The sequence below is a fragment of the Bufo bufo genome, chromosome 7 (assembly GCF_905171765.1).
Source record: "Bufo bufo chromosome 7, aBufBuf1.1, whole genome shotgun sequence".
Taxonomy (NCBI): Eukaryota; Metazoa; Chordata; class Amphibia; order Anura; family Bufonidae; genus Bufo; species Bufo bufo.
In genome coordinates this window covers 228,388,343-228,460,431 of record NC_053395.1, presented here as the reverse complement: position 1 = coordinate 228,460,431, position 72,089 = coordinate 228,388,343, and positions in this window count along the sequence as shown.

The window sequence follows — 72,089 nt, the reverse complement described above, 5'->3', positions numbered from 1 at the left end:
GCTCGTTCCCATTGTGGCCTGCTATTGGCTGCTCCCCCCTATGTCGCTGGATGTATTAATCTGCGTGACGGGAGGGAGGCAGTGGCGGCTGTGTGGGCATCAGGAGCAATGCGGGTGCTGGGGAATGAGGTAAGTAAGGTGCCTGGCCCCGAGGATTTTGGGGGGCATTATAGGGGTTGGATAACCCCTTTAACTCATTGCTTCTGATGCTAAGTGTGCACATAGCCTCCAATCATATTCTCCCCCCGCCCCTGCAAGGTGACTGATATGCTGGGGGGCCCCTGTAGGATCATAGAGGACTCAGGAGGACAGTGTGCTTCCACCCTCTTCTCCCCGGGGAGTGAGGGGGGGGGGAGTAGGAGGAAAGCACACTGTCCTCCTGAGTCCTCTATGATCCTACAGGGCCCCCTTCCCCCCAAACCCCACTGCTTGCTGCTGCCCTCCCCCTATCAAGAATACCTATATCCAACCAATACCATATATGAGCTTTATATTAAGTCTGCTGCTGTCCTCTTACTGTGGCACACTTCTGTGTTCACTGACCAGTCCTTCAGTATGGGCCAGGGGTGTGGGGCACTCACTGGCTGATGACTGTCTTGAGGGCGGGCGGCACGTGAGCGCAGAGGATAAGTCTGCCACGCCGGGTGCACTCCTCTATTAGGGTGACCAGACGTCCGTTTTTTAGACTCCTGGTCCTCCGTCCGGAACAAGGCCAGGACGGACAACCAGAAGTCCTCCTTTTTTGTGGTCATCAGCGACTCTAGACTCGACGAGTACGGGGCACTTTAAGGATCACTCACATCACGGCGTAGAGCGCACCGACATCAGTCGCACGTCCGGCAGCTCCTGCATCGCGCCAGTCAATTCTGGTTTGTGCTGGCGCGGCCACGCAGGAAGTGGAGGAACAGACTCTGAGGAGCGCAGCTGCGCTGAGGTACTCCCTGGTCTGTGCTGTGGGCCGTCGGGGATTGCCTCAAAGGGGGGAAGGGCAGGCGCTGGTAATTTTGAAAGGGGTTAATAATGCCTACTGTGTGGGTCCTGGGAACAGCTGAAAGGGGGAAATAAATAAGTGTGAAGAGGGGACTGAAAGGGGTTAATAAATACTGTGAATGAGGGACTGCTGAAAAGGGTTAATGTGAAGGCCCTTCACACTTTCACAGTATTTATTAACCCCTTTCAGCAGTTCCCCATTCACAGTATTTATTAAGCCCTCAGGGAACTGCTGAAAAGGGTTAATAAATACTGTGAATAGGGTACTGCTGAAAGGGGTTACCGTTAATAACTACTACTGTCCCTCCAGGCTGGTTCGTTTATTTTTTTCCCCATTGTCACTGCCACTAGGGGAGTGGCTCCCCCTGGTGGTGAGATTGAACCGTGCACCACCAGCCCATTTACCATGTGCTTTTAATTAGATAGCTTGTACAGCTGTATTCTACCCAGCCCATACTGCAGGCTCACAACCTGGGAGAGGCATGTGTAGGATGCAGCTTGGTACTACTTTGCCCAGATTGTAGGCTGTAAGCCCAGGAGAGGCATGTCAGAGTAGGACCCATCTGATTAGAAGCGACCTTGACGACCGGTAGATGGGCCCGAAATATTTTTGATCAATTATATTCGCAAAAAGCTTCTAGCTGCATTTGCAGTAAGTATGACCCCCAAGCATTTATTCTTTTAGTGTTTGCTTATATCTTTGCGCAATTGACTAGCAGAGTGCTGTTACCTGTAGTTCTACGTATCCAAGTGTGTTTTAGCCAAGGTAGCGTGCACCTGCGTTCTTATATTCACTTATTGTGGAGGTGCTGGTTCGTTTATTTTTTTCCCCATTGTCACTGCCACTAGGGGAGTGGCTCCCCCTGGTGGTGAGATTGAACCGTGCACCACCAGCCCATTTACCATGTGCTTTTAATTAGATAGCTTGTACAGCTGTATTCTACCCAGCCCATACTGCAGGCTCACAACCTGGGAGAGGCATGTGTAGGATGCAGCTTGGTACTACTTTGCCCAGATTGTAGGCTGTAAGCCCAGGAGAGGCATGTCAGAGTAGGACCCATCTGATTAGAAGCGACCTTGACGACCGGTAGATGGGCCCGAAATATTTTTGATCAATTATATTCGCAAAAAGCTTCTAGCTGCATTTGCAGTAAGTATGACCCCCAAGCATTTATTCTTTTAGTGTTTGCTTATATCTTTGCGCAATTGACTAGCAGAGTGCTGTTACCTGTAGTTCTACGTATCCAAGTGTGTTTTAGCCAAGGTAGCGTGCACCTGCGTTCTTATATTCACTTATTGTGGAGGTGCTGGTTCGTTTATTTGTTTCCCCATTGTCACTGCCACTAGGGGAGTGGCTCCCCCTGGTGGTGAGATTGAACCGTGCACCACCAGCCCATTTACCATGTGCTTTTAATTAGATAGCTTGTACAGCTGTATTCTACCCAGCCCATACTGCAGGCTCACAACCTGGGAGAGGCATGTGTAGGATGCAGCTTGGTACTACTTTGCCCAGATTGTAGGCTGTAAGCCCAGGAGAGGCATGTCAGAGTAGGACCCATCTGATTAGAAGCGACCTTGACGACCGGTAGATGGGCCCGAAATATTTTTGATCAATTATATTCGCAAAAAGCTTCTAGCTGCATTTGCAGTAAGTATGACCCCCAAGCATTTATTCTTTTAGTGTTTGCTTATATCTTTGCGCAATTGACTAGCAGAGTGCTGTTACCTGTAGTTCTACGTATCCAAGTGTGTTTTAGCCAAGGTAGCGTGCACCTGCGTTCTTATATTCACTTATTGTGGAGGTGCTGGTTCGTTTATTTGTTTCCCCATTGTCACTGCCACTAGGGGAGTGGCTCCCCCTGGTGGTGAGATTGAACCGTGCACCACCAGCCCATTTACCATGTGCTTTTAATTAGATAGCTTGTACAGCTGTATTCTACCCAGCCCATACTGCAGGCTCACAACCTGGGAGAGGCATGTGTAGGATGCAGCTTGGTACTACTTTGCCCAGATTGTAGGCTGTAAGCCCAGGAGAGGCATGTCAGAGTAGGACCCATCTGATTAGAAGCGACCTTGACGACCGGTAGATGGGCCCGAAATATTTTTGATCAATTATATTCGCAAAAAGCTTCTAGCTGCATTTGCAGTAAGTATGACCCCCAAGCATTTATTCTTTTAGTGTTTGCTTATATCTTTGCGCAATTGACTAGCAGAGTGCTGTTACCTGTAGTTCTACGCCTCCAGGACACCCATGACCCATCCACAAGTTCTTACCTCTCCTCCACCCGTTTTCCATCAGGCGATGGGGGTGTGGCTTCGCGAAGGTGGGCGTGGTTTGTAAGTTTTGGGGGCGTGGCCGGCGAGATCCGTGACGCCAGTGGCCACCCTAGTCTCTATGTGTGCCTGGCTGCGCTGCTCCTGCTGCCTGATACACTGGCCAATCAGCAGCAGCAGGATCCTTGCCTGGGAGGGAGATGCAGCCCGAACAATGGGTGGGGTTGGAGCCGGAGGGAGAAGTTCAAGAATGCCGCATGAAAAATTATGAATAAACTGTCACTGTCTTGTTGTGCAGAGTAGGGGGCGGAGCCTTTCATGCCCTCCGGGCCCCCCTGTGCCGTGGGCCCCATAGCAACGGCGTGGTCTGCCTATATTGGCAGTACGCCACTGATAGTGCTATATATTCGGATACTCGAATATTCTAGATTTAGTTTTTCAGCAGTAACCTCCCTTCTTGCTTGTGGGCCAATGAGAAGGCTACAATAGGAATGTTCCCTACCCCTTACTATATAAGAACCTCCCCAGCAGCCCTTGTCTGTAGTTTTATGGAGTTCTGAGAGACAGAGAGCAGTGACATTGCTGTGCTCTGTGCTTCCCACTCATTACATTAGATAGTTAGATAGCTGATATATATAATACAGATAGTTAGTGGGAGATAGTCAGTGCAGGTTATATCCTGATATAGTGGAGCTGATAGGTTCTGCTGTCCATACATACATGCAACAGACATAGCGCTGTGATGTCACAACAATACTTAATGTAACACTCAGACCTGCTAAATTGTGCAATTGCATGTATTGCGCAAAAAATATTCGCATCATTAGTGCCGATTTGCTCAATCGCAAATCTATCGGAGCCCTCTATCTGCATATAAAGCTATTGTAATGTTCTGCCGTGCCGACCATTTTCTCCAGTCTCAGGAAACTTTTAGCAGCTTGGAAAATGTAGCAACAGCGACCCACGGCTGTATTGCCCGCATTTTATGCGCATATTACATTGCCGATTTTCGCAATAAAGAAAATAATTGCAAATTCGAGACTTTGCAAATTTATGGTGAATATTCGCCCAAATATTTGCAAAATATTGCAAATTCGAATATTGCCCCTGCCGCTCATCACTATTCAGGAGCATTTTACAGCTGCTGCTAAAAGTCCAAATATCTGCTAGTTTGCTACAATGTATTCGAGTGGTGTCTAGTTTGTTTAGCTCAGATATAATATTGACCATTATTGCCAGTCATCATTTACATCACCCTCGATATCAGCATTATTTGTGTGTGTAGGCACAGCTTCTGCATTGCTTAGATCTGGCCTCATAGATTTTATTCTTATGTGAATCACCTGTCTATTTTATGTTACGTTTGGCCATCGCTGGTCAAGATTACTGTTCTTGAACAGTTAAGTAAGTTGAAGATGAAATGATCTCCAAAAGGCATAAAGTTAAAGATGAAACACACTTTTCAACGGTTTAAGCAAAATCAGTGTATTATTTGGGTTTTGTACAATTTTACAGTGAAAAACGAAAGGAGCACCTTGCAAAAGTATGGGAACCCAAACAGATTTGACTTAAATAACTTTTTAGAATTAAGAGTTGTTAACAATTATCGTTAGGAAAGGCAAGACGAGGCAACTTTCAAAGCTTTATAAATCCTCAGACTCCTCTAATCTTGGTCACCAAAAACAGCAGCCATGGGTTCTTCTAAGCAGCCGCCTAACACTCTGAAAATGAAAATGGTTGAGGCCCACAAATCAGAAGGATATAAGAAGATAGCAAAGTGTTTTCAGGTTCTCATTTCCTCAGTTCCAAATGCAATTAAGAAATGGCAGCTAACAGGAACAGTGGAGGTCAAGAGAAGGTCTGGAAGATCAAATAAAGTGTCAGAGACAACTGCTTGTAGTATTGCTAGAAAGGCAAATCAGAACCCCGCTTGCAAAAGACCTTCAGGAAGATTTAACAAACTCTGGAGGTGTGGTGCATTGTTCAACTGTTCAGCGACACCTGCACAAATATGGAAGAGTCATCAAAAGAAAACCACTTCTGCATCCTCACTTCATTCTGAAGTTTGCAAAAGAACATCTAAACAACTAAACAAGCATGATGCATTTTGTAAACAAGTCCTGTGGACCGATGAGGGGAAAATAGAACTCTTTGGGCACAATGAGCAATGGTATGTTTGGAGAAAAAAGGGCACAGAATTTCATGAAAAGAACACCTCTCCAACCATTAGTCATGGGGGGTGGATCAATCCTGCTTTAGGGTTGTGTTACACCCAATGGCAGAGGGAACATTTCACAGGTAGAGAGAAGAATGGATTCAATGAAATTCCAGCAAATTCTTGAAGCAAACATAAGACCAACTGTAAAAAAGCTGAAGCTGAAAAGAGGATGGCTTCTACAAATGGATAATGATCCTAAACACACCTCAAAAGACACAAGCTGAAGGTTTTACCATAATGCTTACAGTCCCCTCATCTGACCATCATTGAAAGTCTGTGGTTAGACCTCAAAAGATCAGTGCATGCAAGACGGCCCAGGAATCTCACAGAACTGTAAGATGTTTGCAAGAAAGAATGGAGGAGAATCCCTCAAACAAGAGCTGAAAGACTCTTGGCTGCTAAAAAAAGCAGCTGTGATACTTGCCAAAGAGGGTGCTACTAGGTACTAACCATGCAGAGTGCCATAAGTTTTGTTTTGGGCCCTTTTTCTTTTTTGTCATTTTGAAAATGTAAAAGATGAAAATATATATATATTTTTTTCAAAATCACTATTTATATAATTAAATATTCCTGTCCTGTAGAAAACACTTTTCAGCAGTCATCCCATTATCATCCCAAGCCGGATTACAGTGGCATGCAACCCTTTTTTTAGATAACACAGGATCCACCATGCCCAGTAGGTGATGTCAAACCAGATTTAAAAAAAATATATATCTGTCACTATCTGGTTTCAATTAGTTAAAAAAAGAGCATAACATATAGAAAATACACAAATATTAAAACAAATCCTCGCAATTCTATGTTAATCCCATCCTCCACTTTAAATCTCTCTTGTATAATATTGCAATAAAACTGTAAAAAAAACAAAAAAAACCATAAAAAATCTTCTCTTTGAGTCCCAGGAGATCAACCCACTTTTCTTTGTGAGAAACTTTAAATCAGACTTGTCTCTGACTGTAAGGCAACTGGCTGCAGCGGGAGCTCTCCCTCCCATATGCTCTTCCTCTTAAGCCTCACCTCTTCATTCACCTATTTGCAGAAAATGGAAGGAACCAGGGAAAACGTAACAGGATTTCAGCATGACATTATTCATTTCTAGGATGGCTGTTCCTTTCAGAAATGTATCATGCAGGCATGTATAAAGGTCAGTGCTTTCTTATGGGGAAGGGGTGGGAGATGCTTCTTAATTTAATAGGTTTTTACATAATCAGGTTCGGTATTTACAACCTCCTTGCATTATCCACCAGCGTATAGGTCACACTAACAAGGATGCAATCACCTGGTGGCTGCTGCATGGCTGAGTGGGCTTACACAAGACAGATACTGCATGAGCCCTGAAGGTCATCTTTCTTCCTCTTCAGGATCAAGTAAATATATCAGAGACGCTCTGCTGAGGACAAAATCCTCTTCACGAGGGCAAATCTGCTCTCAAACAGCTTTTTTCTAAGGTAATATTTGTTCCTGGGTAATAAAAGTCACGAAGATTTAGGAAGAACTTGGGTTGGAGAAACACGTTATATTTAGGGAGAGAGAAAGTTGTCTTCTTGTAAAGGTTATAAAGATCGTACAGAGGTGTTAGCCGAGTCAACCGACAGAAGAAATCACTGGTCTGAGGATGACATATTTGGCGTAGAGGCTGGAAATAGAGCAAGGTGTGAAATAAAAAGAAGTCACCGCCGAAATCCAATCAAACTGAGCAGAAGATAACGATGAGCGAGTAACAATGTAAACAATGTGGCAACAAGGAACAATAAAAATGGTTACATGGAAAACCTGGAAACATTAGAGATTTCCCCAATACAATGGATTTGCTTCTCCTTGTGTAGATAATATAAACCAGCTGCGCACAGCAGGGCAGAGCGAGATGAAATAAAAATTTACTACAGGGGTCAAGTAACTGGGAAAAAAAAGTGTGGTAACTCACCCAAGATCCACTGCCACCCCAACCCCCCCAAAAAAATAAAAAAATAAAAAATATATATATTTAGCAGAAAATTCAGTGCAACATTTATTGTAAAGTGCCACCAATCAGACCCCCAATGTTAATCAGACCTCAGCTGACAGCCCCAATAAGATCCCCAATGTTAATAAAACCCCAATAAGACCTCAGATCACACCTCAGCTCAGACCCCAATATGAATGACCCCCAATCAGACCTCAGATAAAAGCCCCATGCCTCATAGCAGCCCCCATTAGCCTCATAGCAGCCCACATTAGCATTATAGCAGCCCCCAGTAGCCATATATCAGCCCCCAGTAGCCTCATAGCAGCCCCCAGTAGGCTCTCTCCATCAGCCCCAGTGCCTCTCCATCAGCCCCCAGTGCCTCTCACCAGCCCCCAGTACCTCTCCATCAGGCCCCAGTGCCTCTCACCAGCCCCCAGTGCCTCTCCATCAGCCTCCAGTGCCTCTCACCAGCCCCCAGTGCCTCTCCATCAGCCCCCAGTGCCTCTCTCTCCATCAGCCTCCAGTGCCTCTCCATCAGCCCCCAATGCCTCTCACCAGCCCCCAGTGCCTCTCTCTCCATCAGCCTCCAGTGCCTCTCCATCAGCCACCAGTGCCTCTCACCAGCCCCCAGTGCCTCTCCATCAGCCCCCAGTGCCTCTCACCAGCCCCCAGTGCCTCTCCATCAGCCCCCAGTGCCTCTCCATCAGCCCCCAGTGCCTCTTCATCAGCCCCCAGTGCCTCTCCATCAGCCCCCAGTGCCTCTCCATCAGCCCCCAGTGCCTCTCCATCAGCCATCAGCCTCATAAAATATAAAATAAAAAAAAACACTTTCCCTCTCCTGCTCCTGGCCGCCGCTCCTCTCCTCCTACGCGATCTGCATCCTCCTGCTGTCGGCTGTGCTGTGAAGGCAGTGCACCGCGTGATGTCACAGAGCACCTCAGCCCTCATGACTGTGCGGAGCCCTGCACAGCCGACAGCCGAGGACCAGGAAGCGGTGAGTACAAAGCCTTCACTGCTTCCTGGTCCTTTTGCCCGGCGTTAAAGACGGCCCTGAAAGGGAACGGTGTTCCTGCTATGAAAAAAAGTGCAGGAACGCTGTTCCCACACGTTCCCGCAGGACTCGAGCCCTGATTTACCACCAAATGTAATTCTCTTTTATGACTGATTCAATTTTTCTGAAAGACGTGAATGAGGTCAGAATTTATGCAATATGTGGTTTAAAGGCTATAGATACCTTGGGCATAGAAAGAAAATTATTTTCTATATGTAAGTGGTGACCATGAATCAAAAAGTTGCACTAAGGCCTCCTGCACACGACCGTTGTGTGCACCCGTGGCCGTTGTGCCGTTTTCCGTTTTTTTTCGCGGACCCATTGACTTTCAATGGGTCCGTGGAAAAAACGGAAAATGCACCGTTTTGCAGCCGCATCCGTGATCCGTGTTTCATGGCCGTGAAAAAAATATGACCTGTCCTATTTTTTTCACGGCCAACGGTTCACGGACCCATTCAAGTCAATGGGTCCGTGAAAGAACACGGATGCACACAAGATTGGCATCCGTGTCCGTGATCCGTGGCCGTAGGTTAGTTTTTATACAGACGGATCCGAAGATCCGTCTGTATAAAAGCTTTTTCAAAGCTGAGTTTTCACTTAGTGAAAACTCAGAACCGACAGTATATTCTAACACAGAAGCGTTCCCATGGTGATGGGGACGCTTCTAGTTAGAATACACTACAAACTGTGTACAAGACTGCCCCCTGCTGCCTGGCAGCACCCGATCTCTTACAGGGGGCCGTGATCAGCACAATTAACCCCTTCAGGTGCGGCACCTGAAAGGGTTAATTGTACTATCATATCCCCCTGTAAGAGATCAGGGCTGCCAGGCAGCAGGGGGCAGACCCCCCCCCTCCCCAGTTTGAATATCATTGATGGCCAGTGCGCCCCCCCCCCCCTCTATTGTAATTATTCGTTGGTGGCACAGTGTGCGCCCCCTCCCTCCCTCCCTCTATTGTAATAATTCGTTGGTGGCACAGTGTGCGCCCCCCATCGGCCCCCCCTCCCTCTATAGCATTAATTGTGCTGATCACGGCCTGTAAGAGATCAGGGCTGCCAGGCAGCAGGGGGCAGACCCTCCCCCCCCTCCCCAGTTTGAATATCATTGGTGGCCAGTGCGGCCCCCCCCCCCTCTTTTGTAATAATAGGTTGGTGGCCAGTGCGGCCCCCCCCCCTCCCTCTATTGTAATAATTTGTTGGTGGCACAGTGTGCGCCCCTCCCTCCCTCTATTGTAATAATTCGTTGGTGGCACAGTGTGCGCCCCCCATCGGCCCCCCTCCCTCTATAGCATTAACAACATTGGTGGCCAGTGTGCGGCCTCCCATCTCCCCCCCCCCCCCCCATCATTGGTGGCAGCGGAGTTCCGATCGGAGTCCCAGTTTAATCGCTGGGGCTCCAATCGGTAACCATGGCAACCAGGACGCTACTACAGTCCTGGTTGCCATGGTTACATAGCAATAGTACAATAGTAGAAGATTCATACTTACCGGCTGCTGCGATGTTCGTGTCCGGCCGGGAGCTCCACCTACTGGTAAGTGACAGCCTCAGGTCTGTGCGGCGCATTGCTAAATGAACTGTCACTTACCAGTAGGAGGAGCTCCCGGCCGGACACAGACATCGCAGATCCCAGGTAAGTATGAATCTTTTACTATTGTACTATTGCTAGTAACCCGCTGCCACCAATGATCGGGGGGGGGGGGAGATGGGAGGCCGCACACTGGCCACCAATGTTGTTAATGCTATAGAGGGAGGGGGGGGGGCCGATGGGGGGCGCACACTGTGCCACCAACGATTTATTACAATAGAGGGAGGAAGGGGGGGGGGCGGGGGGGCGCACACTGTGCCACCAACGATTTATTACAATAGAGGGAGGAAGGGGGGGGGCGGGGGGGCGCACACTGTGCCACCAACGAATTATTACAATAGAGGGAGGAAGGGGGGGGGGCGCACACTGCCACCAACGAATTATTACAATAGAGGGAGGAAGGGGGGGGGCGCACTGGCCACCAATGATATTCAAACTGGGGAGGGGGGGGTCTGCCCCCTGCTGCCTGGCAGCCCTGATCTCTTACAGGGGGATATGATAGTACAATTAACCCCTTCAGGTGCGGCACTTGAGGGGTTAATTGTGCTGATCACGGCCCCCTGTAAGAGATCGGATGCTGCTAGGCAGCAGGGGGCAATCATGTACACAGTTTGTAGTATATTCTAACTAGAAGCGTCCCCATCACCATGGGAACGCCTCTGTGTTAGAATATACTGTCGGAAATGAGGTTTCACGATCTAACTCATATCCGACAGTATATTCTAACATAGGGCGTTCCCATGGTGATGGGGACGCTTCAAGTTAAAATATACCATCGGATTGGAGAAAACTCCGATCTGATGGTATAAAAGGGACTCCAGACTTTACATTGAAAGTCAATAGGGACGGATCCATTTGAAATGGCACCATATTGTGTCAACGTCAAACGGATCCGTCCCCATTGACTTGCATTGTAATTCAGGACGGATCCGTTTGGCTCCGCACGGCCAGGCGGACACCAAAACGACTTTTTTTTCCTGTCCGTGGATCCTCCAAAAATCAAGGAAGACCCACGGACGAAAAAACGGTCACGGATCACGGAAAAACGGGACCCGTTTTTGCGGACCGCAAAAAAAATACGTTCGTGTGCAGGAGGCCTAAGTTCCAGACTTTTACTCTCAAATACCCAGATGTTCAGTTTACAACCTGCTCCTAGTTTCAGGCTTTTCTCGGGTGTTTGTATCAGCCCAGTAGTACATGCTGGATCATTCTGTATGTTACCCTAGTAATACCCACTGGATCTGTGTGACACCCTAGTGATACCCACCCAATCTATAGACCCAGCCCATGGTGGTCTATAGGTCTTCCATAGTTATACACAAGTGACCAAAAAGTACTAGCGGGAGATTTATCATGAGGGGAATTTTTTTGTCAGTTTTTCTTGAGTCTGCATTGCCATTATTTATCAAATGTATCAAATGTTGCATGATGCTTGATGACCTTGGCACATCTTTCAGCATAAACCCTTGTCCACATTCCTGTTTTTCACTGACGAGCGCTGTCCGCATTTTCCACGGACAGCACACGTATCCATTGATTTAAATGTGTCTGTTCACATCTCAGTATTTTTTTACTGACCGTGGGTCAGGACCAACTGACCATGATGCGGACCAAGCATGCCCATAGAAGTCTATGGGTCACTGACATAACACAGATTTTGCACTGAAGACTGATAGGAGACTCTTTGGAAATTAATTTTCAGCTGAGCAACGTCAGTGAATTACGGATGACACATGGATGGTAAAAACGGACACACGAACCAACCATAGATCCTTCTTGGACAGTTTCACGACTAAACACGTACGCTTTTTGTGAACGAGGCCTAAGACGTTTGCTTAAAGATGTTCCTTTTTTTTTGCAAAAAACATCCTCATCTGTTGATAGAAAAACTAAAGTGTTGTGGCTTTCAGAATATGGCAAAAAAGAAAAGCAAGTCATATGTTTTCATGTTTTTAAGTTCTTTTATTGTGCAAAAGTAATAAAACATAAGAAGTGCACTCATTTGGTTTTGCATCGCAGAATAAAGTTTGTATAGTAAAGTCTCATGCAGACGTCCGTGGAACACGGTCCGTGAGATACCGGACTGGAATTGCAGGAGCGCACAGCCTCATTGGTTGCTATGACGCCGTACGCTGCTGCAATGCCTGTCCGGTATCTCACGGACCGTGTTCCACGGACGTCTGCATAAGTAACAAAAAAGTCCTTATATACTATAGAATTTGTGGTGGGAGGGAAAACACACATAAAATCACATCATAAAGGTCAAAACTAAAGGGGTTAATAGTTGTAAAGTGTTAATGAATGTAAGGGCTCTTGCACACGAACGTTCTTTTTCCGTTTACGTTCCGTTTTTTGCGTTCTGTATACGGTCCATATATGGAACAATTCATTTCAATGGATCCGCAAAAAAAAAACGGAAGGTACTCTGTATGCCTTCCATTTCCGTATTTCCGTTTTTTTCCGTTCCGATCAAAGATAGAACATGTCCTATTAGGCCTCTTTCACACGACCGTATGGCTTTGGGCTCGTTCACACAAACGTGTGAAGCCCGTGACCGTGCTGTGGACCGCAAATTGCGGTCCGCAATGCACGGGCACCTTCCGTTGGGCAGGCGCATGGGTATCGCAGACCCATTCACTTGAATGGATCCACGATCCCTCCGTTCTGCAAAAAGATAGAGCATGTTCTATTTTTTTGCAGTGCGGAGGCACGAAACGGAACCCCAGAAAGCCCTCCGTAGTGCTCCGTTCCATGCTTCGGTTCTGCACCGTTCCGCATCTCCGGATTTGCGGACCCATTGAAATGAATGGTTCCGCATCCGTGATGCGAAACAGAATGGTGCCCGTGTATTGCAGATCCGCAAATGCGGTCGGCAATACGGGACGGGACACCAACGGTCGTGTGAACGAGCCCTTTTTAAGTGTTTTGCGGTACTTTTTCACGGATCTGTTGTTCCGTTTTTTGTTTCCGTTGTGTTTCCGTTTCTGTTCCGTTTTTGCTTTCTGTTTTTCCGTATGGCATATACAGTATACAGTAATTACATAGAAAAAATTGGGATGGGCATAACATTTTCGGAACGGATACGGAAGACATACAGATGCATTTCAGTTTTTTTTTGCGGACCCATTGACTTGAATGGAGCCACGGAACTTGATTTGCGGTCAATAATAGGACATGTTCTATCTTTCAACAGAATGCAAACGGAGTACATTTAGTTTTTTTTTGCGGAACCATCGAAATGAATGGTTCCGTATACGGAATGCAAAAAATGGTCCGTAAATGGAAAAAAAACAAAAAACGGTCGTGTGAAAGAGGCCTAGTACTGTTCTATCAGGGGCCAGCTGTTCCGTTCCGCAAAAAACTGATTTAACACGGACGTCATCCGTATTTTTTGCAGATCCGTTTTTTGCGGACCTGAAAATACTGAAAAAGCCATATGGTTGTGTGCAAGAGGCCTAACATTTATCTGATACATGGTGGCAGGTCTACTGGACATTATTGCTCTATTCAGAAAGGGTTAACACTGCATTAGATGAGTCTCTGATTAACTGTTTCGCTCCCTTTCTCCGGAAGGTCCGGCCACCCTGCGTTTAGCAATGTTTTTAGAACCCCCTAGTGTTGAGATGAGGCGCTTCCTGCAGATTTATCTCCCTCGCTCAGTTCTATTTCACCGTCTGTAATAAAATCCTCTTTTCTGCAGGAATTTATCTTCACTCGATGAGATAACAAAGCGGAGTCTGAATTCTTCCTAAACAATCCCTCCATCTGGTGTTTGTGCAGCGACGATGCTCGCTCCGCGCGGCTCTGGTTTGCACATAATACAGTGGATATTTTATATGTCGTATACGTCAGGCTGATCCGCAGGAAAACATCGACTTCGTTTTTCTCTGAAGCAAAACATCATTTGTAATGAATTGCAGTTATCTGTACGCTGAAGGAGAATTGTCCGCCTTAGGGCTCATGCGCATGTTGTTTTCATGGATCCATTGTTAAGTATCTGAGGTTTGCACACGGAGTAACTTCTGTATTTTCTACAGCCCCATTGAAGTGAATGGTTCCTCATACGGTCCGCAAAAAAACCGGAACGGAAACGGAAAGAAAATACGTTCGTGTGCATGAGCCCTTAGGCCTTATTCTCACGTCAGTGTTTGATCCGTGATTTCCATCAGTGATTGTGAGCCAAAACCAGAAGTGGACGAGGTATAAGAGAACAATCTGCACCTGTTCTGTGTTTTTAACCTGCACCTGTTTTTCGTTCACAATTAGGCCTCCTGCTCACGACCGTTGTGTGCATCCGTGGCCGTTGTGCCGTTTTCAGTTTTTTTTCTTTTTCGCGGACCCATTGACTTTCAATGGGTCCGTGGAAAAATCGGAAAATGCACCGTTTTGCAGCCGAGACCGTGATTCGTGTATCCTGTCCATCAAAAAAATATGACCTGTCCTATTTTTTTGACGGACAACGGTTCACGGACCCATTCAAGTCAATGGGTCCGTGAAAGAACACGGATGCACACAAGATTGGCATCCGTGTCCGTGATCCGTGGCCGTAGGTTACTTTTATACAGATGGATCCGAAGACCCGTCTGCATAAAAGCTTTTTCATAGCTGAGTTTTCACTTCGTGAAAACTCAGAACCGACAGTATATTCTAACACAGAGGCGTTCCCATGGTGATGGGGACGCTTCAGGTTAGAATATACTAAAAGAACTGTGTACATGACTGCCCCCTGCTGCCTGGCAGGTGCTGCCAGGCAGCAGGGGGCAGCCCCCCCCTGTAGTTAACACATTGGTGGCCAGTGCGGCCGCCCCCCCCCCTCCCTCCCCTGTAGTTAACGCATGGGTGGCCAGTGGGCCCCCCTCCCTCCCCTGTAGTTAACTCATTGGTGGCCAATGGGCCCCCCTCCCTCCCCTGTAGTTAACTCATTGGTGGCCAGTGCGGCTGGCCCTCCCCCCTCCCTCCCCTGTAGTTAACTCATTGGTGGCCAGTGGGCCCCCCTCCCTCCCCTGTAGTTAACTCGTTGGTGGCCAGTGGGCCCCCCCTCCCTCCCCTGTAGTTAACTCATTGGTGGCCAGTGGGCCTTCTCCCCTCCCTCCCCCTCCTAATTAAAATCTCCCCCCTATCATTGGTGGCAGCGGAGTGTACCGATCGGAGTCCCAGTTTAATCGCTGGGGCTCCGATCGGTAACCATGGCAACCAGGACGCTACTGCAGTCCCGGTTGCCATGGTTACTTAGCAATTTGTAGAACCATTATACTTACCTGCGAGCTGCGATGTCTGCGATGTCTGCATCCGGCCGGGAGCTGCTCCTACTGGTAAGTGACATGACCTGTCACTTACCAGTGGGGGGAGCTCCCAGCCGGACGCAGACATCGCAGCTCGCAGGTACAGGGGAGGGGAGGGAGGGGGAGGCCCACTGGCCACCAACGAGTTAACTACAGGGGAGGGAGGGGGGCCGGCCGCACTGGCCACCAATGAGTTAACTACAGGGGAGGGGGGGGCCCACTGGCCACCAATGAGTTAACTACATGGGAGGGGGGAGCCGGCCGCACTGGCCACCAATGAGTTAACTACAGGGGAGGGAGGGGGGGCCGGCCACACTGGCCACCAATGTGTTAACTACAGGGGGGCAGCAGGGGGCAGTCATGTACACAGTTCTTTTAGTATATTCTAACCTGAAGCGTCCCCATCACCATGGAACGCCTCTGTGTTAGAATATACTGTCGGATTTGAGTTTCACGATGTAACTCAAATCCGACGGTATATTCTATCATAGAGGCATTCCCATGGTGATTCAAGTTAAAATATACCATCGGATTGGAGAAAACTCCGATCCGATGGTATATTAACTCCTGACTTTACATTGAAAGTCAATGGGGGACGGATCCGTTTGAAATTGCACCATATTGTGCCAACGTCAAACGGATCCGTCCCCATTGACTTGCATTGTAATTCAGGACGGATCCGTTTGGCTCCGCACGGCCAGGCGGACACCAAAACGACTTTTTTTTCATGTCCGTGCATCCTCCAAAAATCAAGGAAGACCCACGGACGAAAAAACGGTCACGGATCACGGAAAAACGGAACCCCGTTTTGCGGACCGCAAAAAAATACGGTCGTGTGCATGAGGCCTTACTCATGGAAATCACTGATCAAACACTGACCGTGTGAGTAAGGCCTTAGGGCTCATGCACACGAACATATATTTTTTTTGTGTCCTTTCTATTTTTTTGCGGTCCATATGCGGAACCATTCACTAAAATGGGTCCGCAAAATAAAAAGAAAGGACTCTGTGTACATTCCATTTCCATTTGTCTGCATTGTTACAATGGAGCCGCAAAAAAACTAATGCAATAAGGATGTCACACGGACGTCATCTATTTGTTTACACTCATTTGTGTTTTATTGCTCCTTATTTTTATTCAGTACGTTATGCATTTGTCTATATTCTGTTTAATTGTATTTATTACCTATTTATTTATTATTTACTCTTATTTAATTTAGTTATTTATTAAATTATATATTATTTTTGTTTAATTTTTTTAATTATTGTTTTTTTTAGTCTGTTCATTCATTCATTCATTCATTCATTCATGTTTTTTCCTTTTTTTTTTCTTTCAGAGTAGGTTTCCATACTGTATGTTCAGTGTTTTTTTTTTTACCCTTCTTGGGTTTATAGTGACCATAGCTTAGAGGGGTGCAAACTGGAGAATTGCCCAGGTCCCCCATTGTTTAAGGGGCCCCCTGCTTGAGTGCTGCTGTAAAACTGCTAACCAGGTGAAGATTTTGTTCTATGGACATTACATGGTGAGAACAAACACTAAAGCCTCATTCACACGTCAGTGTTTGGTCAGTGATTTCCATCAGTGATTTTGAGCCAAAACCAGGATTGGAGCCTCCACAGACATGAGGTATAAGGGAAAGATCTGAACCTGTTCTGTGGTTAGAGCCGCACCTGGTTTTGGCTCATAGTCACTGATGAAAATCACTGACCGAACACTGACGTGTGAATGAGACATAAGACTGTGAACGGTCAATTTTGTTTTTCCTTATGTGTGAATAAACACCGAACTGTTGAAGTTAAAGACTTTGTGCTCGCCTCTGTACTGTGTCCGCTAGCCTGTCTACCAGAGCAAAACCCCACACTACTTAGACCTGCTAAAAAGTGAAAGTTATATGTATCTCGAAAAAAAAAATTAGGATCATAAGTGGTGATTTTCGCAATAACGAATATTTTATAACACTCTATCTGCATATAAAGCGATTGGTCTGACATGCATGTGACATGTAATCAAATGCACTGGTGTAATGTCAGATTACTTACAGTGATTATTAATTTTTCCTAACTGTTGCAAAAATTGCTTCCAACCATCTTTACCAATCTTTTCAAACTTCGGGTAGATTAAAAACAGTTCCGGAATTAGGTCACGCCCCTTGCGCATGCGCATTATGCAAATTTTTGGGTACAAAGGTAGCAAATTTGCGAATTAGCAAATATATGATGAATATTTGTTCATATATTCGTGAAATATCGTGAAATGGAATATTGCCCCTGCCGCTCATGACTAGTTCTTATGATGTATTCATATACTATAACTGTGGTTTAATGACTTGTTACATAACTAGAAGTATAAATGAGTCTGGATTTCTGCCTAGAAGCAGAGAACTGCTCTGAGGCTGGAGGACGCCATGTCTGTCTCCGGCGTCTGTTCTCTCCGGTATAGCATCCATCAACCAGCAGGTGAACTATCGGGGCTAACTGTCTGCTCTCCCAAATAGCTAAATTACATAGATAGATAGATAAATATGGGGGAGTAAGGCCCCTTTCACACGGGCGAGTATTCCGCGCGGATGCGATGCGGGAGGTGAACGCATTGCACCCGCACTGAATCCGGACCCATTCATTTCTATGGGGCTGTTCACATGAGCGGTGATTTTCACGCATCACTTGTGCGTTGCGTGAAAAATCGCAGCATGCTCCTCTTTGTGAGTTTTTCACGTAACGCAGGCCCCATAGAAATGAATGGGGTCTCGTGAAAATCGCAAGCAAGTGCGGATGCGGTGCGATTTTCACGCACGGTTGCTAAGAGACGATCGGGATGGAGACCTATCATTATTATTTTCCCTTATAACATGGTTATAAGGGGAAATAATAGCATTCTGAATACAGAATGCATAGTACAATAGCGCTGGAGGGGTTAAAAAAATAATAATTATAATTTAACTCACCTTAATCCACTTGATCGCGGCCCGGCATCTCCTTCTGTCTTCATCAGGACCTTTGGTGACGTCATTCCGGTCATCACATGATCTTTTACCATGGTGATGGACCATGTGATGACCGGAGTGACGTCACCAAAGGTCATGTTGCTGCACAGAGATCAGATGAAGACAGAAGAGAAGCCGGCTACGCGATCAAGTGGATTAAGGTGAGTTAAATAATTTTTTTATTTTTTTAACCCCTCCAGCCCTATTGTACTATGTATTCTGTATTCAGAATGCTATTATTTTCCCTTATAACCATGTTATAAGGGAAAATAATACAATCTACAGAACACCGATCCCAAGCCCGGTTCGTGTTTGGGTACCAAACACGCGCAATTTTTCTCACGCGAGTGCAAAACGCATTACAATGTTTTGCACTCGTGCGGAAAAATCGTGCATGTTCCCGTAACGCACCCGCACATTTTCCCGCAACGCCCGTGTGAAAGGGGCCTAAATGTTGAGGTGCATAATACTTTGAATTCAGGTCTATGGGAGTTTCAGAAAGCCCCATTTTCCTGTTAGTTGAGGTCTATCGATACAATATCCTCTAGATGTGATATAAATGTGAAAACCCCTATAAACTTGTTTCCTGGTGAGACTAATGGCTGGTCTTTGTTTGCACAACATTCGATAAAGACTGAAATATTGATACAGTCAGGTCCATAAATATTGGGACATCGACACAATTCTAACATTTTTGGCTCTATACACCACCACAATGGATTTTAAATTAAACGAACAAGATGTGCTTTACCTGCAGACTGTCAGCTGTAATTTGAGGTATTTACATCCAGATCAGGTGAACGGTGCAGGAATTACAACAGTTTGCATATGCTATACTAATAAATTAGAGATGCTTAGCAAATACATTTTGTACAAAATTATTTGAGCTTGTCTGCCGCACACCAAGGCGATCTCAATAAGATGGGTCCTAACACTAAACTCACCCGTTGGGTGCCATAACAGCGACCAGGCTCACTGCTAGGTGTAAGTCTTCGGCTAGCATACCCATGTGAAGCCCGGTACATCACCGGTAGTAAAGATAAAGCCCTTGCCCTGCACTTCAGATGCTCCACTCATACATGGTAAATGAGTGAAGGGGAGCTTATGTCTGGGTTCAGTTCTGAACCTGGACAACCCCTTTAAACGTGTTTATTCACTCCTAGGTCATCTTACCTATTAGTCCACAGCAAATACATGATTTATAAACTTCTAATTGAAATTTTATCGCTAGAATTTATTTAATGATCTCGAAAAAATTAACCTCTTCATTTCTACTACTGATGTTAATGGAAACTTGGTCTAATTAGTGCAACTAATTAAGAGTAATAGGTGGAAGATGTGAGAACGGAGAGTGTAATAACTGTAAATATACAAAATGTAACAGACCCACAGATCTGAGATATTTCCAGTGTGCATCTAAAAATACATCTCATATCTATCTATCTATCTATCTATCTATCTATCTATCTATCTATCTAAGCACAAGTCATCAATGGTATGGGTGCAATCCCTCTAGGCTGCAGGTTCTTGAGCTAATGTGAGATGGGAAAACAGCTCTCCTTGTCTGAGCACTGTTTGTGTAGATTAAATTAAATGATCTGGACTGACAGTCTGCTGTTTAGCCACAAGATGTCACTGTTTCCTAAACACAGCTACAGACTGCATATATTTCCATATTCATGAGAGGTGGGGTTACACAGAGCCTAGAGAGGAAGAGAAAGGAGGGAGCTGAGACTGAGGAACTGTGTCAGCAGAGGATCAGCTAAGTGAAGCTGATTGTGTCCTAGACCCTGATCCTGACCAGAAGAACGAGGATTGTTTCCAGGAATGCTGATGAGAGCTGAGGAGAAAAGCGACATACACTGCGGGACCACATGCTTGTTGGAGAGGCATTTGTTCTGTTCAGAGTCACCAGCGGAGGCAGAGCAAATTTAGAAAAATTCAACGAACCGTCCAAATCGAATTTTTGAGAAATTTGCTCATTTCTAATTGCAATCTCTAATGTCAAATTTCAATGACAAAAATTCTTAAATTAATAATAAGTGACCCTAGAAGCCTGGTGTCACAAAACTGTGCCGACAAGTATGAAAAACTCAATATTGGTATATAACCGCCAAGACATGTTCCAACTGCTGTGACTGACACTCATGTCTTAACGTCTCCCAATGGGGCACGCCCAATCACTGTCAGTGAGTCGGGGAGGCCACTGTCATGACACCACCAGCGAGAAGAACATTGTCCCAACTGGTTGCGCCAGTGTCGGCGGGAGTGATGACCCCATCAGTCAGTATAAACAGCATGCTAAAAATCATTATACAGAAAACAGTACATCCCGAAAATGCACCACATTCTAGTGTCATAAGTGAATTGCATGAAGATGTCTTGCAATGGTTACCTAGTTGTATATAGAAACTGGCCAGTAAGCCCCAAAATTATGGGCACCAGATTAATTAAGTTAAAGACCCAATATTAATACCATCTATAACCTATATGTATGTACTATGAGCGGTGCACACCTAGCACGTGAGTGCTCACATCTAAAAAAAAATAATTAATCGGAGATCAGTCACACACGCCAGTCTTCAGATATGATCCAGATGAGTTACGTTACCATAATTCAATGTAGGTAATTCTTATAGAGACCTACGTGGAAAATCCATGGTGATCATGGACAGAGCTGCATATGAATCACAGATCACCAGACAGTTGCATGATCCTCTATATGGACGTCAACACACGTCAACCTTGATCCCAAATTTGAGATTAAGACACAACTCCGCTGCACCCTTGATGGTTGCATTGGTACAAGGTATTATTGATCAGGAATTGTTTTATTTTCTATGGGCTGAACATCCAAGGACCCTTTTGATATATGTACTTCCGAAAATCCATAACGCTTTACATAATCCAGCGGGACATTTTATTGTCTCTGGTGGTGGTGGTGGGGGGGGGGTCAGTGTTTTCTAATATAGCTGTTTTTCTTGTTGACAAAATGTTGTGTGATTACCCCACCAGTACGCATTCATACATTGGAGACATGGGAGATTTTCTAGATATACTGTCTGGGGTTACTTTGGAGTCCCCAGTGATTTTGGCCTTCTTTTGTCATTGTCAGCCTCTACACCTCTATTGATCACGGCTGTCAACATGTGTCTTCAAGGGGGCCCTTTAACTAGTGAATGCAATCAGTTCCTGCTAGGACTGTTGAACATTATTTTATATAGCAACTACTTTATGTTTAAGGAAAAGTTCTATGTACAATTATTAGGTACTGCTATGGGGTCAAATGTGGCCCAGACATATGCCTTTATATACATGGCTCACTTGGAAGACAGATTTTTCTATGAGTCGCACCATTAGTCCAGTACTGGGCTGGTGGAGATACATAGACAATATCTTCCTGATCTGGAAGGGATCAAGTGATAGTTTGAATGAATTTCATGTGTATCTTAATACCATTGACCCTGACATCAAGTTCACCTTGGTACAGTCCCATGAAAGGGGCACAATTCTTAGACACCATGGTGTCTATTAATGACAATAAAATGGTCATTGATTTATACTGTGAGCCCACCGACTGTAATAGTGTTCTCAGATTTGAGAGCTGCCATCCTCGACCAATGGTAAACACATTACCCTTCCGCCAACTGCTTAAAACCAGAAGGGTAGTGCAGGACATGGCAGTTAGGGACCACAGACAGATAGCTTACAGATTTCAACAGAGGGGGTACAAAAAAAAACTTGTACGGTACCACAAGGACAGAGTGAGGGACATGGACAATAGACAGGTGGCATCTATGAACACACATAAAGGTACAACACATAAAGACCACATACCATTTACCACTACCTACTCTGAAAAAAGCAAATATATGAGAAGGTTATACGTAGACGTTGGTCAATACTAACAAGAAACCCGAAACATATGCCAGAATTACAGAATCCACCTTTGATGTCTTTTTGCAGGTCGTATCATCTGAATGATAAGCTTGTTAGAGCTGACAATATACACAACGAAGGTAGTTTACAAAGTTACAATGGTAAAAAAAGAATGGGACGTTTCCCTTGCTCGTCTTGAGTCAATTGCTCATATATGTTAAAAGGTGACAAATTAACTAATCCAATTACAGGCGACACTTTTAACATCAGACATTACTTGACGTGCAATTCTGATCATGTGATTTATATATTGATGTGTCCTTGTAAACTTTAGATGTTAAAACATGGACTCTGAACCAATATTGTTACACGATAAGGCACAAGCGCAAAGACTCACCAGTCCCAAAGCACTTTACAGAGGTAGGCCATAGAGAAAAGGATCTGAAATTTAGGATTATAGATCAGGTTCCCCTTCTCAGACGGGGTGGGAACAAGGAGAAACTTCTACGACATAAAGAATTCCAGTGGATTTTTAAACTACAAACTTTGAGACTTAATGGTCTCAATGTTGATTTCAATGTAGGGGCGGTTTGATAAAGATATGTAGACCTGTTACTGATACCTTCCTGAGGGCCTCTTCATACTTCTCCCTTTGGAGTAGGGGATGTGACATCTATATTTATGTATTGCAATTTGTTTACATTTTTCCTTTTTCTCTTTTTCACGTAGGTCTCTATAAGAATTACCTACACTGAATTATGCCAACGAGAACGGGGGCACCGTATCCCCTCCTGCAGGCTCCTTGCTGCTCCCCCAAAATGACTGGAGCAGTCATTGGCGTGTGCTTTTATGTAACTATCTTGTGACTCACCTCCGGTAGTTTGGTGGTGCGGTGTGCACGTTCATGACGAAGATCATGTGCATTGATGAGAAGTGAACGCCAACAGCCACGAACACACGACCAGCTCAGATGATTCTGTGAGGTTTTACACACCGTAACAGTTTTTATGATAAACACCTGGTACTTCTATTAGTATTTCCAGTTTCACGAGTATTGGATGATACGATTTAGAACCTATAGATATACATCTCTCAATCTATTTATTATGGTGGATTATATGAAATGTAGGCACAATCCCGTTCACAAAAGAAATATAAATTTTGTTATTGTATTTACTATTTTCATAGAAACATAGAATGTGTCGGCAGATAAGAACCATTTGGCCCATCCAGTCTGCCCAATATATCTGAATCCTATTAATAGTCCCTGGCTGTTGAGGAACGGTTGAGATGTATGCATATATATCCATGCATGCCTGCAAACACGTGCGGGCATGTATGGTATATATGTGCATACATTAGACATAGCATCATGGGACGATGTGCACAGATGTGCCCAGCATCTGCGCACGTCTGCCCATGGTGATCCCCAGGGGCTCATGCTGGCCCCTGTGGGAAATATGTGTCCCCTGATAATGTAGGGGCTTGTGTCCCCTGATAATGTAGGGGCTTGTGCCCCCTGATAATGTAGGGGCTTGTGCCCCCTGATAATGTAGGGGCTTGTGCCCCCTGATAATGTAGGGGCTTGTGCCCTCTGATAGTGTAGGGGCTTGTGCCCCCTTATCTGTGCCACCTTATATATCCCCTTATATAATCCCCCTTAGATATGATTAATGTATACATGTGTATGGATGTGCCCCAAGCATCAATACGCATGTATATTATATATATTCCCCCCCCCCCCCCCTCCTACACCTGAAACCAGGTGCATCGGTGTGAATGTGCCCCAAGCATTCGCACCGATGCAATCTGGCTAATTGCATCAGAATGACCAGACAAGGGTCCGGTCATCCTGATGGATACAAAGAGCTCAGATTCAACAGAATCTGAGCCCTTTGTTGTAATTATCCGCAGCGCCGCTGGAGATAATTACACATGATAGAAGAAGGGGAGAAGCCTCTCCTCCTTCTATTATGTGCATTCCGACAGTGCAATTACTATCGCACTGTCCGGAATGCGAGGTGCAGCAGGCGGGAGATCAAAAGGCTTCTCCCGCCTGTCTGCAGCGCGTCCCCGATGTGCTGGCCGGCGCAGTGACGTCATATCACTGCGCCGGCCCACGTGGATGATGGGGGCGCGCGCGCGCCCCCTGGTGGCGCGGGAGTGCGGGCCGCTGGGGGATAAATACCCGGCGGCCCCGGCACTCTGTTAGTTAGATCTGGGCCCCCACCTGGAAGAGGAGCGCGTCCTGCGCTCCGGGAGTTAGGGCCCCCACGTGGCAGCCGACCGGATCGGGACCCCCCCCCCCTCCTTGGACGAACGAGCAGACCCCTGGACGAACGAGCAACCAAACCTTAAGTATCACCCCCTTATAACCCCCCACTATCCCACAAACGTACCCCCACTCCATTAACCCCCCACGATCCCACCAACGAACCCCCCCTCCTCCCCATAACCCTATAACCCCTGGAACCCTCACACCTGGTTCCTGATTAACCCTTCCCAAACCCCTATCCCACCAACTATACCCTCTCCCATATATCATCCCCTGGTTCCCTGTGTGCCTGCTCTCCCCTGATTAACCCTTTCCCTGCCAGGCATTACCCCTGGTATCTCTCCCCTGGTCCCCCCCCCCTGGACACTTTGTACCCCTGATGTCCGTGCCCTGTTCCCCTGTCCGGCCTGCATTAACCCCTTTACCCTGGTGGCCCTGATTAACCCCTGGTGGTTACCCTGGTCCTGTAGAGCATGCTTCTGCTCTGCAAACAATCCTTTTAACCCTTCGTCATACCCCGTAGGGACAGTGAATAGTCAGGTGGGGTGGGTTGTGTTAATACTTGTATGTGTGAACTGTATAGTTAGTTAATGGGTGGAATTTGGGATTGTGTAGTGTAGTTTAGGATTTGTAGTGCTGTATTGTAGTGTACTGCGTGCGTAGTGTCTTCTTAGTATTGCGTGCGTAGTGTATTGTTAGTGTATTGCGTGGTGTAATAAATACCGTTATATTTGTACCCTTTTGTGTAGCGTGTACTTGTTAGCGGTAGCGAGTTAGTAAGGCGCATGCAGTTAGCATAAGTGATCAGTGTAGAGCATAGCGAAGGTATTGTTATTATTATATAAAGGCATAAATGGGCGGAGTTATCACTAGATGGCTCCTCCCATTTATGAATATTAATTATCGATATTTGCATAAATATTGGTGATTAATAGTCCCCCTTTACATTGGCGAGCCAGGCCCACTGCGTGGATTCTGCTTTTATTTTTGGTCTGAAGGCTGAGGATCGCTAGTACTGTGAATTAGCGGGCAGGAGAGACGCGGTCAGCGGAGTGTCTGAGCGTCTAGTACCCGATAATTCGTACAGGAGAAGCGATACTTCCCTTAGAGTACCAGAAATAAAACAAAATCTTTTGCAGAGAATCTATAATTGTTCTGTGAATTAATATTTTTGTATTTGCTTTACACGGTCACCGTCGCTGGGGTAAGAAGACACGGAAAAGTACAGCACCAACAAGCATCGCTCAAGTGATTGCAAGGGAGAAGAGCACACGTCACTGAAGGAGATCCATCTTCGTGGGAGCGGCGTACAAGTCAGGCTGGTCGGGAAGAGGCGATCCGGGAAAATGGACTTCTTCCAAGCAGCTGCGAGGTACGGCGCCAAGGAGAAGATGGACTCTCATCAAACGGTGAGTATGGACTTCCCCACACTGCAACACTTGAGCAAACACAGCACATTTAACCCCATCCTCCCCACTACATACAAGTCAGCAGAAATGCTGTGGTCCGATTTGTTAGCACAGGCTTGTAGTTACGACAAGCTTTGTGTTAACAAACGGACGGTTTTGAACAAGGCCACCAAACGGCTTCGGATGCTGGCCAAACTCGTTCATACGTTTGAGGCTAGCATCTGTAAGCCAAAGGAAGTTGCGCTGGTGTCTCGGTCAACGGAGACAATTCCTCCGGCCATTCACTGCCAGTGCTGTGCCAGTAATTCGGACCAGGTTTCGACATTGCAGGCGCAGCTGGCAGAGAATGTGCAGTCTACTGTTGACCGAGATGCGCAGGTGGCTAGGATAAAGTCACAGTTGGTAGAGCTGCAGAGGCAGAAGGAGGAAATTGAGGCTAAGTTGACTCAGTCTTATACTGAAGTCAAAGCCTTCAAGGAGCGGACTGCCTCTACTGACGTGACGGTAGCCAAATTGAAGGCGGAGGTTGCTGTAAGGTCCCAGCTAATGTCTGGCATGCAACATGTTATCACCAAGTTGGTGCCGGCCCTTTCTTTTTCCGTAAAGCCAGGGTCGGAATCTCCCAAAATGTTGCCCTGTGCAGGGCCACAAGGGGGGAGAGTAGTCTGTGACCGGTCTGATAATCAGGTCAAGCCGGTCCAGACTAACAGAGATTTTTCCCTGACTTTAGGAAAAAGAACTGTGTTGAAGAGTGCGTCCCTGAGGATGGTACAATTCAGGAGAAGGGAGCACGGCTGCGGTGTAGATGGACCTGGGCCATGCAGAGCAAACATCAGATGTTTTGCATGTGGTGGCCTAGGTCACATAGCGAGACACTGCAAAACACACAGGACAGGAAACCAAGTCACGTGTTTCAGGTGTGGGAACAAAGGACACATTGCAAGGAATTGCCCTTGTGCAAGTAATTGCAATGTGTCCAACAGTATCAGCCAGGTAACAAATTGTGCAGTGGGGTCTAGTCAGCTTGGCCATAACGGGGTTACCTCTCGGCAGCATCACCAGCTGCTGAGGGGTCAGAGTGGCCAAGCTAGGCTAGGCAACATTTGACACCCCTGTACTATTTGTTACACAGTTTGTTCCCTGTGTATGTCCATGTTGTGTGTTTTTGTTATCTGTTTGTACGTTCTTCTTGATGTTGATGGTGGTAGTCCTTGTCTACGGATGTGTTCCACCATGCTGATTTATGTAGTGTTGTAAGTCCCGTCTGCTGTCTTTGTTTCATTCTGTGTCCCCTTGGAGTGGAACAGTGTTATACTGTGGATCGAGAACGTATAGGTTTGCGAGCAGATAATATCACACGGGAAATCCTGCTGGTCGGGAGAAGGCATGGACCTTCTCCATGCAGCACACAAAGGATGATGTGATATTATTCTTGGCAACCAGGGTCTCAGATCGATACGGATGACACTGTTGTGCTCAAGGTTTTCGGTAGGGCTGTGTTGCGCTGGGGACTGAGGCGGACAGACAACATTGGTGTAATGTTGTGCTGCGCACTTAATTCTAGTCCGGTCAGGCAGCACAGCTCTGATAGGGATTGGACGCAGAATGTTTGGCAGCAGAGTGTGGACTGTGTTCTTGTGTTGTGGGGGCCTGGGGAGCCAGGGCATGCCTATGCCATTGGTTCTGCGGGCCTCCACAAGATGGGATCACAGGGGGAAGTCGGCCTGGGTACACACGAGTGGACGGGGATACGGTGCCATCAATAACAAGATGGTGCTTTGTCCACAGAACTCCAGTTATCCTAACCTAGTAGGGTGGCCATCCTTATCTGTTGGTGCAGAGGGATGTGCAGCAGAAGACTCAATCCTCTGAAGGTAGGGTGTTCAGACACCAGTGTTGGGATAACGAGGGGTCCTGTGAGATAAAGGGCAGCCCAATACCTTTCTCTACCCATGGGTCAAAGGTATTGGGGCGGGGAATTTTCACATTTAATTGCACTGTTAGGGGAGAAATTCCCCTGGGAGCGCCTGGTGTTTTCTTCTGCCATAGGTGTGATTTTATATGGAGTGGAAGAAAAACCCAGGAGATGCCACAGAAGAGGCCAGCTATTCCCCCTGACACTGTTGTGAAGCTCCAGAGGATCCCACTGGATTTTGGCAACGAAGCGACCTCTACCTAGAGGTGTTATAGCAATGAAGACTGTGCCACAATCCAGCGGGAGCATTATTTAAGGCTCTGGAGGAAGACTTGGGAGACGTTCGGGTGGAAGAACTTATCACTTGTTTCACCCAGTGAAACTTCTTCTGGTTCTGGTCATCGTAATCGGAGGGTCAAGGGACTTATTGACCAAATACACCAGAACCAGACAGAACTTTACAGAACTATCCGGAGGAGGAGGCTCAGGACATAACTCAAACATTGTTCCTGTAGCCAAATATTGTATGGACACACTTTGTTTCCTATGAGGGTTCGGGACGTATAACTTGTACTACCCTGAAACCCCATAGCACATTGTATTGTACATGTATTGATTTTGTTTGTCGGTTGATTGTGTACCCATGGACACTCTAGGTACAAATGTGTGACAGCCTATATTCGGCTGTACACATTTGCATCCTATAGTCGTTTCCCATTGACACAGGGGTCTGCGACCTACCTGTGTCTTTGGAGGTGTAGAGATATGCCAGGTTGCATGAGTCTCTATGGGTACACATACATATAATGATTTTGGTGGTGTTGGGAGGGATGTGACATGTGTTTTGTGTGAATGGGGATAAGGTTAGGTCACGATAGGGACAGGCATAATTCATTTGCCACCTTGAACCCTGGAACGGTGAGGTTCTTAAGGGAAGGGCTGGAGGTGTAGTGTGGCGGAGGTGTTCTCCGCAGTAGAATATAGGTACCATGACATCACCGCTTAAGAGTTTGACCTGCCTTGTAAAGACCTATTAATCTGTCCACGGGAGAACCGCACCCATCAAGATGGAAACAGACGTTGGATAGAAGAAAGTTGGGCAAAGACTGTAAGGGTGAACCCGCTCCAGAATTGGGGGGGGCGAAGATACCTGAAGATCGGCAGAATGACCGAGAGACTGTGGGGGTGTGGTCACTCCAAAGTGGGGGTGGTCGACACCAAGAGACTGTTATAGAAAGGTAAAGACTGTAAGGGTGAACCCACTCCAGAATTGGGGGGGACGAAGATACCTGAAGATCGGCAGAATTACCGAGAGACTGTGGGGGTGTGGTCACTCCAAAGTGGGGGTGGCCGACGCCAAGAGACTGTTATAGAAAGGCCAGTTAAAGACTGTAAGGGTGAACCCACTCCAGAATTGGGGGGGGGCGAAGATACCTGAAGATCGTCAGAATAACCGAGAGACTGTGGGTGTGTGGTATCCGAAAGATGTCAAGAAGAAGACGGTGTATCCTGTGGACGGAGGAGGAGGTTGCGGTGAAGGGCAGGTCGGAGGAAGCTGGATGAGGGATGTCTAAGTACCTAAAGATCAGTGTGCACTACAGTTCTTCCTGAACTTCCACCAAAGATGGGGTTGAAGGGGGGCAAATATATCTCAACCCGTTCCCCCATTATATTGTCGTATTATATTCCGACAACAGGGGGATTGTTGAGGAACGGTTGAGATGTATGCATATATATCCATGCATGCCTGCAAACACGTGCGGGCATGTATGGTATATATGTGCATACATTAGACATAGCATCATGGGACGATGTGCACAGATGTGCCCAGCATCTGCGCACGTCTGCCCATGGTGATCCCCAGGGGCTCATGCTGGCCCCTGTGGGAAATATGTGTCCCCTGATAATGTAGGGGCTTGTGTCCCCTGATAATGTAGGGGCTTGTGCCCCCTGATAATGTAGGGGCTTGTGCCCCCTGATAATGTAGGGGCTTGTGCCCCCTGATAGTGTAGGGGCTTGTGCCCCCTTATAGTGTAGGGGCTTGTGCCCCCTTATCTGTGCCACCTTATATATACATACATGTGTATGGATGTGCCCCAAGCATCAATACGCATGTATATTATATATATCCCCCCCCCCTCCTACAACTGAAACCAGGTGCATCAGTGTGAATGTGCCCCAAGCATTCGCACCGATGCAATCTGGCTAATTGCATCAGAATGACCAGACAAGGGTCCGGTCATCCTGATGGATACAAAGAGCTCAGATTCAACAGAATCTGAGACCTTTGTTGTAATTATCCCCAGCGCCGCTGGAGATAATTACACATGATAGAAGAAGGGGAGAAGCCTCTCCTCCTTCTATTATGTGCATTCCGACAGTGCGATTACTATCGCACTGTCCGGAATGCGAGGTGCAGCAGGCGGGAGATCAAAAGGCTTCTCCCGCCTGTCTGCAGCGCGTCCCCGATGTGCTGGCCGGCGCAGTGACGTCATATCACTGCGCCGGCCCACGTGGATGATGGGGGCGCGCGCGCGCCCCCTGGTGGCGCGGGAGTGCGGGCCGCTGGGGGATAAATACCCGGCGGCCCCGGCACTCTGTTAGTTAGATGTGGGCCCCCACCTGGAAGAGGAGCGCGTCCTGCGCTCCGGGAGTTAGGGCCCCCACGTGGCAGCCGACCGGATCGGGACCCCCCCCCTTCCTTGGACGAACGAGCAGACCCCTGGACGAACGAGCAACCAAACCTTAAGTATCACCCCCTTATAACCCCCCACTATCCCACAAACGTACCCCCACTCCATTAACCCCCCACGATCCCACCAACGAACCCCCCCCTCCTCCCCATAACCCTATAACCCCTGGAACCCTCACACCTGGTTCCTGATTAACCCTTCCCAAACCCCTATCCCACCAACTATACCCTCTCCCATATATCATCCCCTGGTTCCCTGTGTGCCTGCTCTCCCCTGATTAACCCTTTCCCTGCCAGGCATTACCCCTGGTATCTCTCCCCTGGTCCCCCCCCCCTGGACACTTTGTACCCCTGATGTCCGTGCCCTGTTCCCCTGTCCGGCCTGAATTAACCGCTTTACCCTGGTGGCCCTGATTAACCCCTGGTGGTTACCCTGGTCCTGTAGAGCATGCTTCTGCTCTGCAAACAATCCTTTTAACCCTTCGTCATACCCCGTAGGGACAGTGAATAGTCAGGTGGGGTGGGTTGTGTTAATACTTGTATGTGTGAACTGTATAGTTAGTTAATGGGTGGAATTTGGGATTGTGTAGTGTAGTTTAGGATTTGTAGTGCTGTATTGTAGTGTACTGCGTGCGTAGTGTCTTCTTAGTATTGCGTGCGTAGTGTATTGTTAGTGTATTGCGTGGTGTAATAAATACCGTTATATTTGTACCCTTTTGTGTAGCGTGTACTTGTTAGCGGTAGCGAGTTAGTAAGGCGCATGCAGTTAGCATAAGTGATCAGTGTAGAGCATAGCGAAGGTATTGTTATTATTATATAAAGGCATAAATGGGCGGAGTTATCAATAGTTGGCTCCTCCCATTTATGAATATTAATTATCGATATTTGCATAAATATTGGTGATTAATATTCCCCCTTTACATTAAAGGGGGACTATTAATCACCAATATTTATGCAAATATCGATAATTAATATTCATAAATGGGAGGGGCCAACTATTGATAACTCCGCCCATTTATGCCTTTATATTGTTAGTAATAAATACTGTTACTTGTAACTATCTGTGTAACGTGTAGTTATTGGCGATAGTTAGTTAGTAAGGCGCATGCAGTTAGCATAAGTGACTAGTGTAAAGCATAGCGAAAGTATTGTGTTATTATTATATAAAGGCATAAATGGGCGGAGTTATCAATAGTTGGCTCCTCCCATTTATGAATATTAATTATCGATATTTGCATAAATATTGGTGATTAATATTCCCCCTTTACACTGGCCCTATCTTATATGAAGGATAGCCATATGCCTATCCCATGCACGCTTAAACCGCTTCACTGTATTTGCAGCTACCACTTCTGCAGGAAGGCTATTCCATGCATCCACTACTCTCTCAGTAAAGTAATACTTCCTTATATTACTTTTAAACCTTTGCCCCTCTAATTTAAAACTGTGTCCTCTTGTGGTAGTTTTTCTTCTTTTAAATATGCTCTCCTCCTTTACCGAGTTGATTCCCTTTATGTATTTAAAAGTTTCTATCATATCCCCTCTGTCTCTTCTTTCTTCCAAGCTATACATGTTAAGGTCCTTTAACCTTTCCTGGTAAGTTATATCCTGCAATCCATGTACTAGTTTAGTAGCTCTTCTCTGAACTCTCTCTAGAGTATCTATATCCTTCTGGAGATATGGCCTCCAGTACTGCGCACAATACTCCAAGTGAGGTCTCACCAGTGTTCTGTACAGCGGCATAAGCACTTCACTCTTTCTACTGCTTATACCTCTCCCTATACATCCAAGCATTCTGCTGGCATTTCGTGCTGCCCTATTACATTGTCTTCCCACCTTTAAGTCTTCTGAAATAATTAGTCCTAAATCCCTTTCCTCAGATACTGAGGTCAGGACTGTGTCAAATATTCTATATTCTGCCCTTGGGTTTTTACGCCCTAGGTGCATTATCTTGCACTTATCCACATTAAATTTCAGTTGCCAGAGTTCTGACCATTCTTCTAGTTTTCCTAAATTCAATTTTGTATTTATCTTGATTGGACTTTGTAATTGATCAATTGAGCACGGCCTTGATATACCTTATCTGCTTGAGAAAGGACTCATTGTGTTGGGCTGAAACGTTACGGTTGGGGTGATTAAAGATGCCTTCCTTTTTTTCTTTCTTTCTCTAGAAAAATGTAGTTTGTGAAATAAATTTAAGACATTTAAAGTATCATCTGGAAATTCTGAAATTTGAAAATCTGAAAAAAAATCAGATGTTACACGGTCTGATGTGTTTCTCATGAGTAGCCTTTTACAGGATGACCTATCCACTGTCACATTTCTTTCCATCTCTTCCATATGAACCAGGCATTCAGTTAATTGATACATTGTTGTGGCTTTTCAGCTGTTGTGAAATGTATAACTCCCATCAGGGCAGGGCTGGGAGTTGTTATTTTACAATAATGGAAGATTCACAAGTTGGGGACAATTAATGAAGATATACAGTGACAGTAAAATGCAGAAGATGGGAAAGGACATTCCGACTTGGTCAATAACTTGGAAAATGTTTTGAAGATGTATTAATGATCACATTCCCCCATTAAGTGTGAACCCTGGCTAATGTCTCTGCCTGCAGAAGAGCTACATGAAGGGGAGCAGAGAGCTCAGTACTAACAGGATGATGTGCCAAGTCTATGCACGGGTGGGCAGAACAGGAAGTCTGAGAGGTGGAGCTTCAGCCAATAGCTGCAGAGCAGGAAGTGATGTCACAGAACAGGGCACCATTTTGGAAACTTTTACAATACAAATGAGTTACATGCAGCATGTAGTGTATATTGTGTGCACATGTGAGTTTGGAGTGAAAAAAACAAATGCACCAATATGTTGAGTAGAGCAAATAGACTACGGCCGTGTCTGGATCTTCACCTTCTTCTACTCTCAGGGCTCTACACACCATTTCCATCATCTTCTTTTTCTTATCCTACCATCTCCATCAACAATTCAAAGCCTTATCCCTGGAACCACTTCATGGAGGCATTGGGGCCCTACAGCTATGGGGCCCTGTAGTAATAATCATTATGGCATGAAAATTCTATTTTTTTCTATATATGAATGTGTAGTCTGCAAAAAAAAATACTTTTTACTATAGAATTCAATGGTCAATGTATGCATATGTATACTATCAGCAGAAGAGAAATTAAGTGTGAACAGGCACCTACAAGACTCTTTCAGAAATAACCATGCAGAATGTATTCACTTAGTGATTCTTGGCCAGCGTTCCCCACTCCTTCTAGGCGCAGATTACTGCAGGTTAATGTGCTTGTCATCAGAAAAATGGAAATGTGAAGTGTTAATTGTATATAAAACATTGCAGGACTGAGCGAGGTATTAACATGAATGGAATCTATTGATTGAGCGCTGCTGCATGGCTTCCAGTGCAATACATTTTCCAGGAGTGAGTGGCGTGAAATAGCAGGAAACAATGCTCTGAGCACAATGAGGCTCCGTCTTCCACAGACATTGAAAATAAAGAAATGGAAAAACTGCTAAAAGTGATCAAGCTGAACACTATAATGAGGGCTCAGAGCGGCAAAACATATGGAGGCCGGGAAAGGCACATCTGCTCGCATCAGTTTTCCCCCAGTTACCGCTTCCTCTGGATCATTTAAGGGAATGAATACAATAAAAAAAATCTAAAAGATAATAAAAATTCTGAAAAGGTTAAATGTAACAATATTATATACAGTCAGGTCCATAAATATTGGGACATCGACACAATTCTAACAATGTTGGCTCTATACACCACCACAATGGATTTGAAATGAAACGAGCAAGATGTGCTTTACCTGCAGACTTTACCTTTGTACTTTATTTGGTTTGTAGAGTGCTGTTGCATTATGTGTTGTTCTATATGTATTTTCAGCCATAGCAACGTGCACCTGCGCATTGGGATGTGCTGACCCCCCCCTTTTTTGTTTTGTAGTTTGTATGGGAGACGTGGCTGACTCCTATTTGGTCGTGCACTCCTGTAGCCTGTTTTGCGTCATGGGCTGATTTTAATTAGCATGAGTACATAGTTTGCTCAGCATGCATGCTGGTATTTGTAGTCCCTGGATTCATTGGAGGCCATTTTGGCACCGTAGAGATATAAACCAAAAGGGGCCCAGCATGCATGTGGGACCTACACTTCCTGAATTTCATGGTCACTGTTATGGCACCCAACAGGTGAGTTTAGTGTTAGGACCCGTCTTATAGAGATCGCCTTGGCGTGCGGCAGACGGGCTCAAATAATTTTGTACAAAATGTATTTGCTAAGCATCTCTAATTTATTAGCATTGCATTGGCAATACAATATACCTTTGTACTTTATTTGGTTTGTAGAGTGCTGTTGAATTATGTGTTGTTCTAGCAGTGAGCCTGGTTACATCACCAGCACAAATGGGCAGTCTTTAGCGCTGCCCGAGGCGGACGTCCTGGTGACGTCACCGGGATCACTGCTAGGCAACAACCTCCACCTAACTTACTGGGAGAAAGCCAGGTACATCACCAGCAGTAAACAAAGAGCCCTTGTCCTGCGCGATGCAGCTCAGGGCAAGAGGGATCATCAGAGCTAGAAATGCTCTGATGCTCCACTCATACATGGTAAATGAGTGAAGAGGAGGTTATATCCGGGTTGAGCTCTGAACCTAGACAACCCCTTTAATTTCTTTACCTATATTCTTCTAGGCTGTAAAAATCCTGCTATAAGCGCTATAACTGATAGCAAACATATTATGAGATATTCCTTTATTCCAAATAATATTCTCACAGATATATAATAATGCATGAAGAGAAATTAAATTATTCATAGCTTGAGGCAAGCTCCATCCAGAGAGACCAAAATAAGGCAAGCAGACAGTCAGAGGCATCCAACGTAGGACGGAGGGTGAAGGTGGACTGTACAAGATATCAAGACACTAAATAAATACAGACCCCAGAAAAGACCTATTAAATTCAGACCCCAGAAAAGACCTAATAACAAATACCGACCAAAGACTATTAAATAAAGACCCAAGACGAGACACTCTAAATAAATACAGACCCCAGAAAAGACCCAATAATAAATATATGAAATATGAGGAGAGCTTCAAATAAGGAACGTGGCCCCGGTCGTGGTGCTGCAGGTGGAGCTCCTGTTGCAGGGAGAGGACGTGGTCGATCTGTGCCAGCTACACGCACAAGTGAAACACCTTCCTCAGGTGCGAGTAGGCGACAGAACCTTCAGCGGTATTTGGTCGGGCCTAATGCGGCTCTGCGAAAGGTGAGGCCAGAACAAGTACAGGCGATAGTAGATTGGGTTGCTGACAGTGGATCCAGTTCCTTTACATTGTCTCCCACCCAGTCTCCTGCTGAAAGACCACAGTTGGCACCTGCAGCCGATGTCCATCAGTCTTTCACCTCACCCCCTTGCAAATCAGCCAAGCAGTCTGAGCCCCAAGTCATGCAGCAGTCTCTTCTGCTTTTTAAAGTATCTGTTAGCAGGGTTTTCCAGGGGCATCCACCTAGCCCTGCCCCATAAGTTGAAGAGATTGAGTACACCGATGCCAAACCACTTATGTTTCAAGATGAGTACATAGGAGGACCATCGCAGCACGTCTCGGATGATGACGAAACACAGGTGCCAACTGCTGTGGCTTTCTGCAGTGTGCAGACCGACAAGGAGGGCAGGGGTGAAAACTGGGTGGAAGATGATGTGGAGGACGATGAGGTCCTCGACCCCACATGGAATCAAGGTCATGCGAGTGACCTGTGTAGTTCGGAGGAAGAGGCGGTGGTCGCACAGAGCCACCAGCACAGCAGAAGAGGTAGCGAGGTGCAAAAGCAGAGAGGCCGTCCCCTAGACAGTACGCCTGCTACTGCCCAACGCAGCAAGGGACCGAGCACACCAAAGCCAGCTCCAAGGAGTTCCCTGGCGTGGCAGTTCTTCAGACAATGTGCTGACGACAAGACACAAGTGGTTTGCACGCTGTGCCATCAGAGCCTGAAGCGAGGCATAAACGTTCTCAACCTGAGCACAACCTGCATGACCAGACATCTAAGTGCAAAGCACGAGCTGCAGTGGAGTAGACACCTCAAAAACCAAGAAAGGTCTCTGGCTCCTCCTGCTTCCTCTTCTACTGCAGTCTCGGCCTCTACATCCACCTCTGGAGTGACAGTGCCACCTGCCACCCCGCAAACAGAGGATCTGCCAGCAACACCACCACCTGGGTCACCAAGCATCTCCACAATGTCCCACAGAAGCGTTCAGCTCTCCATCTCCCAAACACTGGAGAGGAAGAGGAAGTACCCCCCTACCCACCCACGATCCCTGGCCCTGAATGCCAGCATTTCTAAATTACTGGCCTTTGAAATGCTGTCATTCCGTCTGGTGGAGACGGATAGTTTTAAAGGCCTTATGGCGGTGGCTGTCCCACAGTACGTCGTGCCCAGCCGCCACTACTTTTCTAGGCGAGCCATCCCTTCCCTGCACAACCAAGTTGGGGACAAAATCAGGTGTGCACTGCGCAACGCCATCTGTGGCAATGTCCACCTAACTACGGATACGTGGACCAGTAAGCACGGTTTTGGCCGTTATATCTCCATAACAGCACACTGAGTAAATGCAGTGGCGGCTGGGCCTGAGGCGGATAGCAGTTTGGCGCATGTCCTTCCACCACCGAGAATTGCAGGGCGCTTCAGTATGCCTCTTGTTGCTTCCTCCTCCTACTCCTCTTCCTCATCCTCTACCGTCTCCTCATCCAGTCAGCGTAACACCTTCACCACCAACTTCAGCACAGCCAGGGGTGAACGACAGCAGGCAGTTTGAAAACTTATCTGTTTGGGGGGGAAAAAACCCACACCACGCAGACCGATGAGTGGTTGGTGCCAGTGAGCCTCAAGCCCGGCCTGGTGGTGTGCAATAATGGGCGAAATCTCGTAGCGGCTCTGGGACTAGCCGGTTTAACGCACATCCCTTGCCTGGCGCATGTGCTGAATTTGGTGGTGCAGAGGTTCCTTAAAATTTACCCCGATATGTCAGAGCTGCTGCATAAAATGCGGGCCGTCTGTGCGCGCTTTCGGCGTTCTCACCCTGCTGCTGCTCGCCTGTCAACGCTGCAGAGTAACTTCGGCCTTCCCGCTCACCGCCTCAAATGCAACGTGCCCACAAGGTAGAACTCCACCCTGCACATGCTGGACAGACTGTGCGAGCAGCAGCAGGCGATGGTGGAGTTTCAGCTGCAGCACGCATGGGTGAGTCGCTCTGCGGAACAGCACCACTTCACCACCAATGACTGGGCCTCCATACGAGACCTGTGTTTCTTGTTGAGCTGTTTCGAGTACTCCACCAACATGGCCAGTGCCGATAACGCCATTCTCAGCATTACTATCCCACTTCTAAGCCTCCTTGAAAAAACGCTGCTGGCGATGATGGAAGAGGATGTGGCACAGGAGAAGGAGGAGGAAGAGGGATCATTACATAGGGTTTCCGGACAGTCATTCACAAGTGGCTCCGAGGGTGGGTTCCTGCACCCACAAACGCCAGGTACACAATTGTCCAGCCAGGGCACAGTTCTGGATGATGAGGAGGTGGAGGATAAGGAGGAGGAGATGGAGGAGGAGGAACCGTGTTCACAGCAGGGTGGCACCCAAACCAGCTCATGGCCATCACTGGTGCGTAGATGGGGGATACAGAGGACACAGATGATACACTTCCCACAGAGGACAGCTTTTTGTGGCCTCTGGGCAGCCTGGCACACATGAGCGATTACATGCTGCAGTGTCTCCGCAACGACCGCCGAGTTGCCCACATTCTAACTTGTGCTGATTACTGGGTGGCCACGCTGCTGGATCCCCGTTACACGGACAACGTACCGTCCTTAATTCCGTCACTGGATCGTGATTGTAAGATGCGCGAGTACAAGCTGCTGGTAGACGCGCTGCTGGTGGCATTCCCGCCTGACAGCGGGGGCACAGTGGAAGCACAAGGCGAAGTAAGAGGAGGAGGAAGAGGTCGCCAATGCAGCTGGGGCACCGCCAGCATCTCAGAAGAGTTAGCATGGCCGAAATGTGGAAAAGCTTTGTCACAACAACCAGCACCACCAGCTGATACGGAACGTCTTAGCAGAAGGCAGCATTTCACCAACATGGTGGAGCAGTATGTGTGCACACGCCTACACGTACTGAATGACGGGTCTGCCCCCTTCAACTTCTGGGTCTCCAAATTGGGCACATGGCCTGAGCTTGCCCTTTACACCTTGGAGGTGCTGGCCTGCCCTGCAGCCAGTGTATTATCTGAACGTGTATTCAGCACGGCAGGAAGCGTCATCACAGACAAGCGCATCCGCCTGTCCACAGCCAACGTGGACAAGCTCACGTTCATTAAAATGAACCAGGCTTGGATCCCTCAGGACTTGTCCGTACCTTGTGCAGAATAGACATGTATACCGGCTTTACCCAGCCATTGTTATACTACGGCGCATTCGCTGATTGTTGTATTTTGGATATTTCACACTCTTTTGGAGTGTACCCTAATTTAAAAAAAAAAAAAAAAAAAACAGTGTTGGTTACCTCGTCCTCCTCCACCGCCGCTTCCACCTACACCGCTACGTCCACCGCCTCCTCAAACTCCTACTCCATATGGAACTCCACCTCATAAATCAAGTTTATTTATTTTTTTACTTGTGCGTATTTTATTTAATTTTATGTCATTTCACTAATTTGTCTGTTACATATTCGGGTGAAATTCACAAATTTTTGGGTGTGATATACCCCTGCTGTACCTAGTAGACAGGTAAAAACATTTAAAAAAAATCATCTGTTACATTGTCAGGTGACATTTTACCAATTTTGCCGGATAGAAACCCCTGCTCTGCATAGGTGACAGGGAATTCAATTTCAAAATTTTTTCTTTAATTGATGTGCGCCATCTCCTTTCATTCAATACTTAAACTTTAACAAGTTGTCCCACATTTGCGCCCCAATACTTTGTCCCATATTTCACGATCATATTTAAATTTGAAACAATTAACCTCCCTTGGATGTGGTCTCTCTTTCTCACGCTCCCTCTCCGGCGTAGAACCCTGATTCGCCGATAACCGTGATCAACATGGTAGGCTCAGAAAAGAACATCAAAAGTTGATAGAGAAGATATCCAAATGGATGGGGGACGTCACGGGGGCATCTCTGCATAGGTGCCAGGGACAAAAAAATAGTCTGTTACATTCTTGGGTGACATTTTACCAATTTTGCCGTGAATAAACCCCTGCTCTACATAGTTGACAGGGCCCGAAATTTTTTAAAATCGTCTGTTCTATTGGTGGGTGACATTAACCTATTTTTGCGATAAAAACCCCTGCTCTGCATTTGTCTTTAATTGGCTCTTTTATTCGATCTTTCTGCTTTAATAACTTTTCCCATATTTCTGCTTGATCACATTGCAGCCATTGACCTCCCTTGGATGTGGTCTCTCTTTCTCACGCTCTCTCTCCGGCGTGGAACCCTGATTCGCCAATAACCGTGATCAACATGGTGGGCTCAGAAAAGAACATCGAAAGTTGATAGAGAAGATATCCAAATGGATGGTGGACGTCACAGGGATGTGCAATCAGGCAGAGTTATCTGGAGTCAACAAAGCGGCAGCAGGGCTTCTCCTGGCTAACGTTTCCTAATCCAAAATACCGCAGTGACATTCCCTGTAGTTTTTTATTAATCATTCCAATAACAGGGCATCTTAAGAGTCCTGTATTGTTATATATCGTCAATACCTCCCCGAGTCGGGAGTGGGTAATTGCCGCGCGCCCCCTTCTTTCCTTCAATTCTTCAGTTTTAATAGCTTCTCCCACATGTCTGCTCTATCACAATTAAATTTCATCCATTGACCTCGCTTGGATGTGGTCTCTCTTTCTCACGCTCCCTCTCCGGCCTGGAACCCTGATTCCCCGCCACCCGTGATCACCATGGTAGGCGCATAAAAGAACATCGAAAGTTGATAGAGCAGATATCCAATAGGATCGTGAACATCACGGGGACGTGCGACATGGTGGGGCAGTAAGTGTGCACACGCCTACACGAACTGACTGACAGGGGTCAGCCCCTGCAACTTCTGGGTCTCCAAATTGGGCACATGGCCCGAGCTTGCCCTTTACCCCTTGGAGGTGCTGGCCTGCCCTGCAGCCGGTGTATTGTCTGAACATGTGTTTAGCAGGACTGGAGGGGGTTATCACAGGTTATATTTCCCAATGTTTTGGGATGTACCCTAATTTAAATTTTTTTTAATAAATTTAAAACCAAAAAGCAGTGTAGGCTACCTCCTCGTCCTCCACTGCCGCTTCCACCTACACCGCCACATCCACCGCCTCCTCAACCTCCTACTCCATATGGACCTGGTCCTCCTAGATCAAGATTATTATTTTTTATTTTTACGTATTTTATGTTATCTAAAGTCATTTCCCTATCCACATTTGTTTGCAGAGCACATGCTCTTAACCACATTTTGATGCCATTTGCAGCCCTCTAGCCTTTTTTATGACATTTTTACAGCCATATTAGTGCTCAAAAGTTCGGGTCCCCATTGACTTCAATGGGGTTTGGGGTCAAGTTCGGGTCCAGAACTCGAATTTTTTGTGTGAAGTTCGGCCCAACCACCGCCGCTTCCACCTACACCGCTACGTCCACCGCCTCCTCAAACTCCTACTCCATATGGAACTCCACCTCATAAATCAAGTTTATTTTTTTTTTTACTTGTGCGTATTTTATTTAATTTTATGTCATTTCACTAATTTGTCTGTTACATATTCGGGTGAAATTCACCAATTTTTGGGTGTGATATACCCCTGCTGTACCTAGTAGACAGGTAAAAACATTTTACAAAATTGTCTGTTACATTCTTGGGTGACATTTGACCATTTTTGCCGTGATTAAACCCCTGCTCTGCATAGGTGATAGGGACATACATTTAAAAAAAATCATCTGTTACATTGTCAGGTGACATTTTACCAATTTTGCCGGATAGAAACCCCTGCTCTGCATAGGTGACAGGGAATTCAATTTCAAAAATTTTTCTTTAATTGATGTGCGCCATCTCCTTTCATTCAATACTTAAACTTTAACAAGTTGTCCCACATTTGCGCCCCAATACTTTGTCCCATATTTCACGATCATATTTAAATTTGAAACAATTAACCTCCCTTGGATGTGGTCTCTCTTTCTCACGCTCCCTCTCCGGCGTAGAACCCTGATTCGCCGATAACCGTGATCAACATGGTAGGCTCAGAAAAGAACATCAAAAGTTGATAGAGAAGATATCCAAATGGATGGGGGACGTCACGGGGGCATCTCTGCATAGGTGCCAGGGACAAAAAAATAGTCTGTTACATTCTTGGGTGACATTTTACCAATTTTGCCGTGAATAAACCCCTGCTCTACATAGTTGACAGGGCCCGAAATTTTTTAAAATCGTCTGTTCTATTGGTGGGTGACATTAACCTATTTTTGCGATAAAAACCCCTGCTCTGCATTTGTCTTTAATTGGCTCTTTTATTCGATCTTTCTGCTTTAATAACTTTTCCCATATTTCTGCTTGATCACATTGCAGCCATTGACCTCCCTTGGATGTGGTCTCTCTTTCTCACGCTCTCTCTCCGGCGTGGAACCCTGATTCGCCAATAACCGTGATCAACATGGTGGGCTCAGAAAAGAACATCGAAAGTTGATAGAGAAGATATCCAAATGGATGGTGGACGTCACAGGGATGTGCAATCAGGCAGAGTTATCTGGAGTCAACAAAGCGGCAGCAGGGCTTCTCCTGGCTAACGTTTCCTAATCCAAAATACCGCAGTGACATTCCCTGTAGTTTTTTATTAATCATTCCAATAACAGGGCATCTTAAGAGTCCTGTATTGTTATATATCGTCAATACCTCCCCGAGTCGGGAGTGGGTAATTGCCGCGTGCCCCCTTCTTTCCTTCAATTCTTCAGTTTTAATAGCTTCTCCCACATGTCTGCTCTATCACAATTAAATTTCATCCATTGACCTCGCTTGGATGTGGTCTCTCTTTCTCACGCTCCCTCTCCGGCCTGGAACCCTGATTCCCCGCCACCCGTGATCACCATGGTAGGCGCATAAAAGAACATCGAAAGTTGATAGAGCAGATATCAAATTGGATTGTGAACATCACGGGGACGTGCGACATGGTGGGGCAGTAAGTGTGCACACGCCTACACGAACTGACTGACAGGGGTCAGCCCCTGCAACTTCTGGGTCTCCAAATTGGGCACATGGCCCGAGCTTGCCCTTTACCCCTTGGAGGTGCTGGCCTGCCCTGCAGCCGGTGTATTGTCTGAACATGTGTTTAGCAGGACTGGAGGGGGTTATAACAGGTTATATTTCCCAATGTTTTGGGATGTACCCTAATTTAAAAATTTTTTAATAAATTTAAAACCAAAAAGCAGTGTAGGCTACCTCCTCGTCCTCCACTGCCGCTTCCACCTACACCGCCACATCCACCGCCTCCTCAACCTCCTACTCCATATGGACCTGGTCCTCCTAGATCAAGATTATTATTTTTTATTTTTACGTATTTTATGTTATCTAAAGTCATTTCCCTATCCACATTTGTTTGCAGAGCACATGCTCTTAACCACATTTTGATGCCATTTGCAGCCCTCTAGCCTTTTTTATGACATTTTTACAGCCATATTAGTGCTCAAAAGTTCGGGTCCCCATTGACTTCAATGGGGTTTGGGGTCAAGTTCGGGTCCAGAACTCGAATTTTTTGTGTGAAGTTCGGCCCAACCCGTCGAACCCGAACATCCAGGTCGCCGCTCAATTCTAATGCTTAGCTTCAGCAGGTCTGGTAGTAATCATGTCTGGTCTGGAGAATGAAATGAAACCCAGTTGTCAATTGAATTTGGTTAAATGCTTGATTTAGTACGTAGCTAAGAGACAATAACTTTTTTCATGTAGGACCAGATAGGCCTGACACAGCATTTTCCATCAATAAATGAAATTAATTAGAAGTGGTATCTTGTGATTACTTGGGTGATCTGTGCCTAAATTGAAATTAGTTTGATGATCTGAAACATTCAAGTGTGAAAAATACAAAAGAGCAGAAAATAATTGGGCAAATCATATTTCATAGCACTGTAGTTGTTTGGAGGTTTTGGCCTTTCATAGCAGTTTGGAAGGTTACACATTGCTCATGTTTATTGTATTTGGCAGATTTATTGGGCACTGCTTGAATGGGGTTTTTTTTTGACTGTGTAATATGCAGTAGATCAATAGATTGGCAATGGCTTGTATGTAGTAGATCCATTGATTGACCATTGCTTTCATATAGTTATTTTGTTGGCTTGGCCATTGCTTGTATAGTACGCAGTAGGTCATTAGATAAGCCATTGTTTGACTATTAAGCAGTAGGTCATTAGATTGATTGGCTGTTGCTAGTGTGTGATATTCTAATATACAAACATTTTTTCAGATAACTGTACCAGTGATTTTCCACTGTGAATATTTAGAAGTTGCATAAAAAAATATTATTACAATAGCTTGTAGGAGTCTAAGCTGCAGATTTTTATTACTTCCAGATAAAAAGATTTGAGATTCTTTGATGTTTAGATGGTGATTAAGAATGGATTGCATGATGAATATGAGTTAAAGAATACTGAGACATTATTGTTTTTTTAATTAAAATTGTTGTCTAAAATGGTACACCGATATTTAGTGTTTAGATTCTGATAGACTAATCACAATTGCTAAAAGGTGGCATTAATCAGTTAATTAAATTGTACAAAAAAAATAAAAGTTTATAATACATATTATTAGGAACAATGACATACCCTGTCCCAGTTTTATACAAATGTCCAGAAAGTCAATAAGATAGAAAAATGTCAGTTTACTATAATATTAGATGAGGAGGAGAGAAATGCAGATGCAGAGGACTAAATATAACACAGTAGAGCTGACAGATCCTCTATACTACACCACACAGGAGAGCTGACAGATCCTCTATACTACACCACACAGCAGAGCTGACAGAGCCTCTATACTACACCACACAGCAGAGCTGACAGATCCTCTATACTACACTACACAGGAGAGCTGAAAGATCCTCTATACTACACCACACAGGAGAGCTGACAGATCCTCTATACTACACCACACAGAAGAGCTGACACATCCTCTATACTACACCACACAGGAGAGCTGAAAGATCCTCTATACTACACCACACAGGAGAGCCGACAGATCCTCTATACTACACCACACAGGAGAGCCGACAGATCCTCTATACTACACCACACAGGAGAGCCGACAGATCCTCTATACTACAACACACAGGAGAGCTGACAGATCCTCTATACTACACCACACAGGAGAGCCGACAGATCCTCTATACTACAACACACAGGAGAGCCGACAGATCCTCTATACTACACCACACAGGAGAGCCGACAGATCCTCTATACTGCACCACACAGGAGAGCTGACAGATCCTCTATACTACACCACACAGGAGAGCGGACAGATCCTCTATACTACACCACACAGGAGAGCTGACAGATCCTCTATACTACACCACACAGTAGAGCTGACAGATGCTCTATACTACACCACACAGGAGAGCGGACAGATCCTCTATACTACACCACACAGGAGAGCTGACAGATCCTCTATACTACACCACACAGGAGAGCCGACAGATCCTCTATACTACACCACACAGGAGAGCCGACAGATCTTCTATACTACACCACACAGGAGAGCCGACAGATCCTCTATACTACACCGCACAGGAGAGCCGACAGATCCTCTATACTACACCACACAGGAGAGAAGACAGATCCTCTATACTACACCACACAGGAGAGCCGACAGATCCTCTATACTACACCACACAGGAGAGCCGACAGATCTTCTATACTACACCGCACAGGAGAGCCGACAGATCCTCTATACTACACCACACAGGAGAGCCGACAGATCCTCTATACTACACCACACAGGAGAGCTGACACATCCTCTATACTACACCACACAAGAGAGCCGACAGATCCTCTATACTACACCACACAGAGGAGATGACAGATCCTCTATACTACACCACACAGGAGAGCTGACAGATCCTCTATACTACACCACACAGGAGAGCTGACAGATCCTCTATACTACACCACACAGGAGAGCTGACAGATCCTCTATACTACACCGCACAGGAGAGCTGACAGATCCTCTATACTACACCACACAGGAGAGCCGACAGATCTTCTATACTACACCGCACAGGAGAGCCGACAGATCCTCTATACTACACCACACAGGAGAGCCGACAGATCCTCTATACTACACCACACAGGAGAGCTGACAGATCCTCTATACTACACCACACAAGAGAGCTGACAGATCCTCTATACTACACCACACAGGAGAGCTGACAGATCCTCTATACTACACCACACAGGAGAGCCGACAGATCCTCTATACTACACCACACAGGAGAGCCGACAGATCCTCTATACTACACCACACAGGAGAGCCGACAGATCCTCTATACTACACCACACAGGAGAGCCGACAGATCTTCTATACTACACCACACAGGAGAGCTGACAGATCTTCTATACTACACCACACAGGAGAGCTGACAGATCCTCTATACTACACCACACAGGAGAGCTGACAGATCCTCTATACTACACCACACAGGAGAGCTGACACATCCTCTATACTACACCACACAGGAGAGCCGACAGATCCTCTATACTACACCACACAGGAGAGCTGACAGATCCTCTATACTACACCACACAGGAGAGCTGACAGATCCTCTATACTACACCACACAGGAGAGCCGACAGATCCTCTATACTACACCACACAGGAGAGCCGACAGATCCTCTATACTACAACACACAGGAGAGCCGACAGATCCTCTATACTACACCACACAGGAGAGCAGACAGATCTTCTATACTACACCACACAGGAGAGCTGACAGATCCTCTATACTACACCACACAGGAGAGCTGACAGATCCTCTATACTACACCATACAGGAGAGCTGACAGATCCTCTATACTACACCACACAGGAGAGCTGACAGATCCTCTATACTACACCACACAGGAGAGCCGACAGATCCTCTATACTACACCACACAGGAGAGCCGACAGATCCTCTATACTACACCACACAGGAGAGCTGACAGATCCTCTATACTACACCACACAGGAGAGCCGACAGATCCTCTATACTACACCACACAGGAGAGCTGACAGATCCTCTATACTACACCACACAGGAGAGCTGACAGATCCTCTATACTACACCATACAGGAGAGCTGACAGATCCTCTATACTACACCACACAGGAGAGCCGACAGATCCTCTATACTACACCACACAGTAGAGCTGACACATCCTCTATACTACACTACACAGGAGAGCTGACAGATCCTCTATACTACACCACACAGGAGAGCCGACAGATCCTCTATACTACACCACACAGGAGAGCTGACAGATCCTCTATACTACACTACACAGGAGAGCTGACAGATCCTCTATACTACACTACACAGGAGAGCTGACAGATCCTCTATACTACACTACACAGGAGAGCTGACAGATCCTCTATACTACACCGCACAGGAGAGCTGACAGATCTTCTATACTAAACCACACAAGAGAGCTGACAGATCCTCTATACTACACCACACAGGAGAGCCGACAGATCCTCTATACTACACCACACAGGAGAGCTGACAGATCCTCTATACTACACCACACAGGAGAGCTGACAGATCCTCTATACTACACCACACAGGAGAGCTGACTGATCCTCTATACTTCACCGCATAAGAGAGCTGACAGATCCTCTATACTACACCACACAGGAGAGCTGACAGATCCTCTATACTACACCACACAGCAGAGCTGACAGATCCTCTATACTACACCACACAGGAGAGCTGACAGATCCTCTATACTACACCACACAGGAGAGCTGACAGATCCTCTATACTACACCACACAGGAGAGCTGACAGATCCTCTATACTACACCACTCAGGAGAGCTGACAGATCCTCTATACTACACTACACAGGAGAGCTGACAGATCCTCTATACTACACTACACAGGAGAGCTGACAGATCCTCTATACTACACTACACAGGAGAGCTGACAGATCCTCTATACTACACCACACAGGAGAGCTGACAGATCCTCTATACTAAACCACACAAGAGAGCTGACAGATCCTCTATACTACACCACACAGGAGAGCCGACAGATCCTCTATACTACACCACACAGGAGAGCCGACAGATCCTCTATACTACTCCACACAGGAGAGCTGACAGATCCTCTATACTACACCGCACAGGAGAGCTGACAGATCTTCTATACTACACCACACAGGAGAGCTGACAGATCCTCTATACTACACCGCACAGGAGAGCTGACAGATCTTCTATACTACACCACACAGGAGAGCCGACAGATCCTCTATACTACACCACACAGGAGAGCTGACAGATCCTCTATACTACACCACACAGGAGAGCTGACAGATCCTCTATACTACACCACACAGGAGAGCTGACTGATCCTCTATACTTCACCGCATAAGAGAGCTGACAGATCCTCTATACTACACCACACAGGAGAGCTGACAGATCCTCTATACTACACCACACAGCAGAGCTGACAGATCCTCTATACTACACCACACAGGAGAGCTGACAGATCCTCTATACTACACCACACAGGAGAGCTGACAGATCCTCTATACTACACCACACAGGAGAGCTGACAGATCCTCTATACTACACCACTCAGGAGAGCTGACAGATCCTCTATACTACACCACACAGGGGAGCTGACAGATCCTCTATACTACACCACACAGGAGAGCAGACAGATCCTCTATACTACACCACACAGGAGAGCCGACAGATCCTCTATACTACACCATACAGGAGAGCTGACAGATCCTCTATACTACACCACACAGGAGAGCTGAAAGATCCTCTATACTACACCACACAGGAGAGCTGACAGATCCTCTATACTACACTACACAGGAGAGCTGAAAGATCCTCTATACTACACCACACAGGAGAGCCGACAGATCCTCTATACTACACCACACAGGAGAGCCGACAGATCCTCTATACTACACCACACAGGAGAGCTGACAGATCCTCTATACTACACCACATAGTAGAGCTGATCGATTGTCTTGAAGACAGTAATGATTAATCTAACCTAATCCTCTCAATAAATTCAGTTCAATAGTAACATAGTACATAAGGCCGAAAAAAGACATTTGTCCATCCAGTTCGGCCTGTCATTCTGCAAGTTGATCCAGAGGAAGGCAAAAAAAAAAAACCTGTGAGGTAGAAGCCAATTTTCTCCACTTTAGGGGAATAAAAAATTCCTTCCCGACTCCAATCAGGCATCAGAATAACTCCCTGGATCAGCGACCCCTCTCTAGTAGCTATAGCCTGTAATATTATTAAGCTCCAGAAATACGTCCAGGCCCCTCTTGAATTCCTTTATTGTACTCACCATCACCACCTCCTCAGGCAGAGAGCTCCATAGTCTCACTGCTCTTACCGTAAAGAATCCTCTTCTATGTTTGTGTACAAACCTTCTTTCCTCCAGACGCAGAGGATGTCCCCACGTCACAGTCACAGTCCTGGGGATAAATAGATGATGGGAGAGATCTCTGTACTGACCCCTGATATATTTATACATAGTAATTAGATCTCCCCTCAGTCGTCTTTTTTCTAAAGTGAATAACCCTAATTTTGATTATCTTTCAGGGTACTGTAGTTGCCCCATTCCAGTTATTACTTTAGTTGCCCTTCTCTGGACCCTCTCCAGCTCTGCTATGTCTGCCTTGTTTACAGGAGCCCAGAACTGTACACAGTCCTCCATGTGTGGTCAACTAGCGATTTGTAAAGTAGTAGGACTATGTTCTCATCACCGGCATCTATGCCCCTTTTGATGCAACCCATTATCTTATTGGCCTTGGCAGCAGCTGCCTGACACCGGTTTTTGCTGCTTAGTTTGCTGTTTATTAAAATTCCTAGATCCTTTTCCATGTCAGTGTTACCCAGTGTTTTACCATTTAGTATAACTTTACATTTGTCAGTGTTAAACCTCATCTGCCACTTATCTGCCCAAGCCTCCAATCTATCCAGATCCTTCTGTAGTAGTATACTGTCCTCTGTAGTATATATACAGTATACTGTCCTCTGTAGTATATATACAGTATACTGTCCTCTGTAGTATATATACAGTATACTGTCCTCTGTAGTATATATATACAGTATACTGTCCTCTGTAGTATATATACAGTATATTGTCCTCTGTAGTGTATATACAGTATACTGTCCTCTGTAGTATATATACAGTATACTGTCCTCTGTAGTATATATACAGTATACTGTCCTCTGTAGTATATATACAGTATACTGTCCTCTGTAGTATATATACAGTATACTGTCCTCTGTAGTATATATATACAGTATACTGTCCTCTGTAGTATATGTACAGTGTACTGTCCTCTTCAGTGTTAATTACTTTACACAGTTTAGTGTCATCTGCGAAAATGTATATTTTACTGTGCAAGCCGTCTACAAGATCATTAATAAATATATAATAATTTTTAGAAACTTTACAATATTATTTTGTTCATACTTTACCTTAAATATCCTCAAAGTTTCATATGGCAGCTTGCTTTCAAATACAGTATTAACCTACCTTTTAAAGCTCCCCCCCCCCCCCCCCCCCCCAGTAATAGGATTATGCTATAATTTTCTAAATTACTACAGCCTGTAGATCCCTTTAGAGCGGAAATAAATCCCACAATATCCATGACATTTATGAAACAAATACTGCACTTCTGCCAAAGAGTTCCTAGTCACCTCCTCATCCCACCAACCTGCTATGGCGGCTGCTGAAGACGTCACAAAAAATTTACATTTCTGCAAGAATTAGGTTGGCAGATGAATAGAGGACGCTTCTCAACAACTTATTTTTGTCACCAGGAAATCCTATTAAAATGATGAATGCTGTTACAAGCCTCCTTGTATTCTTGTTTGGCAAGGATAAAAAACCCAGCAGGGCGTTCTCTGAAAACAAGCTTTAACTGCTGAGCGGAATGTGAGCTGTGCATTCTTTACTGTTCAATGTGAATTTTACAATGACACCTTCAATGTTTAACATGTATTAAAAGGCAACGTGAAACAAGTAGGAATAATCTCTGCAACATATTAAACATCTTCTATTTTTATGACCTTGTGAAGTGATAATCCTTAGTCTTCCCTGCGTGATTTACAAAGTACCTCGACTCAATTTGCCTATTCTCTACACGATTTATAATGACGCTCCAAGGGGAGGCCATTGAGTGAGGCTGATCTGAAAATCCTCAAGAAGGAGCACAATACTTGAGACAGTCATGTAATTATGATGAATTCAATTTAGCTGAATGTAAAGTATGATGCATGCATATGTAATATGTAACCTAGAAGGTCATTCTTCTAACCAGAGAACTTTTGAAATGTGTTGTTTCCCAGAAAAAGAATTTTCATTCTAAATTGGAAATATTATACTTATTATTACTACTATTATTATTATATATGTTGTAATTAGAGTTGAGCGAACCCAAAATGTAAAGTTCGGGTTCGTACCGAACTTTACGATTTTTTCCACCCGAACTCGAACATTTACGTAAAAGTTCGGGTTCGGTGTTCGGCGATTTCTATGGCTCTTTTTGAAAGGCTGCAAAGCAGCCAATCAACAAGTGTCATACTACTTGCCCCAAGAGGCCATCACAGCCATGCCTACTATTGGCATGGCTGTGATTGGCCAAGTGCACCATGTGACCCAGCCTCCTTAAAAGCTGGAGTCACGTAGCGCTGCACGTCACTCTGCTCTTCACTAGTGTAGGGATAGGTTGCTGCTGCTGTGAGGGAGAGATTAGGCAGGGAGAAATACAACAAAGTCCTGAAATTCTTCACATCTACAGCTAAGAATCATCGATCTTTTGTGGGTGCAGAGCACACAGATTTTGTGCCTGCCCTGAGCGTTTTTTTCAGACACTTTTTTCAGTGGTCATCGGCGGCCATTTTACTGCAATTGCAGTGCACCAGCACAGCATTGCATGATCTGACGCTTGTCTTCAGGCCATACCGCTCTGACCCAATCTGTGTTTAACAGAACCAATTTTGAAATAGCAGAACTAAAGCTATTTTGCTGAGAATCTGTCATATTAACCAGCCCATATATACTGTTCCCTTTATTTTTTATTTCTTGCTTGGCGGAACGGTAACCATGAGGAAAAATTCTAATAAGGGACGCGGTCATGGTCGTGGTGGTGGTTTTGGTGGAGCCACTGCTGCAGGGAGAGGACGTGGCCGTTCGGGCCCAGCTGTACGTCCTAGTGAACCAACTACTTCGGGTCCCAGTAGGCGCCAGAATCTCCAGAGATATTTGGTCGGGCCTAATGCCGTTCTAAGGATGGTAAGGCCTGAGCAAGTACAGGCATTAGTCAATTGGGTGGCCGACAGTGGATCCAGCTCGTTCACATTATCTCCCACCCAGTCTTCTGCAGAAAGCGCACAGATGGCGCATGAAAACCAAGCACATCAGTCTGTCACATCACCCCCATGCATATCAGGGAAACTGTCTGAGCCTCAAGTTATGCAGCAGTCTATTATGCTGTTTGAAGACTCTGCTGCCAGGGTTTCCCAAGGGCATCCACCTAGCCCTTCCCCAGGGGTGGAAGAGATAGAATGCACTAACGCACAACCACTTATGTTTCCTGATGAGGACATGGGAATACCACCTCAGCACGTCTCTGATGATGACGAAACACAGGTGCCAACTGCTGCGTCTTTCTGCAGTGTGCAGACCAAAAAGGAGGTCAGGGAGAAAGACTGGGTGGAAGACGATGCGGGAACGATGAGGTCCTAGACCCCACATGGAATGAAGGTCGTGCCACTGACTTTCAGAGCTCGGAGGAAGAGGCAGTGGTGAGACCAAGCCAACAGCGCAGCAAAAGAGGGAGCAGGGTGCAAAAGCAGAGCAGCCGTGGCAAAGACAGTTCGCCTGCTACTGGCCACCGCCACCAGGGACCGAGCACACCAAAGGCAGTTTCAAGGAGTTCCCTGGCATGGCACTTCCTCACACAATGTGCTTACGACAAGACCCCAGTGTTTCCACACTGTGCCATCAGAGCCTGACGCGCAACCCTTAGCACAACCTGCATGACCAGGCATCTTCATGCGAGGCATGGGCTGCAGTGGAGTAAGCACCTTCAAAACCAAGAAAGGGCTCAGGCCCCTCCTGCTCCCTCTTTTGCTGCTGCTTCGGCCTCTTACTCCGCCTCTGGAGGAACGTTGGCACCTGCCACTCACAAACAGAGGATGTGCCACCAACACCACCACCTCCGTCACCAAGCATCTCAACCATGTCACAAGGAAGCGTTCAGCTGTCCATCTCCCAAACCTTGGAGAGAAAGCATAAATTGCCACCTAGCCACCCTCGATCTCTGGCCCTGAATGCCAGCATTTCTAAACTACTGGCCTTTGAAATGCTGTCATTCAGGCTGGTGGACACACACAGCTTCAAACAGCTCATGTCACTTGCTGTCCCACAGTATGTTGTTCCCAGCCGGCACTACTTCTCCAAGAGAGCCGTGCCTTCCCTGCACAACCAAGTGTCCGATAAAATCAAGTGTGCACTGCGCAACGCCATCTGTGGCAAGGTCCACCTAACCACAGATACGTGGACCAGTAAGCACGGCCAGGGACGCTATATCTCCCTAACTGCACACTGGGTAAATGTAGTGGCGGCTGGGCCCCAGGCGGAGAGCTGTTTGGCGCATGTCCTTCCGCCGCCAAGGATCGCAGGGCAACATTCTTTGCCTCCTGTTGCCTCCTCTTCCTACTCAGCTTCCTCCTCCTCTTCTTCCACCTGCTCATCCAGTCAGCCACACACCTTTACCACCAACTTCAGCACAACCCGGGGTAAACGTCAGCAGGCCATTCTGAAACTCATATGTTTGGGGGACAGGCCCCACACCGCACAGGAGTTGTGGCGGGGTATAGAACAACAGACCGACGAGTGGTTGCTGCCTGTGAGCCTCAAGCCCGGCCTGGTGGTGTGCGATAATGGGCGAAATCTCGTTGCAGCTCTGGGACTAGCCGGTTTGACGCACATCCCTTGCCTGGCGCATGTGCTGCATTTGGTGGTCAGAAGTTCATTCACAACTACCCCGACATGTCAGAGCTGCTGCATAAAGTGCGGGCCGTCTGTGCGTGCTTCCGGCGTTCACATCCTGCCGCTGCTCGCCTGTCTGCGCTACAGCGTAACTTCGGCCTTCCCGCTCACCGCCTCATATGCGACGTGCCCACCAGGTGGAACTCCACCTTTCACATGCTGGACAGACTGTGCGAGCAGCAGCAGGCCATAGTGGAGTTTCAGCTGCAGCACGCACGGGTGAGTCGCACTGCGGAACAGCACCACTTCACCACCAATGACTGGGCCTCCATGCGAGACCTGTGTGCCCTGTTGCGCTGTTTCGAGTACTCCACCAACATGGCCAGTGGCGATGACGCCATTATCAGCGTTACAATACCACTTCTATGTCTCCTTGAGAAAACACTTAGGGCGATGATGGAAGAGGAGGTGGCCCAGGAGGAGGAGGAGGAAGAGGGGTCATTTTTAGCACTTTCAGGCCAGTCTCTTCGAAGTGACTTAGAGGGAGTTTTTTTGCAACAGCAGAGGCCAGGTACAAATGTGGCCAGACAGGGCCCACTACTGGAGGACGAGGAGGACGAGGATGAGGAGGAGGTGGAGGAGGATGAGGAGGAAGCATGTTCACAGCGGGGTGGCACCCAACGCAGCTCGGGCCCATCACTGGTGCGTGGCTGGGGGGAAACACAGGACGATGACGATACGCCTCCCACAGAGGACAGCTTGTCCTTACCTCTGGGCAGCCTGGCACACATGAGCGACTACATGCTGCAGTGCCTGCGCAACGACAGCAGAGTTGCCCACATTTTAACGTGTGCGGACTACTGGGTTGCCACCCTGCCTGATCCCCGGTACAAAGACAATGTGCCCACCTTACTTCCTGCACTGGAGCGTGATAGGAAGATGCGCGAGTACAAGCGCACGTTGGTAGACGCGCTACTGAGAGCATTCCCAAATGTCACAGGGGAACCAGTGGAAGCCCAAGGCGAAGGCAGAGGAGGAGCAAGAGGTCGCCAACGCAGCTGTGTCACGGCCAGCTCCTCTGAGGGCAGGGTTAGCATGGCAGAGATGTGGAAAAGTTTTGTCAACACGCCACAGCTAACTGCACCACCACCTGATACGGAACGTGTTAGCAGGAGGCAACATTTCACTAACATGGTGGAACAGTACCTGTGCACACCCCTCCACGTACTGACTGATGGTTCGGCCCCATTCAACTTCTGGGTCTCCAAATTGTCCACGTGGCCAGAGCTAGCCTTTTATGCCTTGGAGGTGGTGGCCTGCCCGGCGGCCAGCGTTTTGTCTGAACGTGTATTCAGCACGGCAGGGGGCGTCATTACAGACAAACGCAGCCGCCTGTCTACAGCCAATGTGGACAAGCTGACGTTCATAAAAATGAACCAGGCATGGATCCCACAGGACCTGTCCATCCCTTGTGCAGATTAGATATTAACTACCTCCCCTTAACAATATATTATTCTACTCCAGGGCACTTCCTCATTCAATCCTATTTTTATTTTCATTTTACCATTATATTGCGGGGCAACCCAAAGTTGAATGAACCTCTCCTCTGTCTGGGTGCCGGGGCCTAAATATGTGACAGTGGCCTGTTCCAGTGGTGGGTGACGTGAAGCCTGATTCTCTGCTATGACATGAAGACAGATTCTCTGCTGACATGAAGCCTGAATCTCTTTTACGGGACCTCTCTCCTCTGTCTGGGTGCCGGGGCTTAAAAATATCTGACAATGGCTTGTTCCAGTGGTGGGTGACGTGAAGACTGATTCTTTGCTATGACTTGAAGCCTGATTCTCTGCTATGACATGAAGCCTGATTCTCTGCTATGGGACCTCTCTCCTCTGTCTGGGTGACGGGGCCTAAAAATATCTGACAATGGCCTGTTCCAGTGGTGGGTGAAATGAAGCCTGATTCTCTGCTATGGGACCTCTCTCCTCTGTCTGGGTGCCGGGGCCTAAAAATATCTGACAGTGGCCTGTTCCAGTGGTGGGTGACATGAAGCCTGATTCTCTGCTATGGGACCTCTCTCCTCTGTCTGGGTGCCGGGGCCTAAATATCTGACAATGGCCTGTTCCAGTGTTGGGTGACGTGAAGCCTGATTCTCTGCTATGACATGAAGCCTGATTCTCTGCTATGGGACCTCTCTTCTCTGTCTGGGTGACGGGGCCTAAAAATATCTGACAATGGCCTGTTCCAGTGGTGGGTGACGTGAAGCCTGATTCTCTGCTATGACATGAAGCCTGATTCTCTGCTATGACTTGAAGCCTGATTCTCTGCTATGACATGAAGCCTGATTCTCTTCTATGGGACCTCTCTCCTCTGTCTGGGTGCCGGGGCCTAAAAATATCTGACAATGGCCTGTTCCAGTGGTGGGTGACGTGAAGCCTGATTCTCTGCTATGACATGAAGCCTGATTCTCTGCTATGACATGAAGCCTGATTCTCTGCTATGACATAAAGCCTGATTCTCTGCCATGAGACCTCTCTCCAATTGATATTGGTTAATTTTAATTTATTTTATTTTTATTTTAATTCATTTCCCTATCCACATTTGTTTGCAGGGGATTTACCTACATGTTGCTGCCTTTTGCAGCCCTCTAGCCGTTTCCTGGGCTATTTTACAGCCTTTTTAGTGCCGAAAAGTTCGGGTCCCCATTGACTTCCATAGGGTTCGGGTTCGGTGCGAAGTTCGGGTCGAGTTCGGGTCGAGTTCGGATCCCGAACATTTCCGGGAAGTTCGGCCGAACTTCTCGAACCCGAACATCCAGGTGTTCGCTCAACTCTAGTCAGGAGTAATTCTTGACCATTCCTCTTTACAGAACTGTTTCAGTTCAGCAATATTCTTGGGATGTCTGGTGTGAATCGCTTTTTTGAGGTCATGCCACAGCATCTCAATCGGGTTGAGGTCAGGACTCTGACTGGGCCACTCCAGAAAGCGTATTTTCTTCTGTTTAAGCCATTCTGTTGTTGATTTACTTCTATGCTTTGGGTTGTTGTCCTGTTGCAACACCCATCTTCTGTTGAGCTTCAGCTGGTGGACAGATGGCCTTAAGTTCTCCTGCAAAATGTCTTGATAAACTTGGGAATTCATTTTTCCTTTGATGATAGCAATCCGTCCAGGCCCTGACGCAGCAAAGCAGCCCCAAACCATGAAGCCCCCACCACCATACTTCACAGTTGGGATGAGGTTTAGATGTTGGTGTGCTGTGCCTCTTTTTCTCCACACATAGTGTTGTGTGTTTCTTCCAAACAACTCCACTTTGGTCTCATCTGTCCACAGAATATTTTGCCAGTACTGCTGTGGAACATCCAGGTGCTCTTGTGCAAACTGTAAATGTGCAGCAATGTTTTTTTGGACAGCAGTGGCTTCCTCTGTGGTGTCCTCCCATGAAATCCATTCTTGTTTAGTGTTTTACGTATCGTAGATTCGCTAACAGGGATGTTAGCATATGCCAGAGACTTTTAGCTGACACTTTTTCTTCACCTCATTGAGCAGTCTGCGCTGTGCTCTTGCAGTCCTCTTTACAGGACAGCCACTCCTAGGGAGAGTAGCAGCAGTGCTGAACTTTCCTCATTTATAGACAATTTGTCTTACCGTGGACTGATGAACAGCAAGGCTTTTGGAGATACTTTTATAACCCTTTCCAGCTTTATGGAAGTCAACAATTCTTAATCGTAGGTCTTCTGAGAGCTCTTTTTTGAGAGGCATCATTCACATCAGGCAATGCTTCTTGTGAAAAGCAAACCCAGAACTGGTGTGTGTTTTTTATAGGGCAGGGCAGCTGTAACCAACACCTCCAATCTCATCTCATTGATTGGACTCCAGTTGGCTGACACCTCACTCCAATTAGCTCTTGGAGATGTCATTAGTCTAGGGGTTCACATACTTTTTCCACCTGCACTGTGAATGTTTACATGGTGTGCTCAATAAAAACATGGTAACATTTAACTCTTTGTGTGTTATTAGTTTAAAAAGACTGTGATTTTCTATTGTTGTGACTTAGATGAAGATCAGATCACATTTTAGGACCAATTTGTGCAGAAATCCATATCATTCCAAAGGGCTCACATACTTTTTCATGCAACTGTATTTCTATGAATCATAGGTCAGACCTCAAGTGAGACACTGGCATGTCTGTAGTGATGTTGTCACGCTGGACACATGACTCTGGGCATTCCCTGTGACTAATAGTACGGCCTCTTTAAACTGACAACTGCTGACCACATTTGCTTGTCATATAGGTCTTCTGTCTCACAAGCGTTTTTTCTAAGTGTGGAACTGGTATTTTATCTGCTCTTGACTTCTGTCTTGACTCTGATTGCCTCTCCTGGCTTTGATCCGGTCTATTTGATTCTTCTTTTGTCTCCCTGTATTTATCTGTTTTCCCTTGCGCCTGTCATTTATTATTTTTCTACCCCAGCACTTAGCAGCACAGGGAACGTCACCCAGTTGGGGGCCATCACCCAGGAGGGATCGTCCAAGTAGGTAGGGACAGTGGCTGGTTTGAGACTATGGGGTGCACTGTTCCCTACCGTGACACAGTCATTAGTAACATAGTAACATAGTAACATAGTACATAAGGCCGAAAAAAGACATTTGTCCATCCAGTTCGGCCTGTTATCCTGCAAGTTGATCCAGAGGAAGGCAAAAAACCCTGTGAGGTAGAAGCCAATTTTCTCCACTTTAGGGGAATAAAAAATTCCTTCCCGACTCCAATCAGGCAATCAGAATAACTCCCTGGACCAACGACCCCTCTCTAGTAGCTATAGCCTGTAATATTATTACACTCCAGAAATACATCCAGGCCCCTCCTGAATTCCTTTATTGTACTCACCATCACCACCTCCTCAGGCAGAGAGTTCCATAGTCTCACTGCTCTTACAGTAAAGAGCCCATAGTCTCACTGCTCTTACAATAAAGAGTCCATAGTCTCACTGCTCTTACAGTAAAGAGTCCATAGTCTCACTGCTCTTACAGTAAAGAGTCCATAGTCTCACTGCTCTTACAGTAAAGAGTCCATAGTCTCACTGCTCTTACCGTAAAGAATTAGATGTAGAAAAATCAATTTGCCTTCTTGTATTGTTGGAGCTGAGATAAACTGTTGAAAATAACTAATGACAAGCTTACTTCATTTGCTGGGAAAACAGCATTATACAGTATTTATCAACTGTCTGCAGCACATGGATGTTAGATGGAGCTTATACCCACATGTTCTTCCCGATCTTTATCCAAACCTCTTTTTCAATAAGTCGTTACACGTTATCTCCAGATATGTGACATAGTGATTAAAGAGCGAAGTATTAAAAAATATGATTTGGCTGCTTTGCCGAATTTTACTAAATCATCTTCTCCGTGACTAATTACTTTGACACAAAGCGCATTTTTTTTGCAAGTAGCGGGTAATTCTGACACCCCCATTATTGTACCCCTCAGATGCTGCGTTCATACATGAGTGTAAAATAAAAAATAAATAAATAAAAAATAATACTTACCTAATCCATTTGCTCGCGACAGGCCGGCCACCACCTTCTTGCTTGAAGGTCTGGCGCAAAATCTCATGCAGCCCACGATGACATCATCATGCCGGCCGGCGTGGTGATGTCATACGTCACCGCATACGGGATTTCGGCTGAGATCTTCAAGCAAGATAGCGGCGGCAGGCCCGTCGTGAGCAAATGAATCAGATAAGTTTTTTTTTTTATACTATTTCAGTTTCAATCAATTCGCTACAACGAAGCACAAGGAAATTGGGCTTTGCGGCAAATCAAATTTATCCTGAAATTCGGATCAAGGTCCCCTTTGTGGACTTTGATTCGCTGATCACTAATAGTAATGGTATGGATTGTATACAGAATGTAAAGAATTCAGTGTAGAATCTTATATTGGCGCTAGCACCATAGTGAAAGCAAGTGCTTTTATTATTCAGAAAGGAAGTGCCCTATGCACCATGACAGATATTCTAAAAACAATGCCAACCTAGACTGGAAAAATAAATTAAAAGGATTATCCTAAAAGCAATGCAAAACATTAAAATCATACATGGTATAGCAGAATCAGAATCAGCTCTGTACCTCACTTGGATCCAGGGATCTCCCTATTCACTGCTCCAATTGATCTGCTAGATTTATTTCAAGCTGTCAGCTCAGGGCACGTGTCCTTTCTGCTGCAGCTCAGGGGTTTGTGCTTTCTTCTGCAGCTTAGCGGTATCTCCTTTCTGCTCAGGGTTGTGTCCTTTCAGCTGGAGCTTTCTCCCTATCACAGCTCAGGAGGCTGTTGAAAGATGGAACTGAGCATGTGCGCCTACCTGAGCAAGGTGTACATAGAAGTAAGAAAAAGAGAAGACAGCAGGTGGCGCTGTATAGATATATTTTATCAAATAACTTAGCGGCTATAATACATTTTTAATTATATGCAAATACAAAAGTATTCAGATTCAGGTTCTGTTTCAAAAACTGCATAATATTTTTTGTGTCACAACCCTTTAGCTAAAAACTCTTTACAAATATTTGAACATGGAAAGGGCCTCGGGACATTATGAAGAATAAGGGCACAATTCTACAAAGACAAAGAAACTACAGAAGAAAACGAGCGGCAAATGCAGTCACTAAAAAAGATAAAAACTTATTATTGTTCCAAAGAACAAATCATCTCCCCCACTGATCAGATGTAACAGGATTTGCATGATCTTTTCAGATATAATCCTCTTACAGTTATACACACTTGTCATTTTTCCAAACCATTAATCATTTTGTAGCATCACAAGTGGAAACATTTTTTTTGTGTCACATTTAAGATTTATCTGTGATTATTACCATTATTTTTGAAGAGAAACAAAGTCATTTGTGTAAAGGGTGACAAACCCCACTCTGTTTACTTAGTTTTAGGTGTGATATTTGAACAATCATGACTTTAAGGCCTCATGCACACGACCGTTGTGTGTTTTACGGTCCGAAAATTGCGGATGGCGTCTGTGTGCATTCCGCAATTTGCGGAACAGCACGGACAGTCATTGATATAACTGCCTATTCTTGTCCGCAAAACGGACAAGAATAGGACAGGTAATATTTTTTTTGCGGACCATGGACAGGAGCAATGGATGCGGACAGCACACGGAGTGCTGTCCACATCTTTTACGGCCCCATTGAAGTGAATGGGTTGGCATCGAAGCTGCAAAAACTGCGGCTTGGATGCAGACCAAAACAACGGTCGTGTGCATGAGGCCTAAAAAAGAGCTGCATTTAACCTCCTCAGGACCGCCGTACGCAGGATTGTGTCTTTGCGGCGGTCCTGTTACTCTGGGTGGACGCATATACGCGTCCTCTCGCGATAGCCGAGATTTCCTGTGAACGCGCGCACACAGGCGCGCGCGTTCACAGGAACGGAAGGTAAGCGAGTGGATCTCCAGCCTGCCAGCGGCGATCGTTCGCTGGCAGGCTGGAGATGCGATTTTTTTAACCCCTAACAGGTATATTAGACGCTGTTTTGATAACAGCGTTTAATATACCTGCTACCTGGTCCTCTGGTGGTCCCTTTTGCTTGGATCGACCACCAGAGGACACAGGCATCTCAGTAAAGTAGCACCAACCACCACTACACTACACTACACCCCCCCCCGTCACTTATTAACCCCTTATGAACCACTGATCACCCCTGATCACCCAATATAGACTCCCTGATCACCCCCCTGTCATTGATCACCCCCCTGTCATTGATCACCCCCCTGTAAGGCTCCATTCAGACGTCCGTATGATTTTTACGGATCCACGGATACATGGATCGGATGCGCAAAACACATACGGACATCTGAATGGAGCCTTACAGGGGGGTGATCAATGACAGGGGCATGATCACCTCATATACACTCCCTGATCACCCCCTGTCATTGATCACCCCCCTGTCATTGATCACCCCCCTGTAAGGCTCCAGATGTCCGTATGATTTTTACGGATCCACGGATACATGGATCGGATCCGCAAAACACATACTGACATCTGAATGGAGCCTTATAGGGGGGTGATCAATGACAGGGGGGTGATCACCCCATATAGACTCCCTGATCACCCCCCTGTCATTGATCACCCCCCTGTCATTGATCACCCCCCTGTACGGCTCCATTCAGACGTCCGTATGATTTTTACGGATCCACGGATACATGGATCGGATCCGCAAAACACATACTGACATCTGAATGGAGCCTTACAGGGGGGTGATCAATGACAGGGGCATGATCACCTCATATACACTCCCTGATCACCCCCTGTCATTGATCACCCCCCTGTCATTGATCACCCCCCTGTAAGGCTCCAGATGTCCGTATGATTTTTACGGATCCACGGATACATGGATCGGATCCGCAAAACACATACTGACATCTGAATGGAGCCTTATAGGGGGGTGATCAATGACAGGGGGGTGATCACCCCATATAGACTCCCTGATCACCCCCCTGTCATTGATCACCCCCCTGTCATTGATCACCCCCCTGTACGGCTCCATTCAGACGTCCGTATGATTTTTACGGATCCACGGATACATGGATCGGATCCGCAAAACACATACGGACGTCTGAATGGAGCCTTACAGGGGGGTGATCACCCATATAGACTCCCTGATCACCCCCCTGTCATTTATCACCCCCTGTCATTGATCACCCCCCGGTAAGGCTCCATTCAGACGTCCGTATGATTTTTACGGATCCACGGATACATGGATCGGATCCGCAAAACACATACGGACGTCTGAATGGAGCCTTATAGGGGGGTGATCAATGACAGGGGGGTGATCACCCCATATAGACTCCCTGATCACCCCCCTGTCATTGATAACCCCCCTGTCATTGATCACCCCCCTGTCATTGATCACCCCCCTGGCTAACATTTTTTTGGCCCAAGTTAGCGGAATTATTTTTTTTTTCTTACAAAGTCTCATATTCCACTAACTTGTGTCAAAAAATAAAATCTCACATGAACTCACCATACCCCTCACGGAATCCAAATGCGTAAAAAATTTTTAGACATTTATATTCCAGACGTCTTCTCACGCTTTAGGGCCCCTAGAATGCCAGGGCAGTATAAATACCCCACATGTGACCCCATTTCGGAAAGAATACACCCCAAGGTATTCCGTGAGGGGCATATTGAGTCCATGAAAGATTGAAATTTTTGTCCCAAGTTAGCGGAAAGGGAGACTTTGTGAGAAAAAAAAATAAAAAATCAATTTCCGCTAACTTGTGCCAAAAAATGCTATGAACTCGCCATGCCCCTCATTGAATACCTTGGGGTGTCTTCTTTCCAAAATGGGGTCACATGTGGGGTATTTATACTGCCCTGGCATTTTAGGGGCCCCAAAGCGTGAGAAGAAGTCTGGGATCCAAATGTCAAAAAATGCCCTCATAAAAGGAATTTGGGCCCCTTTGCGCATCTAGGCTGCAAAAAAGTGTCACACATCTGGTATCGCCGTACTCAGAAGAAGTTGGGCAATGTGTTTTAGGGTGTCATTTTACATATAACCATGCTGGGTGAGATAAATATCTTGGTCAAATGCCAACTTTGTATAAAAAATGGGAAAAGTTGTCTTTTGCCGAGATATTTCTCTCACCCAGCATGAGTATATGTAAAAAGACACCCCAAAACACATTGCCCAACTTCTCCTGAATACGGCGATACCACATGTGTGACACTTTTTTGCAGCCTAGGTGGGCAAAGGGGCCCACATTCCAAAGAGCACCTTTAGGATTTCACAGGACATTTACCTACTTACCACACATTAGGGCTCCTAGAATGCCAGGGCAGTATAAGTACCCCACAAGTGACCCCATTTTGGAAAGAAGACACCCCAAGGTATTCCGTGAGGGGCATGGCGAGTTCCTAGAATTTTTTATTTTTTGTCACAAGTTAGCGGAAAATTATGATTTTTTTCTTTTTTTTTTTTCTTTTCCCATTTTGTTATACAAAGTTGGCATTTGACCGAGATATTTATCTCACCCAGCATGGGTATATGTAAAATGACAACCCCAAAACACATTGCCCAACTTCTCCTGAGTACGGCAATACCAGATGTGTGACACTTTTTTGCAGCCTAGGTGGGCAAAGGGGCCCACATTTCAAAGAGAACCTTTCGGATTTCACCGGCCATTTTTTACAGATTTTGATTTCAAACTACTTCTCACGCATTCGGGCCCCTAAAATGCCAGGGCAGTATAACTACCCCACAAGTGACCCCATTTTGGAAAGAAGACACCCCAAGGTATTCGCTGATGGGCATAGTGAGTTCATAGAAGTTTTTATTTTTTGTCACAAGTTAGTAAAATATGAGACTTTGTAAGAAAAAAAAAAAAAATCATAATTTTCCGCTAACTTGTGACAAAAAATAAAAAGTTCTATGAACTCACTATGCCCATCAGCGAATACCTTAGGGTGTCTACTTTCCAAAATGGGGTCATTTGTGGGGTGTTTGTACTGTCTGGCCATTGTAGAACCTCAGGAAACATGACAGGTGCTCAGAAAGTCAGAGCTGCTTCAAAAAGCGGAAATTCACATTTTTGTACCATAGTTTGTAAACGCTATAACTTTTACCCAAACCATTTTTTTTTTACCCAAACATTTTTTTTTTATCAAAGACATGTAGAACAATAAATTTAGAGAAAAATTTATATATGGATGTCGTTTTTTTTTGCAAAATTTTACAACTGAAAGTGAAAAATTTCATTTTTTTGCAAAAAAATCTTTAAATTTCGATTAATAACAAAAAAAGTAAAACTGTCAGCAGCAATGAAATACCACCAAATGAAAGCTCTATTAGTGAGAAGAAAAGGAGGTAAAATTCATTTGGGTGGTAAGTTGCATGACCGAGCAATAAACGGTGAAAGTAGTGTAGGTCAGAATTGTAAAAAGTGGCCTGGTCATTAAGGGTGTTTAACCTAAGGGGGCTGAAGTGGTTAAAGGTTGACTTAAAGTATGCCTATGAAAAGGTTGGTCAAAAAGTCTTATTTCCATATATCAGTAGTACAGGTGAATATACGTGTAATATACCTTATACCTAAAAAAACTGCCTTGTTCTCCAGTTATCATCTCTTTTGTCCCGATTTCTTAAATTAACTTTCTCTCTGAATTCTGTGATAAATCTGTATTGAGTGGTTAAGACTGTAACGGACCGTTTCAGCAGACAAGGGGTTAAAATCCGTTTAGGCGATAAGCCCCTTTCTGAGAGACAGGCACAGCTACTGCAGGATACACCAAACTCCCGAACTGGATACAAAGTAGCACTCCAAACTGGAACCTCACGAATAGCTGCTAGCAGACGAACAGGAATCAGCTTACACTTCTGGCAATCGGTCCTCTAACAGCATACAGTGAATCCCCCCAATAACGAGACAAGGCTCCGTGTTGAGGGTCAAGCAGTGGTCTGACTGTACTTCACGTACAGCCTCTTTTATTCATAAACCACAAACATAGTACTGCCCACAGGGGTTTGAAATACAACCAATCAGTAATTTACAACACATACAATGTAACTACAGCAACCAATCGTTCATGCCCCCAGAGGACCAGAATGAAGACTGTGACATAGGACAACATATCCCCACAATGCATCATGGTCTCCTCCTCTCAGTCCCGGAGACAACCTGAGGAGCAATCCAATTATCTCTGAGGACAAAGGGAGATCGCCAATACACATGTGAGGACAACAGAACAGACATCACCATTTAAACACACAATGGGACAATGGCACAATAGAAACACACCCAGCATTTTCCTCCCAAGCTGACAAGTTACACTTATTATAAATTGTTACAACTTTGTGAGTTTACATTGGCCATACATATAACTTACATCAATTTAAACAGTATAACTTGGGGACAAACCTATCCAAAATTCACTTGAATCGGTTCAGGGGTTTAAAAGTTAGTATATGGCCCATAATCGTGGGGCAAGAGGCCAGCAGCCAGTCCTCTCCAAAACCCAGTGGCGAGGTCGGTTTCGCCACAAAGACGATCTGCCTGCTCATTGAAGGATCAGATTACGTCATCTCATAGAAGTCTTTGGAGAGGGGAGGAGGAACAATGAGTAGCAGTGCGAGACAGAGAGATACATGCACGATTGAGCAGCTAATAGTGAGTGTTGTATCTCACCCAAGTGCTTTATTCACATCTATAGTGCTCAGTACTTCTCTATAATGTCCTACAGATGCTTCTGAGTGATTCTGAGGGAGAGAGAGAGAGCATTAGGGAGCAGAATCTATTATATTTCTATGTACTCTATGGGATTCCATCATTACAGCTAGTCACCACCCACCAGCTACTTACTGAGATTTAGAGATGGAGGTACAGAGGAGAAAACTGCAAAAAAAATCCAGTCATATAATGTCAGATATTGTGCTACTATCTATGTATACACATATGGCAGCTTATTCTGAAAAGTCACCTGAAATTTCATACATTTTAATGTAACCATATACATTAGACAGTAGTAAAATAAAATATGAGCACTCCAGTGATTGAAATGATTATTTCAGAGACCCAATGTTCTGTCTTCATACATGTTCACACGGTGTGCAGTCTGACATTCAGCATAAACCATTCCTGTCTTCCAAATAGGAGGACTGTTCTTTGTAGTCTAACTTGTTTATTGGTCAACAGGTTGTATATATGTGATTGTATATGATTTATTGATTGGTTAAACAATTATGCTTTTGCAAGTATAGTGGCGTTTGAGAAGGAGACATGCATAGGGCAGCTCTGTACTGTGTCCTGGAGGCTGATCTTTCCCAGGATGCTTTGCAATAACCCGCAATGCAATGCACTACCCACAATGCAGTAGTCTTGTAACAAGAAAAGAAAGTGTTATACAATTTACCACCTCTAGATGGTGCTATAACCACACTAAACACTTATGAAATACCCTGACTCTGGCAAAGTAGACTGTAATAGTTTTCTAACCCTGCTGGGCAGAACACTCCCCGCCTGGCGTCAAAAGACGCCACTACTAGATCCCTCAGGTGAAAGCAACAAAACAAGTTCCGCCACCACTGGCCTAAGGAAAAGCTTGCAGTCGCCAAGCTTCCACACTTTGATTTCGGACTTGCGTACATTCCCATCCTTGCTTGGGAATGTGTTGGTGATGAGTCCCAGTGGCAACTCATTCTCGAGCGACTTGCTATCTTTCATGAGCATGACATCCCCAGGTCTGATGTTCCGCTTGTTAATTTGCCACTTTCTTCTTGGTTGTAAGGTAGAGATATACTGCTTCCTCCACCTGTCCTAGAAGGCATTAGAAAGACATTGCACCTGCCTCCATTGTCATCTGTAAAGGTCTTTGTCATTGAATTTTTGAAGAGGAGCAGTCGGAGTGCTAGTTTTCTATGTGAGTAACATGGCAGGAGTGAGGATGGTCAAATCTGCAGGGTCGTTGGAAAGGGTAGTCAACGGTCTTGCATTCATGATAGCTGAAACTTCTTCTATGGACATTGTGACCCTGTTGTTAGAGATGACCTTGCGGTTCACCCGGCAGTCATTTTGCGGCGAACTTTGCCCATTCGCGATTCGCCAAACATGCGAACATATGGCGATGTCCGTTGGCGTCATATTCTTTTGCATTTCGCCAAACTTTAACCCATGAAACATCAGGTGGGACAGGACAGCCAATTGAGACTTTTTAGAACATGGACACACCTTCACCCTATCACAGAACCCAATCTGACAGCCATTTTACATTCTATGTTTTGCCAGTGTAGGGAGAGGTTGCTTTGTGGAGCAGGGACAGACTGCTATGGACACCAAATGCTAGCTAATAGGGCCACAAGTATAGGTGTGCTATGGATAGGTGTGACATACTGAGGAGTGTGATATAATTACAATATACTTTCTAACATAGAAAGTATACTAAAGTGCATTTGTATTGTGCAGCAGTTGTGTGCGGTTCTGCTGCGATACCGAAGAAATATAGAGGGACAAGCGTTATTGGAACAAATATTTGCATCGGGTGTGATATAACTGTTGCCCCAAAAAAAACTGATTGAGAGGTGTGATATACCTGCTTCCACTAAATACTGATTAAGGGGTTTGATATACCTGCTTTCACAAAATACTGATTGAGTGGTGCGATATACCTGCTTCCACCAAATATTGATTCAGTGGTTCTATATACCTGTTTCCACAAACTAATGATTGAGGGGTGCGATATACCTGCTTCTACAAAATAATGATTAAGGGGTTCTATATACCTTCTTCCACAAAATACTGATTGAGGGGTGCGATATACCTGCTTCCACCAAATATTGATTGAGGTCCTGTGATAGACCTACCTACACAAAATACTGATTGAGGGGTGCAATATACCTGCTATCACCAAATATTGATTTAGGGGTTCTATATATACCTGTTTCCGCAAAATACGGATTGAGGGGTGCAATATACCTGTTTCTACAAAATACTGATTAAGGGGTTCTACAGTTGCAAGAAAAAGTATGTGAACCCTTTAGAATGATATGGATTTCTGCACAAATTGCAAAATGTGATCTGATCTTCATCTAAGTCACAACAATAGACAATCACCGTCTGCTTAAGCTAATAACACACAAAGAATTAAATGTTACCATGTTTTTATTGAACACACCCTGTAAACATTCATAGTGCAGGTGGGAAAAATATGTGAACCCTTGGATTTAATAACTGGTTGAACCTCCTTTGGCAGCAATAACTTCAACCAAACGTTTCCTGTAGTTGCAGATCAGATGTGCACAACAGTCAGGAGTAATTCTTGACCATTCCTCTTTACAGAACTGTTTCAGTTCAGCAATATTCTTGGGATGTCTGGTGTGAATCGCTTTCTTGAGGTCAGGCCACAGCATCTCAATCGGGTTGAGGTCAGGACTCTGACTGGGCCTCTCCAGAAGGCGGATTTTCTTCTGTTTAAGCCATTCTGTTGTTGATTTACTTCTATGCTTTGATTCGTTGTCCTGTTGCAACACCCATCTTCTGTTGAGCTTCAGCTGGTGGACAGATGGCCTTAAGTTCTCCTGCAAAATGTCTTGATAAACTTGGGAATTCATTTTTCCTTCGATGATAGCAATCCGTCCAGGCCCAGATGCAGCAAAGCAGCCCCAAACCATGGTTCCCCCCACCACCATACCTCACAGTTGGGATGAGGTTTTGATGTTGGTGTGCTGTGCCTCTTTTTCTCCACACATAGTGTTGTGTGTTTCTTCCAAACAACTCAACTTTGGTTTCATCTGTCCACAGAATATTTTGCCAGTACTGCTGTGGAACATCCAGGTGCTCTTGTGCAAACTGTAAACGTGCAGCGATGTTTTTTTTGGACAGCAGTGGCTTCCTCTGTGGTGTCCTCCCATGAAATCCATTCTTGTTTAGTGTTTTTTGTATCGTAGATTCGCTAACAGGGATGTTAGCATATGCCAGAGACTTTTGTAAGTCTTTAGCTGACACTCTAGGATTCTTCTTCACCTTAATGAGCAGTCTGAGCTGTGCTCTTGCAGTCATCTTTACAGGACGACCACTCCTGTGGAGAGTAGCAGCAGTGCTGAACTTTCTCCATTTATAGACAATTTGTCTTACCGTGGACTGATCAACAGCAAGGCTTTTGGAGATACTTTTATAACCCTTTACAGCTTTATGCAAGTCAACAATTCTTAATCGTAGGTCTTCTGAGAGCTCTTTTGTGCGAGGCATCATTCACATCAGGCAGTGCTTCTTGTGAAAAGCAAACCCAGAACTGGTGTGTGTTTTTTATAGGGCAGGGCAGCTGTAACCAACACCTCCAATCTCATCTCATTGATTGGACTCCAGTTGGCTGACACCTCACTCCAATTAGCTCTTGGAGATGTCGTTAGTCTAGGGGTTCACATACTTTTTCCACTTGCACTGTGAATGTTTACATGGTGTGTTCAATAAAAACATGGTAACATTTAATTCTTTGTGTGTTATTAGTTTAAGCAGACTGTGATTGTCTATTGTTGTGACTTAGATGAAGATCAGATCACATTTTATGACCAATTTGTGCAGAAATCCATATCATTCCAAAGGGTTCACATACTTTCTCTTGCAACTGTATATGTCTGCTTCCACAAATTACTGATTGAGGGGTGCGATATACTTGCTTCCAACAAATATTGATTGAGGCCTCTGATACACCAGCATCCACAAAATACTGATTGAGGGGTGCGATATACCTGGTTCCACCAAATATTGATTAAGGATTTCTATATACCTGCTTCCACAAAATACAGATTGATGGCTGCAATATACCTGCTTCCACCAAATATTGATTCAGGGGTTCGATAGAACTGTTTCCACAAAATACTGATTTAGGGGTGCGATATACCTGCTTCTACAAAATACTGATTAAGGGGTTCTATATACCTGCTTCCACAAAATACTGATTTAAGGGGTGTAATATACCTGCTTCCACCAAATATTGATTGAGGTCCTGCGATACACCTGCTTCCACAAAATACTGATTGAGGGGTGCAATATACCTGCTTCCACCAAATATTGATTCAGGGGTTCTATATATACCTGTTTCCACAAAATACTGATTGAGGGGTGCAATATACCTGCCTCCACCAAATATTGATTATGGGGTTCCATATACTAGCTTCCACAAAATACTGATTGAGGGGTGCGATATACCTGCTTTCACCAAATATTAATTCAGGTGTTCCATATACCTGTTTCCGCAAAATACTGATTGAGGGGTGCAATATACCTGGTTCCACCAAATATTGATTAAGGGTTTCTATATACCTTCTTCCACAAAATACAGATTGAAGGGTGCGATATACCTGCTTCCACAAAATACAGAATGAGGGGTGCAATATACCTGCTTCCACAAAATACTGAATAAGGGGTTTGATACACCTGCTTCCACAAAATACTGAATGAATGGTGCGATATACAGTCTTCCACCAAATACTGATTGAGACCTGCGATATACCTGCTCCACAAATACTGCTCTTCTCTAGGGACTTTGGCCCAGAGTCATTTTGAAAATGACAGGCAGAGAAAGAGGCAGGCCGTTCCGCATGGGTGGTAGGGTCAGGCAGGTGCACCAGGACGGAGCCTAAGTGGGAAGTTGGAGAAGGTCCGTTTGTGTTATGTCAAAGAACGCACCAGAGTTGGTTGAGTGGCTCACTCAGCCTTCCGCTTCTGCACCCTCCTCATCCTCTCTATCTGCACCCTCTTCACTCTCTGCTGTGTGCACCCCCAAAGACACCACCACTACCATAGCCCCTTCACTCGAGTCAGAGGAATTATTTTCCCATCCATTCCCAGACCATACCGATGCGCAGCCATTCTTGGCATCGGATGAGGAAGAGGAGGTAGCCACGGCCACCACCCAGCGGTCTGACGACAGTACCCAGATCTGCCCAAGGAGGGTGGTCCCCGCCGTTGCTGCCTACTCTGATATCTCTAATGTCAGTGGTGGTGAAGGTGTCGATGATGACGTGTTGATGGATGTCACGTGGGTGCCCACAAGAGAGAAAGAGAAGGGGAGTTCAAAGGGAGAGACAGAGCAGCAGATAAGGAGGAGAAGCAGGCAGAACTCACAGTGTAGAGGAGGCTAAAAGCAGACTGCAAATATATCTGGAGCGAGCCATTCACCATGCACGGTTACATATTGTGCTCCCAGGACGCCGGCACATGGCTCCGCAGTGTGTTTTTTTTTTAACGTGTAAGCTGCTGACAATAGTGTTGCTATCTGCAGCCTCTGCTGTCAACGCATAAGTCGTAGTAAGCCCAACTCTGACCTAGGGGCGACTGCCTTAAGAAGGGACCTGGCCACCCATCACCGAGCCCAGTAGGAGCAACGCCGTCAGAACCCACAAAGCCACACTCCCGGCGCTCCACATCCTGCCTCTTCTCCTTCTCCTCTCTCCTCCCATTTGTCCTCCACTTCACCTTCCACCGTGCCATCGTCGCGTTCATCTGGCAGAAGGCAGGCTTCCATGGCCCAAATGTTCAAGTGTAAAAAGTTGATGACGCAAGATAACCCTCTTGCCCAACGGCTGACCACTGGCTTGTTGGAACTGCTAGCCTGCCAACTACTGCCATGTAAACTGGTGGACTCTGAGGCCTTTATAAAATTTGTGGCCATTGGCACACCACAATGGAAAGTCCCTGGAAGGAAATATTTCTCCCAGAAGGGCACCCCAGAGCTATATGGCCACGCTCAGCGGCAAGTAAATATTTCTCTGGCACACAGTGTCGGTGCCAAGATACATCTGACACGTGGTCTAGCAAACACGGGCAGGGAAGGTACATAACTTTTACTGCCCACTGAGTGTACCTTCT